The following is a 53,399-nucleotide window of genomic DNA, read 5'->3' as shown; positions in this document are numbered from 1 at the left end:
CTGTTTGAAGTTTAAGTGCATTGCTGTGGAGTTTCTTTTTTTCTTTTTTAAAAACATATTGTTTGTAAAATCACAGCAGGAATTCATGCAAATGCCCCTCTTGATTGAGTTTAAGTGCCCAGCGAACAGGGAACGTTGAGTCAAGGTTTTCAGGAACAAACGTTCTAACATTAACAGAACGTTCATTCAAAGTTATCTCGTCTTTAATAATGCTCTCAAAATATCGGCATAAAAACATTATTTATACATTGTTTCTGAAACGTTTTAGTTGGATGTTCGTCTAACATTTTTTAAAATGTTTCAGAATGTTCAGAGAACATTAACGTTCCCATAATGTTTAAAGAATTATAAAATTCCCTTAATGTTCACAAAACCAAGAAAAAGCTAGGGATGCAGATATATCGGCCACCATATCGGTATCTGACGATATTTGATCATTTTCAATGTTATCGTTATCAGCCTGAAAAGAAAATTTGGCTGATATATTAAAGCTAATAAATAATGTATTATATCAGCCAAATTTTCTATTCAGGCCGATAATGATAACATTGAAAGATAACGATATATTTGGCCGATATGCTGATATAATAAAGCCAATAAATAATGTATTATTTGCTCCAGCTGAGACTCTTCAGAAGCGCACTGTTCATCATGAGGGTCTTTAATGGCTTGAAATATGATTGAAATCACTTCAAAAAAGGAAAATATAGTTCAGTGCAACACAAGTCTGTCATATAGCCCAATACAATTATAATGAGAAGATAATAACTGAGTTTGGGACGTGGCTTTTAATGGTGAGACTTTAGTTTTTGTAATCAGGCTCTCAAAAATTATATACAAATTTGGATTTAGATTTATCAGCCAATTTATAGGTTATTGGTCAAAATGTTCATATCGGTGCATCCCTAGAAAAAACATGTTAAAACATTTAAAAAACTGGACATTTTGAATGTCAGAGAACATAACTAATAACTAATAGCAGAACACTCTCAGAACATATTTCTGTTAGCTGGTTATGATCCTAAAAAGCAGACATGATATAGATCTAATCTCTGTGCGAGTGAGAATATCGTTTATGATGTGATTTTAACAGTGTTCCAAAAATAATCAATGCAAAACTGACACTGTATTAGAAATCTAATGTTTGATTCTGCTATAGATGATATAATACTCCCCTAAAGGAGAACATTATTCTGTGTGGAAGATATTGCTATTAAAAAGCTTTATAATTCGATCAATCAGTATAAGTTGCACGGATGTTTTCCACCGAGCGAGACGGGTCGGTCATGTCTTCGGTGAGCTAGCATGGCTTCGTCCCGGTCACATGACCTCTTCGGCCCGGTCACATGACCTCCAGCACACATTATGAAAAGCTCTAGTTATGGGTGAATATGAAGGCCTCAAACACGTGTTCCTAATAGAAGCTTCCGGACCCAGACTCGTGAATGGTGTTGTGCATCTTGTGATTGCAGAGGTGGAGAATGACACAGATCTTTTACAGACGATCATTGAGAGGAATCAGCGTTAACTAGCGAACTCAAGACGCTACAATTCAGAGCAGCTGGACTCACTAATCCATTAACTACTGCGGATGACTGCAGGACATATCGAGTGAAATCGAGCATTAATCATACACAAGATCGTTTTCAGCTAGACTCGCTGGTCCGTGATTGCGGCGTGATTCGATCGACTCGCGACCCTTTGTTTAATGCTCTTGATTAGCGAGCGCACATTTGCGTCTGATCATTGTTATTATAGTTAAGCCAATGAGACTGTGTGCAGTTTTACAGGCTTTACCGCGTCTGCTCTCCATTACCCATTCAATAAAGGTACAGAACTAACAGTAATAGCAGGACCACCTGAAAATGTACAGCTTAAAAAAAACAGTTTGCTTTAACATTGTAACGATCGCTTCTGGATGAGACTGAAGACAGACGTGCCTGAGATTATTGTTCACTTGTGTTGCAGAGACAGCAATCCATACTGACCGTGTCCTAACAAGACTGATGAGATAAGATTCCAGCAACAAGCAGTTTGTCTGTCCACACCAATCAATCACAAACCACAGCCAGTCAGAAGAGCGTGTGGGCGGAGTCTCTCTGTAAGTTCACTGCACTCACAACTAAATCAATCAGAAATCACAGCCAATCAGAGGAGAGTGTGGGCGGAGTCTCTCTGTAAGTTCACTGCACTCACAACTAAATCAATCACAAACCACAGCCAATCAGAAGAGAGTGTGGGCGGAGTCTCTCTGTAAGTTCACTGCACTCACAACTAAATCAATCAAAATATCTCAGCCAATCAGAAGAGCGTGTGGGCGGAGTCTCTCTGTAAGTTCACTGCACTCACAACTAAATCAATCACAAACCACAGCCAATCAGAAGAGAGTGTGGGCGGAGTCTCTCTGCAAGTTCACTGCACTCGCAACTAAATCAATCAAAATATCACAACCAATCAGAAGAGAGTGTGGGCGGAGTCTCTCTGTAAGTTCACTGCACTCGCAACTAAATCAATCAGAAATCACAGCCAATCAGAGGAGAGTGTGGGCGGAGTCTCTCTGTAAGTTCACTGCACTCACAACTAAATCAATCACAAACCACAGTCAATCAGAAGAGCGTGTGGGCGGAGTCTCTTTGTAAGTTCACTGCACTCACAACTAAATCAATCAGATATCACAGCCAATCAGAAGAGAGTGTAGTCTCTCTGTGCAAGCTCACTGCACTCACAACTAAATCAGAAATCACAGCCAATCAGAAGAGCGTGTGGGCGGAGTCTCTCTGTAAGTTCACTGCACTCACAACTAAATCAATCAGAAATCACAGCCAATCAGAAGAGCGTGTGGGCGGAGTCTCTGTAAGTTCACTGCACTCACAACTAAATCAATCAGAAATCAGAAGAGAGTGTGGGTGGAGTCTCTCTGTAAGCGCACTGCCAAATGGATAAAAACATAATCAATGATGAAATTGTTTCATTTTCATAACTTGGGAACGTTAGCAAAATGTTTTTAGATCATATTTTTGTTAGCTGGGTTTACACTGAACAAATGTGAACACATACGTTTTGACATATTTTCTTTGTCTGTAACACTATATTGGATTCTGCTCATAATTCTAATAAACATTGCATTTATTTGACTACTTAATACAGTTAGATGTGCAACAGTATTTAAACGGACAAACAACATTGCAAACAAATAGGATTTGACTATAAATGAACAAATGCCCTTCTAAATCGGCCGAGATCAGCTTATCTGGTCACGTTTTAATTCAGCATATTTTTACAAGATCGGTTTGTGATTTCCAGAAAGAACATCCCACTCCAGACTGTCAACTTTGACTGAAATCTTTAGTTGTGTTGATCTGAATCCTGTCTTTATCCTCTAGTCTCCGTACTGAAGCTCGCTGGAGATTTATGCTGAAGAGAAGGGAGGATACGCTGAACTCAAGTATATGTGTTTGACCCCGTTCCCTCCTCCATCTGAGTGTTCCTCTCACACGCTGAACCTCCGTTTCAGTCTAATGCTGTTAGTGTGACTGTGGATTATTTACCTTGTGCATTTAGATGGACTGTATTGTAATTTCATTTCATCATTGACTGAAAAACAAATATTGCCAGCATTTCAGTAGTAGAGTCATAAAGCAGGACATGGGTCAGTTACAGCAAACCGTCAAGGTCATGTCAGAAAGATATTTCATTAGAAAAGAAAAACTATTGCTGAGAGCTTAGGCCAAAAGAAGCCAATCTGCTTTTATTATGGAGTCCTAATGGCAGCGGGTGATGAATTCCATAATAATAAAATAAATAAATAAAGCACTACATGAATTCAACTCAACCAAGGTACCTTTCATCTCACAATTCTGACTTATTTTTCTCGCAATTGTGAGTTTACATCTCAGAATTCTTAGTCAGTTCCAGTGCATATATGATGTTTTAATATGTTGTCATATAATATCTACATAACAGTTCTCTTTTAAAAATGCATTGATTGCGAATGTTTTAGAGTTGAATGTTAATGTTAAGGTTGATGTTATATGTTTTATTCCCTTGATGCTACTACCTAAAACAGGACGTCAGGAAAATCTAATGATTGTTAAAGAGGCAAATGACTGAACAGAACAGAACAGATTCATTCTGAAAGGCTCGGTTTGCTGGTAAGACAGAGAAGAACGCCTGTAACTGTGTAGCCCAAAACATTTCAATAGTCCAAATCATCATTTCTTTCATAAAACAGCTCCAGTCTAAAATGCTCTGCTCTGAATTACCAAGCAAAAAACAAACAGACAAGCAAAACCAGGAGCCAGAGAGAAACACTGGCTCCTTCCACTGTACTGTAGACCATGTTGATTACTATATTAAACACAATGTAATCCCCCTCTGTCTCAAGCTTTGAAATGGCATTAGCCAGATTAGCTTTGACTGATGAAATGCACAGGACACATCATTACAGTCTCGCTCGCTCAATAAGAGAAAACATCTTTTAATAGCCCGGAAAAAAAACATACATGCAAATCCATTATCAGAGCCGGACAGTAACGGAGTACATTTACTTGAGTACAGTACTTAAGTGCAATTTTGAGGGATCTGTACTTTACTCGAGTATCATTTTTGGGGAGTAACTCATGACTTTACTCAAGTACATTTGAGAGGCAAATATTGTACTCTTTACTCCACTACATTTCTGTCCATAACCGTGAGTACCCGTTACTTCTTCTAAAAAAAAGAAGAAAAAAAAGGAAAAAAGAAAAATCTCGGAAACCCTCAATTTGTTGTTTCCGTCTCAAACGTGATTGGATTGTGCAGGCGCCACTGATTGGGACAGCCTATCAGCAATCACCTTCAGCTTTCGGCCAAAGTCAACTCCATGGTCAGATTTAGATAAGAAACGAAACCATGGACGAAACAATGGATGAAGACGCAGCAGGTCCATCCCGGGAATGTGCCAACCCGTGGCCCCACCTCGCCAGACTATTTACATTTTCTGAACAAGTTAATGATAGTTTTCGCTTCAAGTGTTTGCTGTGTTTACCAATGTAAGCACTGTGGCAGTAGTAATGCAATATTTAGAAAATGTACTCTTGTACTCTTGATACTCAAGTACTTTTAAAAACAAGTACTTCAGTACTTTTACTTAAGTAGACATCTGACTGTAATACTTTTACTTGTACTTGAGTAAAATTTAGCAAGGGGTATCTGTACTTTTACTCAAGTAATGAAGCTGTGTACTCTGTCCGCCTCTGACCATTATATAGAAGAATCAGATAACTTGTATGCAGCACTGACTTGCACAGAAATACATATATGCACACACTATAATGCCAGGTTCATTAGACAACTAGATTAGGAAGCAAGACGAGAAATGCAGAGAAGAAATTCATTTCTGATATCAAATAAATACTGTGAAGTTCCTCTAAAAGAGAAAATTATATGCTTTTTTTAAGTTGCATTTTTCCTCCAACAAACCGACAGCTTTAGGAGATTCTCTAATCTGCAAAACCAATGGGACTTGAACTCCACCGCTCGGTCCTAATAATACAAACTTAATCACTAGTCTCAGGAATGATCAATGAAAATCAACTATCTGTTCTTCTGTGTAACAAGAATGAATCCTACATGAAAAAGCAAAACCATAAGCCAGGTATAGTTCAGAGTAAGGAGAAGAAGTGATCTGAAACATGTGATCTTAAACTGGACGGATCTCCACTAGACTCTGCTTGGACAAGACACTGTCAGAATATGGAAATGCCATCCATTGCTGTTTCTTCTACACAAGACGAATGACGTTTAAGTTGGTCACATCTGCATTACGGCATCGCAGTGTTTGGAGAAGCTGCATCAGGGATCAGACGCCATTGTGACAGTAATCCGTGGAAGCCGAAGACAACCTGAGAACTGCAGCGTGGTCTCGGGTTTCAGATTGATTCTGCTGGATATCGCTGGGATTATAGGCGGTAGCCGCTCAGTCTAGACAACGTTTCAGTAGTGTTAGACACAGACAATGATTAGACAGGCTCACTGACTGTGGAAGACGTTTGAAGGCTGGAAAAGTGTGCATTACTGTTGTTTCATTTCTCCTTATGTTCCTGTACAGTGAAAGCGAAGTACTTTTTAAAGGAACTAGTTCATGTTTAGCAGTCAGAGTGTATATGAGCCATTATAAATAGGCATTAATCACCATAGACTTTCAGACTATATACATTGCGCGGCTGCTTTTGACTCCATCCCTCAGATGACGATCTACAAGCTCATATTCTCCTAAGCTTTTAATTTCCCTCCATTGTTCCTGTGCGCTCTGAACACCCATGGCTCTGTTTCTGCATACCTTGTTCAAGATGTAGGCAGATTCCCAGTGCTTTAGCAATAGCTGAAGACCAGATAAGATGAACCTGTATATCTTACATTTAAACAACAGAAAAACCTGTTCAGCAATAGCCTCAAAATACATGAAAGAGGACCTGTTATAATTTTCTCCATTCATCTGTGTTTAGTGTGTGATGTTGCTGTTTGAGCATGAAGAAGCTCCAGTTCTTCTCTATCAGAGTCAGTGTTTCTGAACTCCTGAAACACCTCCATTGTAGTCATGAGTTTCTTCCGGGAACGAACACGTCACAATATTCCTCATTATAATAACTCATACGCAGAATAAAGGGGCGGGGCCTGGTTGAGTTAGTTAGTAGTGTGTTGACCAATCGCTCGACCAATCACAACACACTGATCCGGCCGACCAATCAGAGCACAGTGTGGTTTTCAGAAGGAGGGGCTTCATAGAGACAGGAAGTAAACAGAGCGTTACTGACAGACTGGGAAGAGAGGAGCCGCAACAATGGAGAATATGAGGAGAATAATCAACATTCAAGCAGGAAAACATGTTCTAGTAGAGCCTGAAAACAACAATAAGACTAGCAGAGCCAAAGGGCATAATATGGCTTCTTTCAGGCCTGGGTATACTTTGTTTTCCACTTTCTGTTAAAAGCCTTGCAAAGTATACTCCATTGGATTAATGTGTTTAGTGGATGCAAACTAGCTAGTGGAATCTTTCTATTTATCTGATCGAGCACAAGTGTGCACCGGCTGCAGACTGTGATGATGACGACAGGTACATCATGTGCACTATAGTTTGCACAGACAAAACCGCAACTCTTTGGTCTTCTTCCACACTCGAAGTTGGGGGACACATTTGCTCATTTCCAACTCACTTGTCTTTCTTTTCTTTGGAGTAACACATCATTTGAATATTATGCCATTACTGTTATTAATTTGGTTAAAATGTCATGCTTTTGTCCTCCAGGTCAACTGTGCTGGACATGCTGTTTTCCTTTTTCCCTGGAGGATGGCACTCCGCTGGGAGTCCTTAGACTCGGGTAAAAGACCAAGCCTCAATTCTAGAGCAGTTGATAAAACTACAGACTAAACTCTTCTTTCAGATGTACAGTAGTTCAGTGGCTCCAGTCTTTCCTCATAGGCAAGTTTCGGATAGATGAGGCTCAGCTAAACACTGGGGTGCCTCAAGGTTCAGTGCTTGGTCCTCTTCTCTTCTCCATTTACACTATCATTAAGGCATCATATGGCTTCTCATACTACACTACTGCTATGCAGATGACACTCAGCTCTGCGGTTTCAACCTGATGGTCGCACTGTCTCAGCTCGTATCTCTGCCTTTCAGACATCTTGGCCATCTTTAGCTCAATCATTCGTAGACAGACTTTTGTAAACCCAGCCAACTCATCAGTCGAACAGAACATGACTGTAAACTTCAGAACAGAACAGAAACCAGGACAGCGTTGTGTTGGTGGGCAGTTGTTTTTCATCAACAGCTGGTTTTCAGGTTGAAAATAGCTCCTCTTCCAAGCTTTTCAAACAGTTTTGTTCTTCTTTTGCCTTGCACACTAAATTAAATCATCAAATAATGTGACTAAATTAAGTGTTCTACTAATAATTTCAGTTCTAATTATGGGTTGAGAATGTCACTATTTCCTGAGACAGACCAATATATATGTTGTTCTTTTGTTTACATCCCACGACGCTTGCTTTAGGTGTTTTTACTTAAACACCAGCCCTGAAAAACTGTTCAGCATAAACGCATGCTGCCACTTGTTATGTTGAATTCATTACCAGCGTTATAAACAATCTTTCCTCCATGATGTCACTGCGTCATTCTATACACCATAAGATGATCTTCATTATCCTATTCCAGCGGTGTGGCCAATGATGAGCCTGATTTCCGGCACCAGTTCCAGCCCGGAGGAAGCAAAAGAAAGCATTCCTGCGAAACGCATGAGCTCAGAGGAGTCTGCTGCAAACACACACACACACACACACACACACACACACACACACACACACACACGGGTGGAGTCACACTAATGGATGAGCGCCTTGTTAGAGGCAGAGCTTTTTACGTAGCAAATCCTGAAAGGTCCCCAGGCAAATGTACATACAGCCCTTTTGTTTGTCTAGCTGTGTGTGTGTGTGTGTGTGTGTGTGGGTGTGTCTGCTTGTATGTTTGACAGGACTGACGGGATAATGATAAGGGGGTCTGGTCCCATGAGTGTGTGTGAGGTTGATCTCGAGGTGTTGGGCCTCTTAATGAAGGACACCGACAGTCACACAATTACCTTTGACACAATGCTGTGGACTCTCCGGATTAGCCGAGGTCATCCTGATCCCGCAAATCCCTCGGCAGACGGGCGGCATCATGTGTGGCAAAGGCAAAGTGTCAAAGCTCAAAACCACAGAGAAGCAGATCTCATTATGACAGCTCATAAGAGTGATGGAATCTACTTTCACAGAATCTAGCTTTCAATCACCTGGTTTCTTTTCATCCTAAAAATAGTCCACATGACTTCAACGCCCTTGGCTCTGTGTGAGGAACAGGCCTAAATGAGATGTTTTCCATGGCAAATCTTCCCTCTGCTGCGGTTCTCAAATGTAAATCTGCGTGTTCAGACTTGCCGTGTGAAGATGCATCGCTTCCCCTGTTCTCTGAACAGTCAGTCGTGCTGTTTAACCATTTGCAGATAACCAGGAAAAGCTGACGGGCCTGGCTTTATCTGTGGATGTGACCTTTTGATCTGGCCTAGAGATTAACCCTGGACTGACAGACAGGCTCACCTCCAGACCCTCACAGCCCAATAAAAGCCCAGGACCAGCCGTCGACTGCTCAAGATCCTGCGGCAGGGTAAAGGTCCACCGCATTCTGTCCGGATGAAGCGCCACAGGCGTGAAATATCACCATCACGCCACCATTCTGCAGGCGGAAATCTGTGTAATTGCGAGCCTGTTTTTTATGGCTTGCTTTTGATGCAAAATTCAGTAACAGTTGCATTCAGTGTGGGTGAATTTATACTAGTGTTTTACACGACACATGAGCAAAATGCTATGATTTCTGTGATCTCCTGCAGTACAGCACAAAGGTTTGTAGAGATATAAGCCTTACAAACAAAAACCAAAAACATAGCATGAAAATTAATGGGGTCCAAAGACATGGGAAAAGGAAGAACATGACCACAACTGAGAAAATGTAAGAAAATGTCAAGCTCCTGTGAAATCAAAATGGACAATTCTCATTTTTTATGGAATATTGCAGTGTTTATTGTAAATGATTTATGGGTGCACATCATTACTGCTTTAATAATGTTGAATCAGAATCAGTTCCTCTTGCAGCATCTCTTCTCTGATGACGAGGGCGGGGCTATAACCTGTCACTCACATGAGATCAGCCAATAGCAAACCACGACCATCCAATCAATTCCCCACAGACACAATCAAGCCCCGCCCACATTTGTTCTTGTTCCAGAAGCGTTTCACTTGGAAATACGGCACAATAGGGAAGAGAAGACAATTGCTAGCCCTTGTGAAAATTAACCATGGTTTTACTAGGATTAAAACCAAAAAAACATGGTTCTTGTAGTTATTCCATGGTAACCACAAACTAACCATAGTTTTGCTTCAAAAAGCAGTTTAACCATGTTTTTCTTTTCTTGTGGTTATAGAAATGGCAGTCAAAATGCCAAAAATCATGGTTTTACTACAATAAAACCATGGCTCATTTTCGTAAGGGAGTGGCCGCTAGTATGGAAAATGTAAGACATTTGGTGGTGTGTATCATCAAATTGTCCAAGTTTTGTGATGTTTGGACACTGCACTCACAATATACAGGCCAAAAAGTTATAAATGCAGAATATATATATATATATATATTGGATCATATCTACCAATTAAACCACAACAAGACAAGCATGCTACACAAACATGGTTTCCAGCACATGCAAAATGGAAGATTAATTATATTCTGTTGAAAAAAGACAAATTGTGTTACGTCTAGATTCAGGCATATACTCAGAGAAAATAGGTCCGATCGTAGCCTGAAATTTAAGCAAAAGCGGCCAATTATTGCAATTTGGACACAGCCCTATATGGCTTCATATATACTGGAGGAGGGTCAGGATCAGAGCAGAGTGTTTGTATAGAGACCATGTGTGTATGGGATCCCACAGGAGCCAAAAGCCCAAGCTCCCACCGGCTTAGTGAGAGAACCACAGGATCAAATCTGCTGGACACATTTGGACTCGGCGTAGAGAGCGAAGGTGTGAGGAGAGATGTGTGTCTCCTGGGCTTCAGCTGAACAGAACGAGCCCTAATAGGGATCTGCGTTATTATTCAACCCCAGGAACCAGACAATCGGGGTCACCAGGATAAGCATATATTGGTTTATCAGTAAGGTTCTGTTCTACAACTGGTATTTTATAAACTGGGAAGTTATAAACATGCACATTTTCCCCCAAAAATTCTCGAGCGGCCAAAGTTTTGCCGAAAGGAGATCGAGAGTTATTAGGCATCCTACCTAACGTTCATGAGTACGGCCTCAGATCTAAAGCTTATACAAGTGAATATAGAAAGAAGTGCGTTCATAACACATGAGGATTTCTCCTGTTTGTATTCGATTACTCACTAAGTCACATTTGAGCAGCTCTAAGTATATTGCGTCGACATTCTTCACGAGTACGAGTGATCAACAACCAGATTCACCACTGAGGCCGTGTGCATCCACTCCAAATGACAGATATATTACGCTCCTTTCATGTGCACTCGCATGATCTTTCAGGACTGGATGTTTTCCCTCCCTGATCCCGCAGTTGTTTGTTTTAATTTCACGTAGCCCTCTTCCCCCGCCGGGCTTACTTTGTACATGCGAGGAATAAAGCATCATCTGCCGGAGCTCTGGGAAAGAGCAGTGCCTACAGATGCTTTGAGTTTACTGAGATTTCCCAGCGAGGAGTAGAGGAGAGAGCTGCCCGTATTTCCTGAGGATTAGTCCTCAGATGGTGCCCTTCGAGGAGGTCTGCGGATCCGCTGGGAAACTGACCCGGCACTGACTGCCAATGACCCCGGGATAAGAGCTCGCCGGAGAGCCAGAGCGCTGCTGGACACCACCACGCATGAGAACTCACCAGGTATAAGGAAATAAACAAACCTTCATCACTTCCTTTGTCTGTATTATGAATGTAAGATGCTCTGAATACAACACTGGACAAAGGGCTCCCTCTGCTGGCAGCAGCCGCACATTACACAAGCCGTGCAGTCAGTCATCAATGCTCATACAGTAGTCAACATTTGTGAGCCTGTCACAAAACCAGTCACATGGGTCAATTTTTTAAAATTGAAATTCATACATCATCTGAAAGCTGAATAAAGTTTTCCATTGATGTATGGTTTGTAAGGATAGGACAATATTTGGCAACTATTTGTAAATCTGGAATCAGAAGATGCAAAAAAATCTAAACATTGAGAAAATCTCCTTTAAAGTTGTGCATTTGTGTTCACGATTGTGCAGCATTCACTCACAAAAATACATGTTTTATATATTTACGGTAGGAAATTTACAAAATATCTCCATGGAACATGATCTTTACTTAATATCCTAATGAGTTTTGGCATAAAAGAAAAATCGATAATTTTGACCCATACAATGTATTGTTGGCTATTGCCACAGATATACCCGTGCGACTCGAGACTGGGTTTGTGATGCAGGGTCACATCTGAAGTGGATCAAAAAAGTTCATCATAGTTGTCCTAAGACAAGAACGGATATTGTTCAAAATACATGTATAACTTTGATGAAAGGTTTTGATCCACTTCAAATGTTGACTAGTGTAATTTAAATTATTCAGTTTTTATATATTAATTCAGTTCATATATAGATCATTTTTTCAGTTATTTCATATACACTTTATGCATATTAACATTTGTGATACACATGATACAATAAGAGGCAAAATGAAGCTGCATGTCAGTGCAACAAACCCTCTGTTAAAAATTAAGAGTAAATCAAAGACTTCCAAACACCTGGGCCCGTATTCATAAAGAATCTTAATGCAAAGAGTAGCTCCTAGTGACAAAATTCTAAGAAAATTCTTAGAAATGTGGGCGTTTACTCTTAAATTTAAAGAAAAAATCCTAGTAAAGAAAAAAGTAATTCAGAAAGCATCTTAACCCTTAAAAGAGGTCTTAAGGTCAAAATTGTTAGGAGTACGGACGAGGACTTTTAAGAGGCTTAAGAGTTTCTTTAGCAGAGGAGAAAATGGCAGAAAGACGAAGAGAGAGAAGAAATGTGTTGCAGACAATGGATGACAGTGAGTTAATAAGAAGATATATATTAGATCGTGCAGGGATCATGTTTGTGACTGATCTTATTAGAGACACGCTAACATCTCCAACACAGCGCAGAAATGCCATAGCGCCTGAAATGAAAGTAATCACTACATTAAGATATTTGGCAACTGGGAAAATTCCATGTTTGATTCATTAAAACCAACATTCAAACCACCATTTAAATAGACATGCCAACAATCAGTGTAATTGGAAAGAGTGGAACAATTTTTATCATTCTAAGCCAAGCAAATACCTTATAGGAAATTAACAGCATGGTTAAAAAAATAAGGATATAATGTGTGTGTGTGAGAACGGTCAAGTAGGAAAAATTATGCATGTAATTTCAAAGTGAAGGCTTAGAATATATCCTATACTTAAAATCACTTTTTTCCCCTTATTGGACAACCAGCCAATCACAGTCTTCAAAAGATTGTGTCATCCATAGCAACGGGGTCAGCCCCGCCTCCTCACTAAGATAAAAGTTTTTGTCTTTTCCTTACTCAGAGTTGCTCTCAGATCGGTCCCGAATAGCTCTTAACCTAAGACTCCTACGTAAAAGTTTTTAAGCTAAATTAAGAGTTTTCTGAGAGGATTCTTAGAATCTTTATGAATACGGGCCCTGGAATGCAACAACTGTACGTTTATGATAAAGTACCAAAACATATTTTATCACCCAAATGAATTATCCCTCTATAGAATTTTTAATCAACAGAAATTTCTACTTCAATTGGCGTCTAGTTTGGCCATTTCCTGCACGTAGATGCCGATGCTCTCGCTGTCGAACAGCACGAAGAACACGGTCTTGATGGAGGAGGACATGGTGGAGACGAAGTAGCTGGAGATGGCCTTCAGGATGAGCTGAGCCGCCGTCTGCTTCGGGAACCCGTTTCTACACACAAACACACCAGTGACGGAACGCCATTTAGGAAACAACATGCAGCATTTAGCAATTAGTAATGAATGCTATCTCAAATGGATCAGAAAACCAATCAGTCCCTTAGAGAACTGAAAATGATCTGTATCTTTTCTCTGAACAAATATCTCTCTATAAAACATTTTGAAATATCTATTATTACTGTTGTTATAAAAGATACAAGATATTCTAATTTTATGACCAGCACCTGTATATCATCAAAAAGTTGATTTATTTCAGTAATTCCGTTAAAAAAGTGAAACTTGTATATTATATAGACTCATTACATGCAAAGTGAGATATCTCAAGCCTTTATTTGTTATAATTTTGATGATTATGGCTTACAGCTTATGAAACCCACGAAATCAAAATCCCAGAAAATTAGAATATTACATGAAATCACACAGTAATTACACAGTGATACCATGGTCATTGAACCAGGTTTTGGTTATTTTGGCAGTGTGGGCAGGTGCAAATCCTGCTGGAGAATGAAGTCAGCATCTCCATAAAGCTTGTCTGCTGAAGGAAGCATGAAGTGCTCTGGAAATGTCCTGGTAGACGGCTGCGTTGAGTGGACAGCACAGTGGACCAACACCAGCCGATGACATGGCTCCCCAAACCAACACAGACTGTGGAAACTTCACACTGGACTTCAAGCATCTTGGATTGTGTGCCTCTCCATTCTTCCTCCAGACTCTGGGACCTTGGTTTCCAAAAGAGATGCAACATTTGCTCTCATCAGAAAAGAGGACTTTGGTCCACTGTGCTTTATTAAATCCAGAGTCAACGCAGCCGTCTACCAGGACATTTCCAGAGCACTTCATGCTTCCTTCAGCACACAAGCTTTATGGAGATGCTTCCTTCATTTTCCAGCAGGATTTGCACCGGCCCACACTGCCAAAAGAACCAAAACCTGGTTCAATGACCATGGGATTACTGTGTAATTACTGTGTGATTTCATGTAATATTCTAATTTTCTGAGATTTTGATTTTGTGGTTTTCACAAGCTGTAAGCCATAATCATCAAAATTATAACAAATAAAGGCTTGAGATATCTCACTTTGCATGTAATGAGTCTATATAATATACAAGTTTCACTTTTTTAACGGAATTACTGAAATAAATCAACTTTTTGATGATATTCTAATTTTATGACCAGCACCTGTATTTATATTTATCATATGCACAGTAAAACACCAGGGTTTTTACCACACAATGAAATTCTTATTTTGCAAGTCTCCCTTACACAGAAGTATACTATATAAATACAAACAGTGAAAAAAAACAATCAAGTTATTTCAGGTTTGCACAGTGGACTCACTTTCTTACACAATTACAGTCTTAAAGACACAATAAGATCTTTTATATTGTGACATACATCCGAGAAAAGGTGATTATGACACACGGGTTTTGTTCAGTTGTGGATCAGGGATGGAGGCGGATCTGAACGTGAGCTTGGATTGGACTGAAGGAAAGGGGCGGAGCTTAAGCACACTGTGTGATTGGAGGACACCAGCATACATCATCAGTGTCATCAGAAGATCCAGTTATGACATTCTGATTAAACATTACCAGATCAAATTAAGAAAAACACGCATGGATTGGATTTCAGGCTGACCCGTTTAATCCCAAATTTTTCCCAGACATGAAAATATCCAAATGAGGTGTCATTAGTTGCCCCTTGAAATAATCAATAATTATTTTTTGAAATTTTTTATGGAAAAGTGTGGTTAAAAATCTTATATATAGCCTATATCACCCCAGTTATTTAACACATTTGTGGAGCACATAAATGTGTCATTATAGGGTTACTATTAAACATAAAAACCTTTATACAACACTTAGGAATAGGAATACTGAGATAAAAGACAAAAGATTATATTTTCCCACCGGTCACTATTGTTGCCATCAACATCTTTACTCAATCTATGACCACACTCAACAAAACTGAATAATTGTGAATTCATATATTAATACTAGACTCCTTAAAGATAATGTGTACCGTCTTTATATTAACATACTTTACTAACCTTTTGTGTTGGAGCTTTGATGCAGCGTCATCTACTGAATTAAACTGCTCTGGTCATGTGACCATGTGAAACAACACCAATTTAATTGAGACCCTTTATTCTCTCCATATTTGCCGGAAATGCACTAAAACAGCAGTCAATACAATTTTTAGAGCTTAATAAATTAACTCTATTGTGACCAGTGGCATTGAATGTGTTAACTGAAGATTGGTGCAGATTTCAGTGTGTGTTCAGGGCTGAAGCTGTACCTGCCGCTGCCGATAGAAGGGAAGGCCACAGACTTGAGCTTCTTCTCATCAGCGAGAGCCAGGCAGTTCTTCACAGTCTTATCCAGCATCTCCTCACACTTATCCGAGCCCCAGCCAGGACTGTTACAGTGGATGACAAACTTTGCAGGAAGACCGAATCCCGAGGTCACGGCCGCTGAGGAGAGCCAAGATTCACAGATCATACACTGCAATCTATACACAGTTACATCGTTTGAGTGCTCTGAATAAAAGAGGGAATTCATCAAAACGTAGCTCTTCATAGCTATAACAACTCAGAATTACTCAACCAGAAATTCATCAAACGTATCCTTCCTTCCAGATGATTTCAGATGGTGGAAACTGAGCATGAATGTGTTTATGACTTCAGAAAGTTCATGGTTCAGTGTGAGTTATGGTTCATCAGCATCTGTGGCATATATGGATGAGCTTGTAATTTATCCATTAACCTATTTATTTGTTTTGTTTTGGGAATATCTTCTACAAGTGAGCCTGTTTGTCAGATTGTTTTCTCTGAATGTGTTGTTCAGTGTAATCTGCAGTACCTCCTGCCACCTCCAGAGGGCCATTCTTCTTGCGCAGCTCCAGAACCGCCTCTCCAAACTCCTTTCCCCCGATCTTCTCCAGAGCATTCCCTGCAGGAGACACGCCACTGTGAGTCTCTGACCGGCACTCGTTTAAAGAGACGGTGTGAGTCTCCGACCGGCACTCGTTTAAAGAGACGGTGTGAGTCTCCGACCGGCACTCGTTTAAAGAGACAGTGTGAGTCTCTGACGGGCACTCGTTTAAAGAGACGGTGTGAGTCTCTGACGGGCACTCGTTTAAAGCGACGGTGTGAGTCTCTGACGGGCACTCGTTTAAAGTGACGGTGTGAGTCTCTGACGGGCACTCGTTTAAAGCGACGGTGTGAGTCTCTGACGGGCACTCGTTTAAAGAGACGGTGTGAGTCTCCGACCGGCACTCGTTTAAAGAGACGGTGTGAGTCTCTGACCGCACTCGTTTAAAGAGACGGTGTGAGTCTCTGACCGGCACTCGTTTAAAGCGACGGTGTGAGTCTCTGACGGGCACTCGTTTAAAGCGACGGTGTGAGTCTCTGACGGGCACTCGTTTAAAGTGACGGTGTGAGTCTCTGACCGGCACTCGTTTAAAGAGACGGTGTGAGTCTCTGATCGCACTCATTTAAAGAGACGGTGTGAGTCTCTGACCGGCACTCATTTAAAGAGACAGTGTGAGTCTCTGACCGGCACTCGTTTAAAGAGACAGTGTGAGTCTCTGACCGGCACTCGTTTAAAGAGTCGGTGTGAGTCTCTGACCGGCACTCGTTTAAAGTGACGGTGTGAGTCTCTGACCGGCACTCGTTTAAAGAGACGGTGTGAGTCTCTGACCGGCACTCGTTTAAAGAGACGGTGTGAGTCTCTGACCAGCACTCGTTTAAAGAGACGGTGTGAGTCTCTGACCGGCACTCGTTTAAAGAGACGGTGTGAGTCTCTGACCGGCACTCGTTTAAAGAGACGGTGTGAGTCTCTGACCAGCACTCGTTTAAAGTGACGGTGTGAGTCTCTGACCAGCACTCGTTTAAAGAGACGGTGTGAGTCTCTGACCGGCACTCGTTTAAAGAGACGGTGTGAGTCTCTGACCAGCACTCGTTTAAAGAGACGGTGTGAGTCTCTGACCGGCACTCGACGGTGTGAGTCTCTGACCGGCACTCGTTTAAAGCGACGGTGTGAGTCTCTGACCGGCACTCGTTTAAAGAGACGGTGTGAGTCTCTGACCAGCACTCGTTTAAAGAGACGGTGTGAGTCTCTGACCGGCACTCGTTTAAAGAGACGGTGTGAGTCTCTGACCAGCACTCGTTTAAAGTGACGGTGTGAGTCTCTGACCGGCACTCGTTTAAAGAGACGGTGTGAGTCTCTGACCGGCACTCGTTTAAAGAGACGGTGTGAGTCTCTGACCGGCACTCATTTAAAGAGACAGTGTGAGTCTCTGACGGGCACTCGTTTAAAGAGACGGTGTGAGTCTCTGACGGGCACTCGTTTAAAGCGACGGTGTGAGTCTCTGACCGGCACTCATTTAAAGTGACGGTGTGAGTCTCTGACGGGCACTCGTTTAAAGCGACGGTGTGAGTCTCTGACGGGCACTCGTTTAAAGCGACGGTGTGAGTCTCTGACCGGCACTCGTTTAAAGTGACGGTGTGAGTCTCTGACGGGCACTCGTTTAAAGCGACGGTGTGAGTCTCTGACCGGCACTCGTTTAAAGTGACGGTGTGAGTCTCTGACCGGCACTCGTTTAAAGTGACGGTGTGAGTCTCTGACGGGCACTCGTTTAAAGCGACGGTGTGAGTCTCTGACGGGCACTCGTTTAAAGAGACGGTGTGAGTCTCTGACCGGCACTCGTTTAAAGTGACGGTGTGAGTCTCTGACCGGCACTCGTTTAAAGTGACGGTGTGAGTCTCTGACGGGCACTCGTTTAAAGTGACGGTGTGAGTCTCTGACGGGCACTCGTTTAAAGTGACGGTGTGAGTCTCTGACGGGCACTCGTTTAAAGTGACGGTGTGAGTCTCTGACCGGCACTCGTTTAAAGTGACGGTGTGAGTCTCTGACGGGCACTCGTTTAAAGCGACGGTGTGAGTCTCTGACCGGCACTCGTTTAAAGTGACGGTGTGAGTCTCTGACGGGCACTCGTTTAAAGAGACGGTGTGAGTCTCTGACCGGCACTCATTTAAAGAGACAGTGTGAGTCTCTGACGGGCACTCGTTTAAAGAGACGGTGTGAGTCTCTGACGGGCACTCGTTTAAAGCGACGGTGTGAGTCTCTGACCGGCACTCATTTAAAGTGACGGTGTGAGTCTCTGACGGGCACTCGTTTAAAGCGACGGTGTGAGTCTCTGACGGGCACTCGTTTAAAGTGACGGTGTGAGTCTCTGACGGGCACTCGTTTAAAGCGACGGTGTGAGTCTCTGACCGGCACTCGTTTAAAGTGACGGTGTGAGTCTCTGACCGGCACTCGTTTAAAGTGACGGTGTGAGTCTCTGACGGGCACTCGTTTAAAGCGACGGTGTGAGTCTCTGACGGGCACTCGTTTAAAGAGACGGTGTGAGTCTCTGACCGGCACTCGTTTAAAGAGACGGTGTGAGTCTCTGACCGGCACTCGTTTAAAGTGACGGTGTGAGTCTCTGACGGGCACTCGTTTAAAGTGACGGTGTGAGTCTCTGACGGGCACTCGTTTAAAGTGACGGTGTGAGTCTCTGACGGGCACTCGTTTAAAGTGACGGTGTGAGTCTCTGACCGGCACTCGTTTAAAGTGACGGTGTGAGTCTCTGACGGGCACTCGTTTAAAGCGACGGTGTGAGTCTCTGACGGGCACTCGTTTAAAGAGACGGTGTGAGTCTCTGACGGGCACTCGTTTAAAGTGACGGTGTGAGTCTCTGACGGGCACTCGTTTAAAGTGACGGTGTGAGTCTCTGACGGGCACTCGTTTAAAGTGACGGTGTGAGTCTCTGACCGGCACTCGTTTAAAGTGACGGTGTGAGTCTCTGACGGGCACTCGTTTAAAGAGACGGTGTGAGTCTCTGACCGGCACTCGTTTAAAGCGACGGTGTGAGTCTCTGACCGGCATTCGTTTAAAGCGACGGTGTGAGTCTCTGACGGGCACTCGTTTAAAGAGACGGTGTGAGTCTCTGACCGGCACTCGTTTAAAGAGACGGTGTGAGTCTCTGACCGGCACTCGTTTAAAGTGACGGTGTGAGTCTCTGACCGGCACTCGTTTAAAGCGACGGTGTGAGTCTCTGACGGGCACTCGTTTAAAGAGACGGTGTGAGTCTCTGACCGGCACTCGTTTAAAGCGACGGTGTGAGTCTCTGACCAGCACTCGTTTAAAGCGACGGTGTGAGTCTCTGACGGGCACTCGTTTAAAGTGACGGTGTGAGTCTCTGACGGGCACTCGTTTAAAGAGACGGTGTGAGTCTCTGACCGGCACTCGTTTAAAGTGACGGTGTGAGTCTCTGACCGGCACTCGTTTAAAGCGACGGTGTGAGTCTCTGACGGGCACTCGTTTAAAGAGACGGTGTGAGTCTCTGACCGGCACTCGTTTAAAGCGACGGTGTGAGTCTCTGACCAGCACTCGTTTAAAGTGACGGTGTGAGTCTCTGACCGGCACTCATTTAAAGAGACGGTGTGAGTCTCTGACCGGCACTCGTTTAAAGTGACGGTGTGAGTCTCTGACCGGCACTCATTTAAAGAGACAGTGTGAGTCTCTGACCAGCACTCGTTTAAAGAGACGGTGTGAGTCTCTGACCGGCACTCATTTAAAGAGACGGTGTGAGTCTCTGACCAGCACTCGTTTAAAGTGACGGTGTGAGTCTCTGACCGGCACTCGTTTAAAGTGACGGTGTGAGTCTCTGACCGGCACTCGTTTAAAGTGACGGTGTGAGTCTCTGACCGGCACTCATTTAAAGAGACAGTGTGAGTCTCTGACGGGCACTCGTTTAAAGAGACGGTGTGAGTCTCTGACGGGCACTCGTTTAAAGCGACGGTGTGAGTCTCTGACCGGCACTCATTTAAAGAGACAGTGTGAGTCTCTGACGGGCACTCGTTTAAAGTGACGGTGTGAGTCTCTGACGGGCACTCGTTTAAAGCGACGGTGTGAGTCTCTGACGGGCACTCGTTTAAAGCGACGGTGTGAGTCTCTGACGGGCACTCGTTTAAAGTGACGGTGTGAGTCTCTGACGGGCACTCGTTTAAAGTGACGGTGTGAGTCTCTGACGGGCACTCGTTTAAAGTGACGGTGTGAGTCTCTGACCGGCACTCGTTTAAAGTGACGGTGTGAGTCTCTGACGGGCACTCGTTTAAAGCGACGGTGTGAGTCTCTGACGGGCACTCGTTTAAAGAGACGGTGTGAGTCTCTGACCGGCACTCGTTTAAAGCGACGGTGTGAGTCTCTGACCAGCACTCGTTTAAAGTGACGGTGTGAGTCTCTGACCGGCACTCATTTAAAGAGACGGTGTGAGTCTCTGACCGGCACTCGTTTAAAGTGACGGTGTGAGTCTCTGACCGGCACTCATTTAAAGAGACAGTGTGAGTCTCTGACCAGCACTCGTTTAAAGAGACGGTGTGAGTCTCTGACCGGCACTCATTTAAAGAGACGGTGTGAGTCTCTGACCAGCACTCGTTTAAAGTGACGGTGTGAGTCTCTGACCGGCACTCGTTTAAAGTGACGGTGTGAGTCTCTGACCGGCACTCGTTTAAAGTGACGGTGTGAGTCTCTGACCGGCACTCATTTAAAGAGACAGTGTGAGTCTCTGACGGGCACTCGTTTAAAGAGACGGTGTGAGTCTCTGACGGGCACTCGTTTAAAGCGACGGTGTGAGTCTCTGACGGGCACTCGTTTAAAGTGACGGTGTGAGTCTCTGACGGGCACTCGTTTAAAGCGACGGTGTGAGTCTCTGACGGGCACTCGTTTAAAGTGACGGTGTGAGTCTCTGACGGGCACTCGTTTAAAGTGACGGTGTGAGTCTCTGACGGGCACTCGTTTAAAGTGACGGTGTGAGTCTCTGACCGGCACTCGTTTAAAGTGACGGTGTGAGTCTCTGACGGGCACTCGTTTAAAGCGACGGTGTGAGTCTCTGACGGGCACTCGTTTAAAGAGACGGTGTGAGTCTCCGACCGGCACTCGTTTAAAGAGACGGTGTGAGTCTCTGACCGCACTCGTTTAAAGAGACGGTGTGAGTCTCTGACCGGCACTCGTTTAAAGCGACGGTGTGAGTCTCTGACGGGCACTCGTTTAAAGCGACGGTGTGAGTCTCTGACGGGCACTCGTTTAAAGAGACGGTGTGAGTCTCTGACGGGCACTCGTTTAAAGTGACGGTGTGAGTCTCTGACGGGCACTCGTTTAAAGAGACGGTGTGAGTCTCTGACGGGCACTCGTTTAAAGCGACGGTGTGAGTCTCTGACGGGCACTCGTTTAAAGCGACGGTGTGAGTCTCTGACGGGCACTCGTTTAAAGTGACGGTGTGAGTCTCTGACCGGCACTCGTTTAAAGAGACGGTGTGAGTCTCTGACGGGCACTCGTTTAAAGTGACGGTGTGAGTCTCTGACGGGCACTCGTTTAAAGCGACGGTGTGAGTCTCTGACGGGCACTCGTTTAAAGAGACGGTGTGAGTCTCCGACCGGCACTCGTTTAAAGAGACGGTGTGAGTCTCTGACCGCACTCGTTTAAAGAGACGGTGTGAGTCTCTGACCGGCACTCGTTTAAAGCGACGGTGTGAGTCTCTGACCGGCATTCGTTTAAAGCGACGGTGTGAGTCTCTGACCGGCATTCGTTTAAAGCGACGGTGTGAGTCTCTGACCGGCACTCGTTTAAAGAGACGGTGTGAGTCTCTGACCGGCACTCATTTAAAGAGACAGTGTGAGTCTCTGACCAGCACTCGTTTAAAGAGACGGTGTGAGTCTCTGACCGGCACTCGTTTTAAGTGACGGTGTGAGTCTCTGACCGGCATTCGTTTAAAGCGACGGTGTGAGTCTCTGACCGGCATTCGTTTAAAGCGACGGTGTGAGTCTCTGACCGGCACTCGTTTAAAGCGACGGTGTGAGTCTCTGACGGGCACTCGTTTAAAGAGACGGTGTGAGTCTCTGACCGGCACTCGTTTAAAGAGACGGTGTGAGTCTCTGACCGGCACTCGTTTAAAGAGACGGTGTGAGTCTCTGACCGGCACTCGTTTAAAGAGACGGTGTGAGTCTCTGACCGGCACTCGTTTAAAGAGACAGTGTGAGTCTCTGACGGGCACTCGTTTAAAGAGACGGTGTGAGTCTCTGACCGGCACTCATTTAAAGAGACAGTGTGAGTCTCTGACCGGCACTCGTTTAAAGAGACGGTGTGAGTCTCTGACCGGCATTCGTTTAAAGAGTCGGTGTGAGTCTCTGACCGGCACTCGTTTAAAGCGACGGTGTGAGTCTCTGACCGGCACTCGTTTAAAGCGACGGTGTGAGTCTCTGACCGGCTCTCATTTAAAGCGACGGTGTGAGTCTCTGACCGGCTCTCATTTAAAGAGACGGTGTGAGTCTCTGACCGGCACTCGTTTAAAGAGACGGTGTGAGTCTCTGACGGGCTCTCATTTAAAGCGACGGTGTGAGTCTCTGACCGGCACTCATTTAAAGCGACGGTGTGAGTCTCTGACCGGCACTCGTTTAAAGAGACGGTGTGAGTCTCTGACGGGCTCTCATTTAAAGAGACAGTGTGAGTCTCTGACCGGCACTCATTTAAAGAGACAGTGTGAGTCTCTGACCGGCATTCGTTTAAAGAGACGGTGTGAGTCTCTGACCGGCACTCGTTTAAAGAGATAGTGTGAGTCTACGACCGGCATTCGTTTAAAGAGACGGTGTGAGTCTCTGACCGGCACTCGTTTAAAGAGATAGTGTGAGTCTCTGACCGGCACTCATTTAAAGAGACAGTGTGAGTCTCTGACCGGCACTCATTTAAAGAGACAGTGTGAGTCTCTGACCGGCATTCGTTTAAAGAGACGGTGTGAGTCTCTGACCGGCACTCGTTTAAAGAGACGGTGTGAGTCTCTGACCGGCATTCGTTTAAAGAGACGGTGTGAGTCTCTGACCGGCACTCGTTTAAAGAGATAGTGTGAGTCTACGACCGGCACTCGTTTAAAGAGACGGTGTGAGTCTCTGACCGGCACTCGTTTAAAGAGACAGTGTGAGTCTCTGACCGGCACTCATTTAAAGAGACAGTGTGAGTCTCTGACCGGCACTCATTTAAAGAGACAGTGTGAGTCTCTGACCGGCACTCGTTTAAAGAGACAGTGTGAGTCTCTGACCGGCACTCATTTAAAGAGACAGTGTGAGTCTCTGACCGGCACTCGTTTAAAGAGACGGTGTGAGTCTCTGACCGGCACTCGTTTAAAGAGACGGTGTGAGTCTCTGACCGGCACTCGTTTAAAGAGACGGTGTGAGTCTCTGACCGGCACTCGTTTAAAGAGACGGTGTGAGTCTCTGACCGGCACTCGTTTAAAGAGACGGTGTGAGTCTCTGATCGCACTCGTTTAAAGAGACGGTGTGAGTCTCTGATCGCACTCATTTAAAGAGACAGTGTGAGTCTCTGACCGGCATTCGTTTAAAGAGACAGTGTGAGTCTCTGACCGGCATTCGTTTAAAGAGTCGGTGTGAGTCTCTGACCGGCACTCGTTTAAAGCGACGGTGTGAGTCTCTGACCGGCACTCGTTTAAAGAGACGGTGTGAGTCTCTGACCGGCACTCGTTTAAAGAGACGGTGTGAGTCTCTGACCGGCACTCGTTTAAAGAGACAGTGTGAGTCTCTGACCGGCACTCGTTTAAAGCGACGGTGTGAGTCTCTGAGTCTCTGACCGGCACTCGTTTAAAGAGACGGTGTGAGTCTCTGATCGCACTCGTTTAAAGCGACGGTGTGAGTCTCTGACCGGCACTCGTTTAAAGCGACGGTGTGAGTCTCTGAGTATCTGACCGGCACTCGTTTAAAGAGACGGTGTGAGTCTCTGACCGGCACTCGTTTAAAGAGACGGTGTGAGTCTCTGACCGGCACTCGTTTAAAGAGACGGTGTGAGTCTCTGACCGGCACTCGTTTAAAGAGACGGTGTGAGTCTCTGACCGGCACTCGTTTAAAGCGACGGTGTGAGTCTCTGACCAGCACTGGTTTAAAGAGACGGTGTGAGTCTCTGACCGGCACTCGTTTAAAGAGACGGTGTGAGTCTCTGACCAGCACTCGTTTAAAGCGACGGTGTGAGTCTCTGACCGGCACTCGTTTAAAGAGACGGTGTGAGTCTCTGACCGGCACTCGTTTAAAGAGACGGTGTGAGTCTCTGACGGGCTCTCATTTAAAGCGACGGTGTGAGTCTCTGACCGGCACTCATTTAAAGCGACGGTGTGAGTCTCTGACCGGCACTCGTTTAAAGAGACGGTGTGAGTCTCTGACCGGCACTCGTTTAAAGAGACGGTGTGAGTCTCTGACCGGCACTCGTTTAAAGCGACGGTGTGAGTCTCTGACCAGCACTGGTTTAAAGAGACGGTGTGAGTCTCTGACCGGCACTCGTTTAAAGAGACGGTGTGAGTCTCTGACCAGCACTCGTTTAAAGCGACGGTGTGAGTCTCTGACCGGCACTGGTTTAAAGAGACGGTGTGAGTCTCTGACCGGCACTCGTTTAAAGAGACGGTGTGAGTCTCTGACGGGCTCTCATTTAAAGCGACGGTGTGAGTCTCTGACCGGCACTCATTTAAAGCGACGGTGTGAGTCTCTGACCGGCACTCGTTTAAAGAGACGGTGTGAGTCTCTGACGGGCTCTCATTTAAAGAGACAGTGTGAGTCTCTGACCGGCACTCATTTAAAGAGACAGTGTGAGTCTCTGACCGGCATTCGTTTAAAGAGACGGTGTGAGTCTCTGACCGGCACTCGTTTAAAGAGATAGTGTGAGTCTACGACCGGCATTCGTTTAAAGAGACGGTGTGAGTCTCTGACCGGCACTCGTTTAAAGAGATAGTGTGAGTCTCTGACCGGCACTCATTTAAAGAGACAGTGTGAGTCTCTGACCGGCATTCGTTTAAAGAGACGGTGTGAGTCTCTGACCGGCACTCGTTTAAAGAGATAGTGTGAGTCTACGACCGGCATTCGTTTAAAGAGACGGTGTGAGTCTCTGACCGGCACTCGTTTAAAGAGATAGTGTGAGTCTCTGACCGGCACTCATTTAAAGAGACAGTGTGAGTCTCTGACCGGCACTCATTTAAAGAGACAGTGTGAGTCTCTGACCGGCATTCGTTTAAAGAGACGGTGTGAGTCTCTGACCGGCACTCGTTTAAAGAGACGGTGTGAGTCTCTGACCGGCATTCGTTTAAAGAGACGGTGTGAGTCTCTGACCGGCACTCGTTTAAAGAGATAGTGTGAGTCTACGACCGGCACTCGTTTAAAGAGACGGTGTGAGTCTCTGACCGGCACTCGTTTAAAGAGACAGTGTGAGTCTCTGACCGGCACTCATTTAAAGAGACAGTGTGAGTCTCTGACCGGCACTCATTTAAAGAGACAGTGTGAGTCTCTGACCGGCACTCGTTTAAAGAGACGGTGTGAGTCTCTGACCGGCACTCGTTTAAAGAGACGGTGTGAGTCTCTGACCGGCACTCGTTTAAAGAGACGGTGTGAGTCTCTGACCGGCACTCGTTTAAAGAGACGGTGTGAGTCTCTGATCGCACTCGTTTAAAGAGACGGTGTGAGTCTCTGACCGGCACTTGTTTAAAGAGACAGTGTGAGTCTCTGACCGGCATTCGTTTAAAGAGACGGTGTGAGTCTCTGATCGCACTCATTTAAAGAGACAGTGTGAGTCTCTGACCGGCATTCGTTTAAAGAGACAGTGTGAGTCTCTGACCGGCATTCGTTTAAAGAGACAGTGTGAGTCTCTGACCGGCACTCGTTTAAAGAGACGGTGTGAGTCTCTGACCGGCACTCGTTTAAAGAGACGGTGTGAGTCTCTGACCGGCACTCGTTTAAAGAGACAGTGTGAGTCTCTGACCGGCACTCGTTTAAAGCGACGGTGTGAGTCTCTGACCGGCACTCGTTTAAAGAGACAGTGTGAGTCTCTGACCGGCACTCGTTTAAAGAGACGGTGTGAGTCTCTGATCGCACTCGTTTAAAGCGACGGTGTGAGTCTCTGACCGGCACTCGTTTAAAGCGACGGTGTGAGTCTCTGAGTATCTGACCGGCACTCGTTTAAAGAGACGGTGTGAGTCTCTGACCGGCACTCGTTTAAAGCGACGGTGTGAGTCTCTGACCGGCACTCGTTTAAAGAGACGGTGTGAGTCTCTGACCGGCACTCGTTTAAAGCGACGGTGTGAGTCTCTGAGTATCTGACCGGCACTCGTTTAAAGAGACGGTGTGAGTCTCTGACCGGCACTCGTTTAAAGCGACGGTGTGAGTCTCTGACCGGCACTCGTTTAAAGAGACGGTGTGAGTCTCTGACCGGCACTCGTTTAAAGAGACGGTGTGAGTCTCTGACCGGCACTCGTTTAAAGAGACGGTGTGAGTCTCTGACCGGCACTCGTTTAAAGCGACGGTGTGAGTCTCTGACAAGCACTGGTTTAAAGAGACGGTGTGAGTCTCTGACCGGCACTCGTTTAAAGAGACGGTGTGAGTCTCTGACCAGCACTGGTTTAAAGAGACGGTGTGAGTCTCTGACCGGCACTCGTTTAAAGAGACGGTGTGAGTCTCTGACGGGCTCTCATTTAAAGCGACGGTGTGAGTCTCTGACCGGCACTCATTTAAAGCGACGGTGTGAGTCTCTGACCGGCACTCGTTTAAAGAGACGGTGTGAGTCTCTGACGGGCTCTCATTTAAAGAGACAGTGTGAGTCTCTGACCGGCACTCATTTAAAGAGACAGTGTGAGTCTCTGACCGGCATTCGTTTAAAGAGACGGTGTGAGTCTCTGACCGGCACTCGTTTAAAGAGATAGTGTGAGTCTACGACCGGCATTCGTTTAAAGAGACGGTGTGAGTCTCTGACCGGCACTCGTTTAAAGAGATAGTGTGAGTCTCTGACCGGCACTCATTTAAAGAGACAGTGTGAGTCTCTGACCGGCACTCATTTAAAGAGACAGTGTGAGTCTCTGACCGGCATTCGTTTAAAGAGACGGTGTGAGTCTCTGACCGGCACTCGTTTAAAGAGACGGTGTGAGTCTCTGACCGGCATTCGTTTAAAGAGACGGTGTGAGTCTCTGACCGGCACTCGTTTAAAGAGATAGTGTGAGTCTACGACCGGCACTCGTTTAAAGAGACGGTGTGAGTCTCTGACCGGCACTCGTTTAAAGAGATAGTGTGAGTCTACGACCGGCACTCGTTTAAAGAGACGGTGTGAGTCTCTGACCGGCACTCATTTAAAGAGACAGTGTGAGTCTCTGACCGGCACTCATTTAAAGAGACAGTGTGAGTCTCTGACCGGCACTCGTTTAAAGAGACGGTGTGAGTCTCTGACCGGCACTCGTTTAAAGAGACGGTGTGAGTCTCTGACCGGCATTCGTTTAAAGAGACAGTGTGAGTCTCTGACCGGCACTCATTTAAAGAGACAGTGTGAGTCTCTGACCGGCACTCGTTTAAAGAGACAGTGTGAGTCTCTGACCGGCATTCGTTTAAAGAGACGGTGTGAGTCTCTGACCGGCACTCGTTTAAAGAGACGGTGTGAGTCTCTGACCGGCATTCGTTTAAAGAGACGGTGTGAGTCTCTGACCGGCACTCGTTTAAAGAGATAGTGTGAGTCTACGACCGGCACTCGTTTAAAGAGACGGTGTGAGTCTCTGACCGGCACTCGTTTAAAGAGATAGTGTGAGTCTACGACCGGCACTCGTTTAAAGAGACGGTGTGAGTCTCTGACCGGCACTCATTTAAAGAGACAGTGTGAGTCTCTGACCGGCACTCATTTAAAGAGACAGTGTGAGTCTCTGACCGGCACTCGTTTAAAGAGACGGTGTGAGTCTCTGACCGGCACTCGTTTAAAGAGACGGTGTGAGTCTCTGACCGGCACTCGTTTAAAGAGACGGTGTGAGTCTCTGACCGGCACTCGTTTAAAGAGACGGTGTGAGTCTCTGACCGGCACTCGTTTAAAGAGACGGTGTGAGTCTCTGATCGCACTCGTTTAAAGAGACGGTGTGAGTCTCTGATCGCACTCATTTAAAGAGACAGTGTGAGTCTCTGACCGGCATTCGTTTAAAGAGACAGTGTGAGTCTCTGACCGGCATTCGTTTAAAGAGACAGTGTGAGTCTCTGACCGGCACTCGTTTAAAGAGACGGTGTGAGTCTCTGACCGGCACTCGTTTAAAGAGACGGTGTGAGTCTCTGACCGGCACTCGTTTAAAGAGACGGTGTGAGTCTCTGACCGGCACTCGTTTAAAGAGACGGTGTGAGTCTCTGACCGGCACTCGTTTAAAGCGACGGTGTGAGTCTCTGACCGGCACTCGTTTAAAGAGACGGTGTGAGTCTCTGATCGCACTCGTTTAAAGCGACGGTGTGAGTCTCTGACCGGCACTCGTTTAAAGCGACGGTGTGAGTCTCTGAGTATCTGACCGGCACTCGTTTAAAGAGACGGTGTGAGTCTCTGACCGGCACTCGTTTAAAGCGACGGTGTGAGTCTCTGACCGGCACTCGTTTAAAGAGACGGTGTGAGTCTCTGACCGGCACTCGTTTAAAGAGACGGTGTGAGTCTCTGACCGGCACTCGTTTAAAGAGACGGTGTGAGTCTCTGACCGGCACTCGTTTAAAGCGACGGTGTGAGTCTCTGACCAGCACTGGTTTAAAGAGACGGTGTGAGTCTCTGACCGGCACTCGTTTAAAGAGACGGTGTGAGTCTCTGACCGGCACTCGTTTAAAGCGACGGTGTGAGTCTCTGACCAGCACTGGTTTAAAGAGACGGTGTGAGTCTCTGACCGGCACTCGTTTAAAGAGACGGTGTGAGTCTCTGACCGGCACTCGTTTAAAGCGACGGTGTGAGTCTCTGACCGGCACTCGTTTAAAGAGACGGTGTGAGTCTCTGACCGGCACTCGTTTAAAGAGACGGTGTGAGTCTCTGACCGGCACTCGTTTAAAGCGACGGTGTGAGTCTCTGACCGGCTCTCATTTAAAGCGACGGTGTGAGTCTCTGACCGGCTCTCATTTAAAGCGACGGTGTGAGTCTCTGACCAGCACTCGTTTAAAGAGATGGTGTGAGTCTCTGACCGGCACTCGTTTAAAGAGACGGTGTGAGTCTCTGACCGGCACTCGTTTAAAGCGACGGTGTGAGTCTCTGACCAGCACTGGTTTAAAGAGACGGTGTGAGTCTCTGACCGGCACTCGTTTAAAGAGACAGTGTGAGTCTCTGACCAGCACTCGTTTAAAGAGACGGTGTGAGTCTCTGACCGGCACTCGTTTAAAGAGACGGTGTGAGTCTCTGACCGGCACTCGTTTAAAGAGACGGTGTGAGTCTCTGACCGGCACTCGTTTAAAGAGACGTTTAAAGAGACGGTGTGAGTCTCTGACCGGCACTCGTTTAAAGAGACGGTGTGAGTCTCTGACCGGCACTCGTTTAAAGAGACGGTGTGAGTCTCCGACCGGCACTCGTTTAAAGAGACAGTGTGAGTCTCCGACCGGCACTCGTTTAAAGAGACGGTGTGAGTCTCTGACCAGCACTCGTTTAAAGCGACGGTGTGAGTCTCTGACCGGCACTCGTTTAAAGAGACGGTGTGAGTCTCTGACCGGCACTCGTTTAAAGAGATAGTGTGAGTCTCTGACCGGCTCTCATTTAAAGCGACGGTGTGAGTCTCTGACCGGCTCTCATTTAAAGCGACGGTGTGAGTCTCTGACCAGCACTCGTTTAAAGAGATGGTGTGAGTCTCTGACCGGCACTCGTTTAAAGAGACGGTGTGAGTCTCTGACCGGCACTCGTTTAAAGCGACGGTGTGAGTCTCTGACCAGCACTGGTTTAAAGAGACGGTGTGAGTCTCTGACCGGCACTCGTTTAAAGAGACAGTGTGAGTCTCTGACCAGCACTCGTTTAAAGAGACGGTGTGAGTCTCTGACCGGCACTCGTTTAAAGAGACGGTGTGAGTCTCTGACCGGCACTCGTTTAAAGAGACGGTGTGAGTCTCTGACCGGCACTCGTTTAAAGAGACGTTTAAAGAGACGGTGTGAGTCTCTGACCGGCACTCGTTTAAAGAGACGGTGTGAGTCTCTGACCGGCACTCGTTTAAAGAGACGGTGTGAGTCTCCGACCGGCACTCGTTTAAAGAGACAGTGTGAGTCTCCGACCGGCACTCGTTTAAAGAGACGGTGTGAGTCTCTGACCAGCACTCGTTTAAAGCGACGGTGTGAGTCTCTGACCGGCACTCGTTTAAAGAGACGGTGTGAGTCTCTGACCGGCACTCGTTTAAAGAGACGGTGTGAGTCTCTGACCGGCACTCGTTTAAAGAGACGGTGTGAGTCTCTGACCGGCACTCGTTTAAAGAGACGGTGTGAGTCTCCGACCGGCACTCGTTTAAAGAGACAGTGTGAGTCTCTGACCGGCACTCGTTTAAAGCGACGGTGTGAGTCTCTGACCGGCACTCGTTTAAAGAGACGGTGTGAGTCTCTGACCGGCACTCGTTTAAAGAGACGGTGTGAGTCTCTGACCGGCACTCGTTTAAAGCGACGGTGTGAGTCTCTGACCGGCACTCGTTTAAAGCGACGGTGTGAGTCTCTGACCGGCTCTCATTTAAAGCGACGGTGTGAGTCTCTGACCGGCTCTCATTTAAAGCGACGGTGTGAGTCTCTGACCGGCACTCGTTTAAAGAGACGGTGTGAGTCTCTGACCGGCACTCGTTTAAAGCGACGGTGTGAGTCTCTGACGGTGTGAGTCTCTGATCGCACTCGTTTAAAGAGACGGTGTGAGTCTCTGATCGCACTCGTTTAAAGCGACGGTGTGAGTCTCTGACCGGCACTCGTTTAAAGAGACGGTGTGAGTCTCTGACCGGCACTCGTTTAAAGAGACGGTGTGAGTCTCTGATCGCACTCGTTTAAAGTGACGGTGTGAGTCTCTGACCGGCATTCGTTTAAAGAGTCGGTGTGAGTCTCTGACCAGCACTCGTTTAAAGAGACGGTGTGAGTCTCTGACCGGCATTCGTTTAAAGAGACGGTGTGAGTCTCTGACCGGCACTCGTTTAAAGCGACGGTGTGAGTCTCTGACCGGCACTCGTTTAAAGAGACGGTGTGAGTCTCTGACCGGCACTCGTTTAAAGAGACGGTGTGAGTCTCTGACCGGCACTCGTTTAAAGCGACGGTGTGAGTCTCTGACCGGCACTCGTTTAAAGAGACGGTGTGAGTCTCTGACCGGCACTCGTTTAAAGTGACGGTGTGAGTCTCTGACCGGCACTCGTTTAAAGAGACGGTGTGAGTCTCTGACCGGCACTCGTTTAAAGAGACAGTGTGAGTCTCTGACCGGCACTCGTTTAAAGAGACGGTGTGAGTCTCTGACCGGCACTCGTTTAAAGAGACAGTGTGAGTCTCTGACCGGCACTCGTTTAAAGAGTCGGTGTGAGTCTCTGACCGGCACTCGTTTAAAGTGACGGTGTGAGTCTCTGACCGGCACTCGTTTAAAGAGACGGTGTGAGTCTCTGACCGGCACTCGTTTAAAGCGACGGTGTGAGTCTCTGACCGGCACTCGTTTAAAGAGTCGGTGTGAGTCTCTGACCGGCACTTGTTTAAAGCGACGGTGTGAGTCTCTGACCGGCACTCGTTTAAAGTGACGGTGTGAGTCTCTGACCGGCACTCGTTTAAAGAGACGGTGTGAGTCTCTGACCGGCACTCGTTTAAAGAGACAGTGTGAGTCTCTGACCGGCACTCGTTTAAAGTGACGGTGTGAGTCTCTGACCGGCACTCGTTTAAAGAGTCGGTGTGAGTCTCTGACCGGCACTCGTTTAAAGTGACGGTGTGAGTCTCTGACCGGCACTCGTTTAAAGAGACGGTGTGAGTCTCTGACCGGCACTCGTTTAAAGTGACGGTGTGAGTCTCTGACCGGCACTCGTTTAAAGAGACGGTGTGAGTCTCTGACCGGCACTCGTTTAAAGAGACGGTGTGAGTCTCTGATCGCACTCGTTTAAAGAGACGGTGTGAGTCTCTGACCGGCACTCGGTTAAAGCGACGGTGTGAGTCTCTGACCGGCACTCGTTTAAAGAGACGGTGTGAGTCTCTGACCGGCACTCGTTTAAAGTGACGGTGTGAGTCTCTGACCGGCACTCGTTTAAAGAGACAGTGTGAGTCTCTGACCGGCACTCGTTTAAAGTGACGGTGTGAGTCTCTGACCGGCACTCGTTTAAAGAGACGGTGTGAGTCTCTGACCGGCACTCGTTTAAAGAGACAGTGTGAGTCTCTGACCGGCACTCGTTTAAAGTGACGGTGTGAGTCTCTGACCGGCACTCGTTTAAAGTGACGGTGTGAGTCTCTGACCGGCACTCGTTTAAAGAGACAGTGTGAGTCTCTGACCGGCACTCGTTTAAAGTGACGGTGTGAGTCTCTGACCGGCACTCGTTTAAAGTGACGGTGTGAGTCTCTGACCGGCACTCGTTTAAAGAGACAGTGTGAGTCTCTGACCGGCACTCGTTTAAAGTGACGGTGTGAGTCTCTGACCGGCACTCGTTTAAAGAGACGGTGTGAGTCTCTGACCGGCACTCGTTTAAAGAGACGGTGTGAGTCTCTGACCGGCACTCGTTTAAAGAGACAGTGTGAGTCTCTGACCGGCACTCGTTTAAAGTGACGGTGTGAGTCTCTGACCGGCATTCGTTTAAAGCGACGGTGTGAGTCTCTGACCGGCACTCGTTTAAAGTGACGGTGTGAGTCTCTGACCGGCACTCGTTTAAAGAGACAGTGTGAGTCTCTGACCGGCACTCGTTTAAAGTGACGGTGTGAGTCTCTGACCGGCACTCGTTTAAAGAGACGGTGTGAGTCTCTGACCGGCACTCGTTTAAAGAGACAGTGTGAGTCTCTGACGGGCACTCGTTTAAAGAGACGGTGTGAGTCTCTGACGGGCACTCGTTTAAAGAGATAGTGTGAGTCTACGACCGGCACTCGTTTAAAGCGACGGTGTGAGTCTCTGACCGGCACTCGTTTAAAGAGACGGTGTGAGTCTCTGACCGGCACTCGTTTAAAGCGACGGTGTGAGTCTCTGACCGGCACTCGTTTAAAGAGACGGTGTGAGTCTCTGATCGGCACTCGTTTAAAGCGACGGTGTGAGTCTCTGACCGGCACTCGTTTAAAGAGACGGTGTGAGTCTCTGACCGGCACTCGGTTAAAGCGACGGTGTGAGTCTCTGACCGGCACTCGTTTAAAGAGACGGTGTGAGTCTCTGACCGGCACTCGTTTAAAGCGACGGTGTGAGTCTCTGACCGGCACTCGTTTAAAGCGACGGTGTGAGTCTCTGACCGGCACTCGTTTAAAGAGACGGTGTGAGTCTCTGACCGGCACTCGTTTAAAGCGACGGTGTGAGTCTCTGACCGGCACTCGTTTAAAGCGACGGTGTGAGTCTCTGACCGGCACTCGTTTAAAGAGATAGTGTGAGTCTCTGACCGGCACTCGTTTAAAGAGACGGTGTGAGTCTCTGACCGGCACTCGTTTAAAGCGACGGTGTGAGTCTCTGACCGGCACTCGTTTAAAGAGACGGTGTGAGTCTCTGACCGGCACTCGTTTAAAGAGACGGTGTGAGTCTCTGATCGGCACTCGTTTAAAGCGACGGTTGTGAATGTTTTCAAAACCGATGATATTTGTCAGACCTGCTGTGACGTGCCTCGAGGAGCTTTATTTGAGTTTATGCGAGTGTGTTTCAGGAAAAGAAGTTTCGTCTTTTGTATCTCCTCATCAGAAAAACATCATATGGGTTTGGAAGGAGATGCGGGTGAGTAAATGATGACAGAACAGTGAACATGCTGCTTCTTCTGATCCCTTACCCAGCAAACGTTCTCTCAACGTTATGAACAAACGTCCTTCCAGTAACATTAATAGAACATTCGTTTAGCACCATCTGGTGTCTAATAATGTTCTCAAAACATCAGCACAAAAATATATATATATTTTTAACATTTTAGTTGGACTAAAAAAAAAAGAGATATATATTTTTAAAAACTGGATGTTTTTTATGTTCAGAAAACGTTCAGAAATACGTTTTCAATAAACATGATTAATAATATTAAAAAGTTGGGTTACAAATTAAACTGGATTGAGTTTGTTTGGGCACAGGAATCAGTGAAGACATGGAAAAATAAGTATATGAAAAAAGAGAATTCAAAGTTTAGACACAAAAAGCAAGTTGACAGAACTCACAATATTAACATGAAATAATTGCCACTGCAATCCAAATAGAAAGTAAAGCATTACCCAAATGTACTCAACCACAGCCATGAAACTCCAGCACTAGATCCATTAACTCAGGCCAGATCCAAGCATGAACACAGTGTGCCGTTTCAGACACCTTCTGCATTCATTGTCACTGAGCAAATATTGTTCTAAGAAAGTGCTTTTGTTATTAGTATGTGTGTGCGATCAGTGTCAGAGCTGTGGTTTTGACAGTGGATCTGCTACGGGAGACAACGGCTCCTTTACCTACTTCACCACCCATGTAGAAGGTGGAGTTGGTCGGGTGAACAACGGCTTCACTTTCGATGGTGGCAATGTCAGCTTGCACAACTTGCAGCTAAAACAACAGGCAAACAAATATAGTGAGAGACAAATGCTGTGGACAATGTGGTGAAACCATGACGAGGAGACAAAAACTGCTCGGAATATAGAAGAGAAAAGTAAAGAGGGAGACACTGCCATCTACTGAGAAGCTGGATGGAGGCGAGCACCACACACACACACACACACACACATACACACACAGGACTGATGGAAAGGCTGACCGAATCCTGACACATCTGACACGTGGCTCGATCTACAGCGTTTGAATGAACATGAGCCTCCATGGCAGCTTGACTAACAGCTCACCTAAGTCCTCTTTAAGGTCAGAGGTCAGCATTGGTCGGGTTGAAGGCAGCCAGGTTAGTGATCTGACAGTGAATGAGATTGAGCTGTAGAGAGATCATGCAGCAGGGTTGAAGAGTAAAGCAGAAGTTAACAACAGCCGGCCGTACTCTACACACTGAGCTCAGGAAAACTAAACCTCAATGCAGATCGCAGGAGAGGCATGGAAGAAAACTGGAAGGATGAGGACACTGTTTTCTCCAGAGCCGCTTTAGCTGATTCGACTGTTTCATAATTGACAAATTTTGCTTAATTGATGAATTGATCTGAATAATAACTATTATCTTCAGTAGAGCAGCTGTACAGCTGAATTGAACTTGTTTCAAACTTGATGAACTTTTTGATGAACACTTTTATTGAACTGAACTGAATTATGACTACAGTTTTTTTTTAGAACTGCTTTATAGAAGAATTTGTCTCGCGTTTGATGAAATTTGCATAATTGATTTTGTTATTTTCCTGTTTATCGTCTTGCAGGAAGGTTTCTTCAATCATCTCGGAGACATTCCCGCAGTTCTTCTGGATTTAGTCTGTCTCAGTTTCTTCTGTTTCTTCATGTAATCACAGACGGACTCGATGATGGTGAGATCAGATCATACCGCCTGCTGTCAGACTTCTTGTGCATACACAAATCTCACTGGATTATTACAATTAATGGCAAAAAGAATGTTTGGAAATGTAAACTGATATTTCCTACTGACACACAACAGCAAAAGATATAAATAACTGACTTAAAACCTTTTTTTGGGGGGGGGGGGGGGGGGGGGTATTAACATGCCTAAGACTTGCACAGTACTGTATATTAAAATAATTGTCACTCCCGAAGCTCAACAGGCTTGTCTGTGATTGGCTACAATTCTCTGTAATGCTGCTGTAAATAGAAACCTTTGACACTCTTCACTAATGCACACAGGAGCACATCACAAAGTGCCACGTGCATCTTCAGACAGGGGAATCTGGGCAAGCCTTGAAAGATGAGATACCAAGAAAACCTCAACTAGTTCTTCTCATCTCATCATCTCATCTGTTTAAAACAACAGCCGTTGACCAATTAGCTGTGCAGTTTATAAATCACAAGACATGAGAAATACACAATACAAAACAAAACCTCCAAGGTTGGTTAACTGCCTGAAAAAGGAAGCATGATTTTAGCTTACATTTAAAATCAATAGTTGTTGGTGTGATTCTAATATAAATAGGAAAACTGTTCCACAGTTTCAGGGGTGCAACAGCAAAAGCACAATCACGTCGAGTCTTTAGTTTAGATCTGTGAACAGGCCATCTAGAGATTTAACTTTTACATTTACATTTATGCATTTATGCATTTGGCAGATGCTTTTATCCAAAGCGACTTACATTGCATTTCAAGGTACACATTTACATTCTTATCAGTTCTTGCTTTCCCTGGGAATCAAACTCATGACCTTGGCGTTGCAAACGCCATCGCTCTACTGTTTGAGCTACAGGAAAGCCCATTTAAAAACAAAAAGTAAAACTTCAATCCTGTCCTATACAGGGAGCCAATGAAGAGAGAGGAAAATCTGCGCCATGTGTTCTCGTTTACCTGTACCTGAACCAACTGCAACCTTACCACTGAAGAATGGTTCATACATATATACAGAGAATTACAGTAATCTACTCAATTGGAAATAAATACATGAATAACCTTCTCCAGCTCCTTGCCAGACTTGATATTCAATAAAAACAAAACAATAAACTCCGTTTTAGTTTCAATTATAAGCTTAAAAATGTAAAAACATACACACTTTTAGATCCTCTAGACAGGCCAACAGAGATTTGACTGCATTTCCCTGATTCTTTTTCAATAGTAAATAAATCTGGGTATCATCAGCATAACAATGAAAGGATATCCCATGCTTCTCCTAAAGTACACTACCTAACGGAAGCATACACAAGGAAAACAGTAGAGGAGCCAATATAGATCCCTGGGGAACGCCACGGTCAAAATGGGCTGAATCAACGCAGATGAGAACTCGCAAACAGCGAAATTTAGAAACCAGTTTAAAGCACTTCCATCGATACCTGAAAACTGCTGAAGGCATTTCTGGAAGGAGTCCTGTTGTCAGATCAGCTTGAGTGAGTCTGACCTCTTGATTCCACACGCAGTCCGAGCGAGGCGACCAGGATTTGGAGCAGATTCACAGATGTCTGACTTCCAACGATCCCGCCTCCTGGAGCCAGCAGCTCACCTGGGCAGACTACACCCACAATACACTCCCTGTGTTAGCAATGCTACGTCCCCTTTCCAGTGTTCTGTTGGTTACCAGCCATCTCTTTTTACTGCACAGGAACCTGATGCCGCTGTTCCCACTGCCCTGGCCTTTATCCAGTGGTGCAGATGCACATGGGAAAGAGCAAGGGAGGCTCATCCTAGGCTAGACCAGCTGTGCGCAAGTTACAGCTTAGCCTAGTTTCGACATAAATAGGCATTAAGTTTCAACTTACGCACTACTAAATATTTTTGCATTGCAAAGTGGCAATGATTCGCCTGTGTCTATTAAAGCTTTGACAAAATCACAACGGAACACTCAGATCTACGTTGGCACTGCCGCTGACCAAAGAAAGCAGTTGAATCACGTATAGATATGAAACAGCTTTTCAACCACACAGTATCGTTGTTTCTGTGAAACAAATATTCTTATTATCACAGTGCTGCGATAAAAGTTTATAGTTCAGATATAATCACTGATGTCTACAGAAGTGATTCAAATAGAGAAAATCACCTTTTGAAAGTAATTTGCCGCTTTAAATAACGATTATATCAATTACATCGTTACACCAGTAGGTGGCGACACATGATTGTTAAAAATGAATTTGACATTGAATCATTCATGCAAATGAAAAAATTTCTTTTTAAAAATAATTCAGATTAAACATTTTAAATAGACTGCAGCAATTAGCAATTTTATCAGAAAATTTGTAAATTAAATAATTTTGCATCCTGGGAGAATTGTAATCTCTATTTGAAAAAAATGTGATTATCAATTTATCCAGAATTGGTATCTATTTCAGTTGGTATCAGTATCTATTTATTGATGCATTTTAATTTCTGAATGATATTTAAACATAAAAATACCTATTGTGTTAAGTACTGTCGTATTTTGATGGAAACTTATTTTTTCCATTAGTTATGCGAGGCAAAAGAAGTTTGAATGAAGGATAAACTGAAATTCATGCATTTTAACACAACTTTTGCTCACATATGTGAAGGCCTCTATTGGATCATTGAAAGTAATTACTTTATGGAGAGTTTATGACCCACTAGCTGTGTTCTGCCTTAAAGCTACACTGTGTGATTTTTACCCCCATCTAGCGGTGAAATTGTATATGACTACCCAGTGAATATTAGTTTCTGTTCCTCTCAATTCCGAGGGCGTTTTAACTCCTACGGTGGCCGTATTATTCCAAGATTAACATGGCTTCCAGTTATCACTTCGTCCATGACAATAACAAACAATACGTCTAAAATGAATAAAACTACAGGACAGATGTCAGGAGGTAAACGTCACCCTTGGAATCGGCTATCCCAGCATAATCAGATTAGGCTAATGTTACAATGTGTACAAAGTAAAAGCAATTAAAAATAACTAAAATTTACAGTGTCCTTTTTTTATATAGCTTAAAAAATTGCACCTTTAAAACTATTCATCACCTGTGATCCGTCGCAGCACAGATTTATGTTACAAGGTAAACAATACTTTTTCACCATTGACGCGAGGATGAAGTTATACTAGAGGTCGTTCTGGCGTTATGCACAACCATGCTATGGTTAGACAAGCAACTATAAAACTTCGAATTTACACAAATGAATTACAACAGGCTGAATTACCTGTCGAGAAGAAAGCAGGCAACCTCGGCGTCCGTTTTAAAATCTTTTCTCCTCATGAGCTCTTTCCATCTGGGAAAAGTTACTCCAATATTGACTATGGTCTTGCTGATTTGTCTGTCGCGTTGACGTTTTAATTCTCTCTTTCAAATGTGATTACGCACACACACAGACACACACACACACTTACACACACACACACCACACTATCTTTCAAATCTGCCGGCACTCGCAAGCTCGCGAGTAATCTCCCCCTCGCATTCGTCACGTGTCACTGAGTGAAAAACGCAAAAGGCGAAGCTTGAATTTACAGGCATGTCCCTCTTTGGCTAATGTAGTTTCAAGATGGAGGGGCAACATGGCGACCGGCATACGAACCCCTCACCCGTATGTACTTTCAATGGCAGATTATAAACTTAAGAGAATACTTTATTACTTGAAAGAAGTAAATATACATTAATGAGCACATATATTTTTGAAAGAACTAAGTGTTTTTTGCTAAGAATCAACTAAGAAAGTTACACAGTGTAGCTTTAATCAAGGACTTCTACTGGCGCCCCCTACCTCGCTGGGATCCTTCCCGACTGTGGCCTCACCATTGCCTGCCTGACATTCTCCTGTCGCTATACAAATAGCAATGGGAGAAGATTTTGGTTAGTTCTCCTGATTATTTAAACCCTGTGTTCTCCCTCGTTCTCGTCAATGTTTGTGTTAATGTCAGTGCTGTTTCTCCTGAATATCTCCTGCATGTTCTCATTAAAGGTTATTCTGTGTATTCATCGTCTTCGTGAGCTTTGATACCACGTTACGTGACAGTAGGTTATTTTTGCATTAAATTTATGAAAATTAATGCTAAAGCGTGTAGATTTAATAGATTACACTTTCATGAAAAAATGTGAAATTGGTTTGAGTTTCGACTAGCATGTGCCACCACCAGCGCGGTGTGTAGAGTAGTGATGCGCTGGTCGTCTCATAACCCGCGGGTCGGGTTGGGGCGGGTAAAGAAATTGTCACTTTATTTGCGGGGCGGGTTGGGGCGGGTCATTAAAAACAAAATAAAATAAAAATCCATATATGTTGCATGCAATGTCCAGACTATATTAAAGATTTGATATCAATCTAATCATATTTTAGTAGGTTCGTTGATAAGGCCGTAGCAATGCAACTTGCGTGATTTCCCCAAACCTTTGGCGTCACGTGACACAGCTCGCGCTGCCAGCCACAACAACAAAGACGGAGAAATAAAAGTGAAGATGGAAGATGAGGTGCGGGAGAAATTGAGGTAGGGATTTTACATAATTAAAAGAAAAAAAGGTGAATGATGAATTAGATGAATACAAACGCTGCTTTGTAAATATTGAAAATGTTTAAATCATTAGGCTATCTAATATGACCTGATTTATGGTTCATATTCAGAATCGTCTGTTATTGCCAGTTTACATGGCGATGTTTCCAAGCACTTTCAGGCTGAAATAAAGGCTGTTTTCATTTACATTACAATGCCTAGTATGTCTATTTAATGGTCGCGGGTGCGGGGCGGTGCGGGGCGGGGCGGGTTGTAAAAATAGATACAGTGGTGCGGGGCGAGCTGGGGCGGGCCAAATAATTTCAGAAAAGCGGGACCTGCGGGTTGGAAAAAAAGCCGACCCGCGCATCACTATTGTAGAGCACTTTGAAACAGTGAATCCTTTTATGAAGCAATTGGTGAAACTGATTCAGAGCTTCATTTCTCCTATCACTAGTAGACATAGACAGGCGCTACATAATATTAGTTCATATTATTATTATTGGGTCAGAAAGCAGAGAGGGGCTCTTCATATTGTGAGGGTCATTTGAGAGGGTGTGGTTACAGGGTTGTATGACAATTGTAATTTTGTACAATTACAGTCCGTTAATAGAATTGGACAGTAATGTGTGCACTATTTATTGAAGTGCCATTTGTCACCCCCTACTTTCCTGTCTCCCTGCACTATACTGTCCTATAAAAATAAAGGCAAATAGTCCACCTCCCTAAACAGGGTCTGATAACAGCAACATCTACTCATTAACATTTAAAATCACTTCATTGTGATAATGTGAAAAGAATGTTTAAATTGCGAGTATAAGACTTCTTTATATATATATATATATATATATATGATAGATACATAACAGTTGTAACTGAAATAAAATAGGATCCCGTTACAGTATGAGGATTATGTTTCTATGATAACGTCTAACGAGGCCTGAGCAGCTCTGGAGTAAAAATGCATGTGCAATAGGCAGGAATCAGCATCTCATATTGTGTGTGTAAAATGTTTCAAAATGTAAAATGTGTGTGTTTCAGCTTTCTGGAGTATTCATGCATTCATGCGAACCAATCTGTAGCCTGTAGGGGTGTGAATCGATTCAAGATTCAGAACTGATTTAATTAATTATTGTTTTGATTCTGTGTGTTTTTTTATGTATATGAATGCATTTAAAATTTAAATTTTAATGCGAACATCAAAACAAATGACTCATTTCAATTCATATATCAAGACCGATGTATGCAAGGAAACAAGTGAACCATTGCACCCCTAATAATAGCAAGAGATGTTTCAGCAAGTTGGATTTGGGTTTTAGCAGCTAGTCTCAGCAGAACAACAGGAGGAGAAAAGCAAATAATGTAGAGGAAAGAGCATCTGAACAGTTCCTATAGCAGTCAGTCACTGTCCTGTGGAGTTCAGCTCTAACCCCAGTTAAACGCTCCTGAACCAGCTGATCAAGGATAACTAGGCAAACTAGAAGCTGGAGCTGAACTCTGAGTTTGGACAGCACTGTACTACAGTAACAGAAGAGTTTAATAAAGGCTGCTGTACCTTCTGTCCGAGGAACAAACTTTTGGAAGAGAGGACGGTGAATCCATCAGCCGGTCCGCTGTCCGCATCAGCCGCCCGTCTCTGTCACAACAACAGCAAACTGGTGCTAAATGTACAACATCAGACTGAACTGCCTTAAAGGATTAGTTCACTGCAGAATTAACATTTCCTGATAATTTACCATCGGCCATTTTCTAAAACAAATAAAAATGTATATACTTTTTAACCACAAATGCTCGTCTTGGAAAGGTCATGCGTGACTTAGGTGGAAGTACTGACCCAGTGTTTACAATCCGAACGTGCAAAGACTAAGGAGCTGTTTACATGACACCTTTTTTAACTAGAAACGTTAAACTTTGTATGAGTTTTGGCTGCTCATTTGCACGACAACAACGTTAACGGGTTTCAAAGTGCAAGTTTTTAAAAACGGTCTCCGTGTAAACAACAGAAACGCGAAACTCTGAAGATGATGACATCATCATGCACATGCGTATTGCATGTTCAGTCTATAGCGTTTCATCGTCATCTAATGGCCTGGCAGCAAAGTACAGGGTTTTTAGTCGTTTTCACGAATACGTGTGAATGGGGATCGTTTTTGACACTGGTGTCGTCTGTACGTGGAAAACTCAAAGGAAAACTTCTGTTTTAAGCATATCGTTGTCATGTAAACGTATCCGTAGTCAAATGCCATTTTAAAAAAGCTAGTTAGTTGGAGAAAATGAGATGGAGTTTTTCGCTCTACTCTTCCTTTTTGAACCGAAACACGCATGACCTTTTACTGTGATTATGTAATGTGTGGCGCATCACAGCTACTTTTTTTTTTTTTTTTTTAAATGTCCGCTGGTTTGTCTAGATGAGACTCTTATTCCTCGGCTGGATCGTGTCGAGACTTTGAAGCTGCACTGAAACTGAAAATTGGACCTTCGACCCGCTGGACCCCATTGAAGTCACTATATGGAGAAAAATCCTGGAATGTTTTCCTCAAAAACCTTCATGTCTTTGCGACTGAAGAAAGAAAAACATGAACATCTTGGATGACGTGGGGGAGAGTAAACTATCAGGAAATTTTTATTCTGGAGTGAACTAATCCTTTAAAGCAGCCAATAATAAGATAACTGGAGAGTCGTCTGACGTCTTATGCTGACTGTAAGGATATTAAACACAGCTTTTGCACCAGGTACACGAGTTAATGATGAAAGTGCACAAGGGGTTATAATGCTCATCATTTGATCATCATCGGCTGGCATGATCACTAAAAGAGCACACAAACATTCCTTTTATACAGATGTTCAGTTTCCAGCCAAACTGGATCTGTATCGAGCCTAGTTTACAGATAAAGGAGGCACGTCTGCATGGACATGAATGACAGTGCTGATTTCGCCTGCTTAAACTAGTTAGTGGGTGTTTAGTGAATAAAAGGATTGGCCAGTGTTCAGTGAGTACCTTTACTCGTGTGGACTTTTTGGTGGCCAGTTTCTTGACAACTGCTTTTTTGGCGGTCTTGGTCTTGTTCTCAGTTGGCGGGGGAGTGATGACGGCCTCCAGCTTTCCTTTGGAGCCCCTCTTCTTGGAGAGCAGCTCTGGGTGGATGTTGGGCAAGACTCCGCCGGCAGCGACGGTCACACCCTTCAGCAGCTGCACAGACACATCCAAAAACACATCCCAGGGATTAACACTGAGGACTTTATTCCACTGGCCCGTCGGGAAAGTGGTCAAAATGGTTCTTACCTTGCCAGTGCCAATAATTAAATAAATGAGTTATTGTTTTCTCAGTTCACATTATATTACAGCATATGTTTTACCATGGAGTGTGAAACAGGCTTGTGTTTTTGCATGTTTGTCGTTGTCTGATATGACCATTCAAGTGCCACTGGCGACCAAAAGAAGCCATCTAGAATAGATGTGATATACCTGATGAAGCTCCTCGTCGTTGGCGATGGCCAGTAAGATGTGTCTGGGCGTCACACGGCCCTTCTTGTTGTCTCTGGCTGCATTTCCCGCCAGCTCCAGGATTTCAGCAGAAAGAACGACGCAGAAAGAGCTTCACTGTGGGAAATACTCTGGCATTGTATTTCCCACAATGCACTTTGATCCACAAGACCCAGAACGTTCTGTACAAGCCCGTGTTTGAAATAATAATTGCTCACGTGAAGCCAGCGGGAAGTAGGGCAGCTACTTTGTGTTAATTTATATTTCCTGTCACTGTTCAGGCTCTTTTACTGTATATGGCAGTGTAAACAGATGTCCCGTAGACCGTCACGCACACGTGATATTGCAGTTCTTCATCATCATGAAAGTTTATTATCTGCATGCGTTTTAAAGCCATATCAGCCTAAACTACTGATGTATGATTTTCTGAGCGCACTCACCCGAATCATGCGCACAGAAAGCTGTCTGTCAGACGGAGGGTCATGTGAGTATTAAACTAAGTTCTCTTTCACGTCTTATTGAGCTTAAACTGTCAAATACACACAAGGTTAAGTCAAAAACACACAAAGTTCACATAAACACAGTCGGTTATGTCTGTGAATGTAAACAGCAAGGAAATAAATCGCATGTGTATAGGAAAAATTCCATTCATTCTTTCAATTGCTTTCAATGAAAAATGCGGAACAGGTAGTTCATGTGTTCATGACCTCAAGGCTAGATTATTGTAATGCTCTACTGGGTGGATGCCCTGCATGCTTAATAAACAAACTACAGCTGGTTCAAAACGCAGCAGCTCGAGTTCTTACCAGAACCAGGAAGTATGACCATATTAGCCCGGTTCTGTCAACACTGCACTGGCTCCCTATTAAACATCGCATCAATTTTAAAATATTGCTGATTACTTACAAAGCACTAAATGGTTTAGCTCCGCAGTGCTTGAGCGAGCTCTTAACGCATTATAGTCCTTCACGTCTATTGCGATCTCAAAACTCCGGCCAGTTGATAATACCTAGAATATCAAAATCGACTGCTGGCGGTAGATCCTTCTCCTATTTATCACCAAAACTCTGGAACAGTCTTCCTACCATTGTCCAGGAAGCAGACACACCTGATGTACTCGTTACATCATAAGAAGAATGGCGTCTACACTAATGTTAGTCTTTCTGTCAAGCGCTTCTTGCATCAGCCCTAAGTCTGGTGTTGAGTATGGTAGTAAGTGTGCTCTTTCGAGCTCTTATGGGTACAGGCCTCCATTTGTGAATGTCGTATAGGCCATCGCTCTATGGGCAGCAGGTTGAGCACTGTAGGTCTCCTCCCGTTATGAGAGTTTTTAGTAAGGTTGAACAGTAGACCACGGTTCCCTGTTAGAAAGTATCACGGGAGTTGTTAGGTAGGGTTTTTATAGGATGGTGAAATTAGGGCCCTAAAGTTCCCATATATAGGTAGACCATGCATACCCTATGCATACCCTGAGGCCTCCTCTTATGTTAGTCGGCAGGCTTATGTAGTGGGTAGTGCCAATCTTTAGTAGTGAACAGGTTGGCTTTATTATATGGAGCATTCTCTAGTGAGGCCACCTTTCATCTGAGCACCTTATACTAGAGCAGTAGTTCTCCTCTCTTGAGATTATAGCTCTGAATTTGTGTGTCAGCCTTCACTGGGCCACCTCAATATCTGGCTTAGGCTTAGTAACTAGGAAAATGGTGGCATTCTGCTAAGCATTCTCACCTTGAGCCTCTCAGTAACTGAGTGTAGGTTCCTTAAGAGCTAGAGCCCATCAGGAGATTTTATTCCTGTAAATATAGGTTTTCCAAGTACTGGCCTCCTCTTACTAAACGTGTCGTCTAGCCAAGGCCCGCCTTTTGCACTAGGTGTAAAATTGCTACCAGTGTTACAGGGTAGATAGCATAGGTAGCAGGCTATCTTTAAAAAGCCTTCTATGCAGATATCTCATGGACGTTGTCAAGCCTTTCTCTCTAGAAAGTAAGAAGCAGTGTGCTCAGGCCTCCACCCTTTAGAGCTGAGTATTGTAGCTAGTTTATCCAGCTAGGCCTTAAAATTGAAAAATGATTTTTTTCTGCAGAGCCCCTTGAATAAAAGCATTAAAGGCATAAGGTTGAATGTTGTTGGCCACTTACTGTGGCCTCCATTTACTTTAGGTTTAGTAGAGAATGTAAAATCTGTCTAAGATAATAGGGCTTGACCCTAATACATTCCTCAGGGTCATGCTGATAGTACTCCCCTTGTTAGGGTCATTATTTAGAGTACTTTGCTACCCATAGCTCGTATGATATCACCCTTCACCACCCAGGCTCAGGTAGAGGCAGATTAGTTACTCCCTCTCATTTGGGATGGTTGAGTATGCTCCCTTAGAGCCGAAGCACTGCCTCGGTTGACGCCCGTGACAGTCAAAGCTGTAGGCCTTACAGTAGGCCTCCCGATAGTCTGGTAGCGTAAGATTGTGCTCCCCTTGCTTTAAAGGGTCAATAGCACTTCTGCTGAGTACACTGCCTGTTGGCAATGTAAAACCTAGAGCTGGAGGCACTCCCCTTATTAGGGCCCCTTTAGAGTGCCCAGCCTCCACAGGGCCTGAAGCACTGTGTAGATCCAGGATTGAGTAGAGTTACTCCTCTCATTTGCAAGGGTTAGAAGCACTATGCTGAGTTCTACTCTCCAGGATGCCCGTCTCGATGATCCGGTCTGTGAGCGATCACTGCCACTGTCTGCAGTCCTCCCTATCGGATGCCTCCACAAGTGAGGCGAAATATGTTAGAGACTCTGTTTTCGGAAACAGACGGGTTGTTGGCAAGACTAGGTCCGTAAATTAGACCAGGTCAGCCTCCCTGGTGGCATATGGGGTTGACTTCATGTTCCCTTCAGAAAGTGACTGGACTCCTTTGGACCCCCTGGCCATATTCCCTTAAAGGAACCCCTTCCATGGAAGCTATTGGTTTCCAAGCCTTTGAGCGGCCTTGGTAGACCTTCAACGTCTCAGGTTACGACTGTAACATTTGTTCCCTGAGAACAGGGAATGACACACAGCGTCTTTCGCCATGCCGTGGGATGCAGGGATTAAAGTGAAAAAAATTCTTCTTTTTTTTAGGCCAATTCATATTCCTTTAACTTTTTAAATAGTCGAGACCAATAGCGTTTTAAGGGGAGACGTTCTAAACTGCTTTAATATTGCCAGTTTGCGTATTTTAAAAGCTATTTTAATCTATGAAAACCAGGCAGGGAGCATGTGTACTGTAGAGCACGAACGGCAGCATTGTGACTAGCTTCTGATTGATGGCGAGCTAGCACTTTTTTGCCATTATTGCCATATTGAAGTCTCCTGTGACATACTGTGCAAAGACACGTACCTGCCTGTTTGATTTTTTTAGCCCACGAACTAAAAGGCTTGCCATTCTCCCCCATTTCGCTAAGCCAAGCCCATCTCCATTTATTTTTTACACTTTTATCGATCTCCGATACATCGGAGTCTTCCTGCTTTATAAGTGTGTCCATGGTAACTGAAATATAGTTCTACCTCAGCGCTCAGCTGTAGACATGCACTTCTCCAAAACGAACGCCCGTTTCACACATACTCCGTTTGCAGTGCGTATGCGGTGCGTATTTTTTTCCGTAACATTACCCATGTTAACAGGTTAGAGCTTTCACACTGCACGCGGATGCTGTCCGTCGATCCGTTCCAGGAGCGGTGTGTATAAAGCAGTGCAGCGATCGTTTCTGTACCGAGTCTATTTCTGCTGTGCTGCACGCGCTGAATTAAAGTGACAGCGCATGTTTCGTGGTCAAAATGAACACAGATTGACCTGAAAATGTAGTAATTTCACCATAAATGCGTTTAATTAAATAAAATGTAGTAATCTTACCATAAATGTATTTAATTTAATTCTACTTTTTCACAGTCATCTTCTCGGGGTAAAGCAAGGAAAACTACAATTTACCTCAACAAGGCGGCATAATGAACAACACTTGTCTCATTCATGGAGGTGGAAAAACAAGTTCTTTGTGAAGATTTATTGTATTAAAATTTAAATGCAAAAGAAAAGGCACTAGAGTTGGCTGTTTTGTCAATTTTAAGTTTTAATTTAAAATGTTTGTGATTTTAATATAAGTAGGCTACATGGTTAAATATTTTACCACTTGCTTGAGCAACTTAATAGCCTATATAAATCTATATAGGAGTAGCACTGAATAATGCGTTGTTTAAGTTGCGTTTAAACGACAAAACTTTTTTTAAAATAAAAGTTGCTGATAACTTCTGGATTTGAAATACAAATAATGAGTATGTTTTTGTGGTACAGCCGTGGATCAGTTACGCACTGCAAACGCAGCATATGTGAAAGCACTATAGCACATGCTGCTCCTGCACCGCATACGCACTGCACACGGAGTATGTGTGAAACGGGCACAAGATTAATTGAGTGAACACGGAGCAGTTTTCCGTGAGCGGTAATTGAAAACCCGGAGTGGACCATGAGCGAAGTGATTACAGAACGCTTAGAGTGGAGAGAGGAACGTGCTTTTGCTCCACTCCAGGCTTTGATCACATCCCCCTCAGCAAGGTGAATACACCTCGTCTTTCCTTAATTTAAGAACTATTCAAACTAAAATTAAGACATTTATTACACTATTTGAGAAATGAAAGCCTATTTACGGCCTTAAAATTATGAAAAGTGAATTTAAGACATTAAGGACAGGCGGGAACCCTGCAATTGACGGAAATCCATCGTAGCGACGGAGAACTTTAATCCCTGGGGATGCCTGCTGAACAGTCCCTTCAGACAAGGGTGTAGATTTGGTTTGAACATTGGGGGGGTTGAAGTTTGGGTCTGCATATTTTTCATGTGATCATGGTATAAATATTGGGGAGGTTGTAATGCATAGATTTAAATATTGGGGGGGTTATCTCCCCCCCAACCCCCCCACAAACTACGCCCCTGCCTTCAGACGATAAGTTGTTGACATGTTCTCCAGGCTCCCTTTATAACCTGAGACGTTTTCTCCAAAGCAGCTATATATATATATATATATATATATATATATATATATATATATATATATATAAATAAACTAAATTAACAACTTTTTTACAAGAAAAATGAACCATCACTGAACTTACTTAGGCTGGACTGTGATGCTATTTTCTTCAAAAAACAAACTGTTGCATTATTTTCCTGTTATCTCTGTCAAGCTGCTTTGAAACAATCTGTGTTGTAAAAAGCGCTATATAAATAAAGGTGACTTGACTTGACTATATTAGATCTGTGTATTAAAGTGACAGCAGCGTAATATACAGAACCTACTGCTATACAGTATATGCTGTTAATATGAATCAAACAACAAAAGAAAAACAGACAATCACTCACTGTTCTTGACTGAATAACTTTAGTAGCTTTAAAGGTCCTGTTCTTCGTGATCCCATTTTTCAAACTTTAGTTAGTGTGTAATTTTGCTGTTAGAGCATAAATAATACCTGTAAAATTGTAAAGCTCAAAGTTCAATGCCAAGCGAGATATTTTATTTAACAGAAGTCGCCTTTCAAAGCCTACAGCGAACGGCCGGTTTGGACTACATCCCTCTACTTCCTTCTTTAATGACATCACTAGAACAGTTTTTTGACTAACCTCCGCCCACAGGAATACACAAAAAAAGGGGGCGTGGTCTTGTTGCGCTCCCACGGAGAAGAGGAAGAGTTGCATTTGTAGAGTGTGTTTGTCGCCATGTCGTCGAGACGCTGTTATTTTCATCCCGGAGTCAAATCACCTTTAACCCTGAGCGCATGCATCTCCACGTTATGGTAAGAGGCGTGACCTTTCCGGGCAACGTGCGCTAAGCTGCTGTCGAATCACAACACAGGAACCGCTGGCACAATCAGAACTCATTACGCATTTCTGAAGGAGGGACTTTATAGAACAAGGAAGTCATCAGCCTGTTCTTAGGACAGTGAAAACAGCGGTATACAGATAAGTAAATTGTGTGAAAAATACTGTTTTTTTACACGCGAAACATAAACACATGTTATATTGCACACTGTAAACACAATCAAAGCTTCAAAAACACAGGAAAAACGGGACCTTTAATAAGAATACATTTCTTACTTGAACACTGCTGTTAAAGCAGAACTCGGCAACTCTAGCGAGCACTAGTCACTTCTTCGCTGATTTTCCCTTTTGTTGTCGCATGTTTTCCCCACGAGCTCCCCCTACAGCTGTGGGGGGGCGTATATTTCACAACACGGTTGTAAAAAACTCACTTGCGGCGGCCTCCTCCCCCTCTCTACTGCTGCTCATGTGCGTGTGTTTTGATCGGAGCAAGCCAACTGTATCGTGTGGAGCTATGTCTACCGAGGTGGGTAATCTGGTAATACATCATACATGCGTGTGTGTTTATGTCGAATTGCCGTAAAGCAATTCGTGTTTCGCGCTCGCGCTCGTTCTCGCTTCTCACGAGACTTCCAATTTCTATCTTGCCGGGACGGTAGTCCCCAAGTTGCAAGGTTGGTTTTCCGCCTGGGAACGCTAGGGGGAGCGGGGAAAGTCACCAATATCACCAGAACAGGTTGTTTAACCATCCAAATGATTTCTAGACCGTTTTATTAAGTTAAAAAAGTTACCAAGTTCTGCTTTAAACGCTCTCGCGAGGAGATGAACATGCGGACTGTGTTCAGCTCACTGAGGGTGGGGTTTATGCAAATAGGGCGGGGTCTGTCAGCAGTCATGGGTGGGGCCTAAGCATATGTGACATCCCAAAAGCTACAATCTGCAAACGGCTTATAGACCTTATGCGCCAGAGAAACAAGGGTGGAGCCATCTTTAGAATATTGTCTTAGAACTTCCGTTTTTGCGGTTGCTCTGTATATCTCTATGGCATTGCTGTCCAGGAGTAATTAGCTTTTGAAGTGGATTTACTTAAGGTAAAGTTAACGAAAGTTATCATGAGGACTGTAATGTTTAAAGCAGATGTCTTAACAAATGTCAGTCGACCGGGAAGATTTTAAAACTAGCCTTTCATTCATAAATACGCAAGATTGCTGTGAAAATACAAACCGGAAGTCAAAAGACAACGAGCGCAGCGCTGAAAAGGGGCGGGGCTACATAAGGTCTATAGTGAGACACTGCTTATGATTTATGGGGATTTAAAAAGAGGAGTGGGTGGATTTGTATCATTATAGGGTGGTTGTGGACACACTGCCAACACACATTTATGTTCAAACACCATGTAGAAGTGAATTTTGCATAAAAAGGTACCCTTTAAGTTGTGAAAACTTTATTTCTGAATATTTCTGAAACATTTTTTTTTTAAACGTTTTTTTCTTATTTATACAAACGTTAAAGGAACATTCCATTGCATCATTCTTCAAACATTATGGGAACATTACTACTATTGAATGTTCTCTGAACATTCTGGAACATTTAAAAAACGTTTACTGAACGATGTATAAATAATGTTTTTGTGCTCAAGTTTACCAAAATGATTAAAGACCAGATAGCTTGGAACGAACGTTCTGTTAACATTACTGGAAGAACGTTTATTCATAACTTTGAGAGAACCTTCCCAGAACGTTCCCTGTTCGTTGGGATAGTGGAGCATACAGTATGTTCTCTATAGTTTCTGATGATGGAAATCACAAATAAAATGTATTACCCCTACAGAGAACACTGTCCATTGTGTCTCACTTTAGGACTTCTAATGAAGTGCATTGACAGGAGTAAGGCCATGAAACACTGATGAGAATAAGAGACTCGCCCTACCGGTCAGGTATTCCAGTACCGCAGCCATGTAAACTGGAGCTCCGACACCAATCCTGTATTTGGGAAGCCCTTTCTTGATGTAGCGCAGCATCCGGCCGACGGGGAAGATCACTCCAGCCCTGGCGGAGCGTGATGACCTGCTGATCTTCTTCTTCCCAGCCCGGCTGGACATGATGCTACACACACACACACACACACACACACACACACACACACAGCAGTCGAGGCGGCTTTACTTCTATATACAGATCGTTTCAAAACAAACAGGAAAATAACAGAATCAATGATGCAAATTGCAAACTATCAGACAAAATCAAATTCTGCTGTAAAAAAGACAATAGTGTATTTTGTTGATTTTGCATTATAACCACCATAGTGTGCTGGAACTGAATATTAATTCAAGAATAAAACAAGCCTCCAAATATCTTTATGTGCAAATAAAAAAGTAATGTGCTAATCTAATTATAATTAGTTTAAGGGATAGTTCACCCAAAAATGAAAATTCTGTCATCATTTACAAAGGAAGATATTTTGAAGAATTATGAGTAACCGAATAATTGAACACACCCATTAACTTACATAGTATGAATATATATATATATATATATATACTATGATCCAAATCTGTTTGGTTACCCATATTCTTCAAAATATCTTCCTCTGTGTTCAGCAGAAGAAAGCTATACAGGTTTGGGACAACTTGAGAGTGAGGAAATAATAACATAATTTTTGAGTGAACTGTCCCTTTAAGATTCAAACAATTATAGATTACAAGCTGTCGCATATTTATTTTTATTCTGTATTGAAAAGCTGAATAGATCTGGGTGTTTTTGCATAACAAGAAATAAAGCGAGTTTGATACAATATAGCATTAACATTAAGATCTTTTAGCTTCGGGTTTCGTTTAAAAACAGAACTGACGACACTGTAAATGAACGCGCTGTTTTGAGTTTATGTGATCAGATTAGAAATAGAATCACTCTGTGACTGTGTTTACATCATAACGCGCGTCTCATTCGGCGATACATAAAGCTAGAGCGATGTTTTGGTTTGTTCCAATGATTCTATGACAGCTGGAACTTCCTGAGTCGCGGCCGCGGAACTGCGTCCGTCAGTGAGCGAGCAGCGCGCGACAGTCTCCTGAAAGTGTGTTAAAGCAGCACATGCACTGATGACACTTGATGTCTTACAGTAGAGAGTGTGTCCGAGTTCAGTCCACTACTGTCTGCTACAGCGAGACCAGCTCAAACAGCGTCCGACACACACAATCCACAGCGCGATCCACACACACCCGATCAGCAGAGAGTGCGCGCAGGAGACGAGCACGTGCCTGACCGATGCCTAGCGGCGCGCGCCCACAAGTCACATGACATCTGCTATAAAAGTGTTGGGTAAAACAGTTGATAAATATGCGTTACATTTCCATTTGATACATTGATTATGCGTTACAGTTACATTTGATGCGATAGCATCTTTGATGATTCATAAACCAGTCTTTTGGTTTTGATCTAGAGAAAATCTTTGCATTGTTCAAAACCTTTAGGTCTAGATAAAAACCAAGATAATCCAATTTCAAACTATTTTTCTTTCTTTTAAACAGCCAATTTTCAAGGTTTCATCCAATCTGACCTTTGAACATCTGTG

At 44.2% G+C, this 53,399-nt stretch overlaps 1 protein-coding gene across 1 annotated transcript; it reads right to left on the bottom strand.

Moving 5' to 3' along the window:
- Positions 1-11,473: 11,473 nt before the first annotated feature.
- Positions 11,474-53,055, bottom strand: macroh2a1 (macroH2A.1 histone). The gene is made up of 10 exons (XM_079898366.1): positions 52,946-53,055; positions 51,757-51,931; positions 43,978-44,085; positions 43,510-43,701; positions 42,067-42,147; positions 34,960-35,050; positions 16,403-16,492; positions 15,840-16,014; positions 13,263-13,537; positions 11,474-12,342 (listed from the first exon to the last, which is right to left on the bottom strand). The coding sequence occupies exons 2-9, from the start codon at positions 51,925-51,927 to the stop codon at positions 13,372-13,374; spliced, it is 1,074 nt and encodes a 357-aa protein (XP_079754492.1). The 5' UTR covers positions 51,928-51,931; positions 52,946-53,055; the 3' UTR covers positions 11,474-12,342; positions 13,263-13,371.
- Between the last annotated feature and the right edge of the window lie 344 nt (positions 53,056-53,399).

This window comes from Squalius cephalus (genome assembly GCF_949319135.1).
Source record: "Squalius cephalus genome assembly, chromosome: 17".
In the NCBI taxonomy this organism is placed as follows: Eukaryota; Metazoa; Chordata; class Actinopteri; order Cypriniformes; family Leuciscidae; genus Squalius; species Squalius cephalus.
Note: the sequence above shows the minus strand (reverse complement) of the source record. Positions and strands in the feature narration are given on the sequence as shown.

Excerpts from the sequence above, each read along its gene's own strand:
- macroh2a1 (XM_079898366.1), bottom strand. The coding sequence starts at position 51,927 with ATGTCCAGCCGGGCTGGGAAGAAGAAGATCAGCAGGTCATCACGCTCC. Across the intron at positions 16,493-34,959 it reads CTACATGGGTGGTGAAGTAG|GGAATGCTCTGGAGAAGATC; the intron begins GTAAAGGAGCCG and ends TGTCTCCTGCAG. Across the intron at positions 13,538-15,839 it reads CCTTCTATCGGCAGCGGCAG|AAACGGGTTCCCGAAGCAGA; the intron begins GTACAGCTTCAG and ends GTTTGTGTGTAG.